The 62,366-nt window shown below is 44.0% G+C and overlaps 3 protein-coding genes across 8 annotated transcripts in view; all 3 read right to left on the reverse strand.

The window, feature by feature from the left end:
- LOC116451440 (F-box/LRR-repeat protein 3-like) overlaps positions 1 to 8,498 on the reverse strand; it is a 13,438-nt gene extending 4,940 nt beyond the window's left edge. Inside the window, exons 1-5 of one of the 6 annotated variants that reach the window (XM_032124925.1) lie at positions 8,360 to 8,498; positions 5,018 to 5,113; positions 3,486 to 3,626; positions 2,129 to 2,229; positions 549 to 998 (exon numbers count right to left, since the gene is read on the reverse strand). In XM_032124925.1, the coding sequence (XP_031980816.1) occupies positions 549 to 965 (417 nt within the window). In that variant the 5' untranslated portion in view covers positions 966 to 998; positions 2,129 to 2,229; positions 3,486 to 3,626; positions 5,018 to 5,113; positions 8,360 to 8,498. Of the gene's footprint in view, positions 1 to 548; positions 999 to 2,128; positions 2,230 to 3,485; positions 3,627 to 5,017; positions 5,140 to 6,235; positions 8,289 to 8,359 lie in introns of those variants that run through there. The other 5 variants (XM_032124921.1, XM_032124922.1, XM_032124920.1 and 2 more) reach the window with 5 other exon arrangements.
- A 16,080-nt stretch (positions 8,499 to 24,578) lies between these two features.
- IL9 (interleukin 9) lies at positions 24,579 to 31,630 on the reverse strand. Its single transcript, XM_032125406.1, has 6 exons — positions 31,356 to 31,630; positions 26,901 to 28,013; positions 26,763 to 26,807; positions 26,641 to 26,667; positions 25,830 to 25,958; positions 24,579 to 24,836 (listed from the first exon to the last, which is right to left on the reverse strand). Exons 2-6 carry the CDS (start codon positions 27,006 to 27,008, stop codon positions 24,729 to 24,731), a joined length of 417 nt encoding a protein of 138 aa, XP_031981297.1. The 5' UTR covers positions 27,009 to 28,013; positions 31,356 to 31,630; the 3' UTR covers positions 24,579 to 24,728.
- A 3,104-nt stretch (positions 31,631 to 34,734) lies between these two features.
- On the reverse strand, positions 34,735 to 50,201 carry SLC25A48 (solute carrier family 25 member 48). The gene is made up of 8 exons (XM_032125323.1): positions 50,023 to 50,201; positions 48,141 to 48,184; positions 44,263 to 44,334; positions 43,366 to 43,618; positions 41,881 to 42,129; positions 40,514 to 40,647; positions 37,214 to 37,343; positions 34,735 to 36,616 (listed from the first exon to the last, which is right to left on the reverse strand). Exons 1-7 carry the CDS (start codon positions 50,066 to 50,068, stop codon positions 37,221 to 37,223), a joined length of 921 nt encoding a protein of 306 aa, XP_031981214.1. The 5' UTR covers positions 50,069 to 50,201; the 3' UTR covers positions 34,735 to 36,616; positions 37,214 to 37,220.
- Between the last annotated feature and the right edge of the window lie 12,165 nt (positions 50,202 to 62,366).

A 62,366-nucleotide genomic window follows, 5' to 3' on the forward strand; every position in this document is an offset into this window, starting at 1 on the left:
TCAGGGAAGTTACTATTAGAAAATTTGCCTGAGTGCGACTGCTGGGTATTTCTAGTATGAACACATACCTCAAATCTAAGTCTGGTCTTCAAATAACTTCATCTTATTGCAATACTGTAACATTACTGGTGCTATGAGAGACAGCGATACATATGCATTTTTTTAAAAATGCCAATTTTTAGAGCCCAAAATAGACTTGACAAAGTCTTTGCTCCAGCAAACTAATCCATTTTATCTGCATGGCCAACGCCTTTGTATCTTAAATAATGAACTGATTGGCAAGTCATAAGCCTGAAGAGTAACTTTCTCTTATTTTGTCTCACCTTTCTCCTGGTTTTGCATGGCATTCACTTTTTCTTTACTCTGCAGAAGTTAGAGTGTAGAAAACTGGATGAAACTGCCTGCACATGTGGAAATAAATTGTTGCAGTAGTTGCATTTTTAAACATCAGACTTGCCAGGTACAAGCTTCAAGGTAGCTGACACAGAGCAGCTGCATCCCTCGTGCCCAGTGACGTGACACCGAGCCAGCACTCATCCATGGCTTACCTTGAAGCTGACGTACTGCAGATGGTCAGCGTGCCTCTTGATAATCTGCTGAATGAGATCCGGATGTGTAGACTTTAAGTAAGAAGTGGCTGGCTGGCTAAGTTCAAATTCAAATCTCCTCCAGAGATCTGGGATGTGAAAAACTTCATTCCACCTTCGACAAACAGAAGATGCCCTGGCTCGATCCACTAAAGTCAGGAACTGAAAAACACGCAGAATCACATGGTGTGGAAGGCTGCCCCAGTCCATCGAGGTGCACGGGTCAGATTCCCCAAACCCTGAGCCATGTAAACTAGTTTTCTGTTTTTTGCTTGTCTGTGATGTTCCAGGAGCTTCAGTTCCAGCCACAACCTTCTGCCCAGCTCTCTTCATCATGAGAGTTTCAGAATGTAACAATCCGACGTATTCAAACTGCATAGGGTCCTCAAAGGTCTCACGTACAATAGGTCTCTAGAAAAATACAGAATATTAGGGAAGGAAGGGAGACAGGGCAGTGGAAACACAGTGAGAGATAGCAAGTTAACAAAATTTAAATATAGCAATGTTACTTTGAAAAGAAGCATATCCATATGTCAATACCCAGTGCACAGATTGTTGGCAAGGACCTTCTCTCTCAGTACCTCGGGTACAACTTGGATTGAATCTGGATAACTTGGACTTGTTAATTTACCAAGTGTAGTTCCATGCATTAGTATTTCTCAGTACATAAACCATTTTGTAGGGAACAAGAAGTATTTAACAGCAATTTAATTCAGAATGAGAAAGTGGATTCAGTTTAAATTTAAACTCCGTTGACAAACTATGGAACCCACTCATGATCTCTAAAAAAAGTTTATCAACTACAGAACTTAATTCATAAACTCCCTTTTTAAACACATCTGGAAGAGATGTGCTCAGAAGAGCCAGACTGAAAAGTTTTGCCCACTCTCCCCTGCTTTTTTTTTTTTCCAAATCATGCCAAGCAGAGGAAGAACGTTTGTACAACAATAAAAAAACTTCAGAGGCCAGTTATCAAAGCAGGGCAAAGTAAGTGAAGTTCACATGCTGTTTTTCAGCTGGAAAAGGACAGTGACCTTGGAAATCAGCAAACTGCAGAGATCTACTTCAGCAATGGACATTTGCCACATGAGCCAGAGCTCAGAGAAGAGCAGCAGAAAAAAAGCTCTGCTTTCACAGGCTGAAACAGTGCAATCTAACCAAGTCTGTTCTAGACTGAATTCTGTTGTTCAGTCAATTTTCAACAACTGCTTTTGCCAATTTATTTTAGTACAGTTGAGGCCCCTTCTCAAATGCCCCACTAATCAGATGTTCATCCAGACCTTCTCTCTTCCCAACCTGTGTGAAGTTTGTATTTTCAAAGCAACCATGTATTTTTCAAGAATGAACAGAGCAAATTATCTATTTTTACTGAACAAACTTCCATGGCAACCCACACAGCTTGCTTTTTCTGGACTGAAAATTTTCCATAGTATCTTCATTATGGGGGCAGGGGGAAAGAAAGAAAAAAAAACAAAAAAACCACAAATCCCTGTATTGCAAAAACAGCTGCCAAAATACACACTACCCCATCAAAAGTTTACCTGGGATTTTCCCCAACTTGTAAGACCTCATCTGTTTGGCTCATTAGGTGTCTGACAAACTTCATTTTTATGAAAGTAAGGCATGTGCATTCTTTGAGAAGCTGGAAAGCACAATGCAGCCAATTTATTAAGAGCTCTTCATACGACCAGTTTCACTACTGCTTGACTTCCTGACAAATTACCTCGATTACCAAGGAACTTATTTTAGCAGTTGTTATAAATATTCACCCAGTCTTATTTAAATTTCCATTAATGATTGGAATCAGCAATGTATGCAGAAGGATAAGCCAGAAACACTTTAAATTATATTAAATCATAGTTCTTCTTCGCTGAATAGACACATGATTTCCATTTAACAGTGTTACAAATGTAATGAAAATGCAGTCTCAGCATGGAGAAACATTTTGCTACTAGACCATCAAGTTATCATCCACACAATCATGTTTTATGACTTTAGACTGCTTTAAGTCACACAACAAATGGGCATTCCAAACTAGTAAGTGTGGATGTAGTAATTAACCATTACAAAACTCTCTCCTACAGTTGCTCATAGCCTTCCTAAATTTAGCAAAGGCTAAATACCTTTTGAGTTAAACATCCCTGTTGTCTGTTCTTCCTCCTCCCTACTTGAGAGGAATTACAAACTTGGCTGTTTCCTAAAACTAAAGCTCAGAACAATAAAAAATAAAATTAAATAAATGCTGTTGTTTGAGAAGCTTCTCCTTGCTGTTGCTATTCCCATGCAGATCTGCAACATTTTGGTTAAAGATAGGTTTCTGATAAAACCAGAAATTTTTCCTATCTTACTTGAAACTTACTTGAACTTCATGGGTGCTGATTTGGCTCTCACAAAGAAGTTCTGGCATGTGAGAACAACCAGAAAAGGTATTCCCCCTAAACCACTAGGTCAGGCTACAGACCAGATGCAGCACATCCACCCCAAATACAGGAAGAGATGCAAGGTATTGTTGGCATACAGTTATCTATGCTCTGCCTGCTGGAACATGGCCAGAACTTGTTCTTGTTGCTACAGCCTTTAAAAACTGCTATCTCCAGAATTTCTATGTTTAGTATTCTATACTCCAGTCCTTTAAATCTAGCAAAATGAATTCCTATTATTCACTGTGGGATGCAAAGCCAGAAAAAGGTTCCATTGGTTATGCATCATAACATTTTTACCAAACATGAAGGCCCAACATTTACTGCAAAAATAAGAATCCTTACTTCGTTCTGAATACTTTATAAACAGTATGTATTTTAAAGCACAACTGAAGTTAGCTGAATTACAGTCCCATGTGATATAATCCAGGTAGTATTCAAATGAGAGGCTTACACACACACATACATACACTCCTACCTCCAAAGAATGTGGAGGTTCCTGTCAAGTTACCAGCACCTTTCTGGTATCTGAACATCCATCCCACTGTTGAATCATCCTGTGTGTGTGCATGGATTCCTTAACCAGAAGGCAGGGACGGGTCCCAGAAGATGAACCGACCTGTGAAGCCACCAACCAAACAAAAACTGTTCTGCAGTGTCTGGGAAACCTATACGAAGGACTAACATACATTCTAGAACAAAGACTGAGATGAATACTACCCACTGCTCTGCAGGGCAGATGTGGAAGCAGAGCAACAGAACGTAACAAGCAAATTAATTTTACCAAACATTATCTGAAAAATATCATTTCATTAAGGGGAAGGTATAATTGTGGGCAAAAAATTAGCTTTCACATTATCTACAATTTTAGTTAGATGAGCACTCTTATGCAACACAGATACACTTCTGAGTTCTTGAGTATTACCCAAAGAAAACTACAAACCTAGGTAAGAAATGGGGTTTTTTTTCAGCTTACCCTATACCAAAACATGAGTGAAAAGTTACACTTAAACACAGGACCTCTAATATTTGACATTTAAAGACTCTTGGCTTTAAACTTTACTCACTTTTACTCCACAAAAGTATGCTTACTGCACCTTGACAGTAAACAAACAATTTTGGCTAATTAAACTGTATCTGGAAAAAAGATACCAATAATGTACAAATATACCCCCACATACTAATGAAAAAACTACCCTGTAGCTTAGTTTGACAGAGTATCTTGGTGCACTATGAGAAAATAGACCTCCAAATCCAGTTACCCATTTTACATTATCTGAAGATGCTTTAATGGAAAGCTACAAGCACAGCAACACCCACCTCACTAAATCATGACAGATTTTAAAAGTAGGTTTAAAAGCAGATGTTTACCAGGTGTTGTGTTCAACCAGTAATAACATCTTTAGAAACCTTCCAATGCTGAACTTCTCTGTTTTTCTTTAGAAATGGGACAAGGCTTTAGATTCTGCCATGTCATATCATCATCTTTTGAAAAACTACCGAGTTAATATCAGCTTTACAGATGCCAAGTTTAACAAAGGTATAGTACACATTATTTATGAATACATGAGAAGTAGCCCCCATCTTCTATACAAAATCAAACTCAAGTACTGCAATCTGTGCAAGTAATGCTGCTGCTCAGCTCACACACCAGAAAATTTAGAGCTGAGTAGTCATGCTTGTCTATAAAGAGAAAGCTGATATTCATTAGTAACTGTTTGTGGGTGGCACCTGAAGAAATCTGTCATTTATGGTGGCCTTCTATTGCACAGTCTACAAGTATCACATGCTCTCTCTCCTGTGAAGTGCGCAGAGTCTGTACAGCACATAGAATTCATTTTCTCAAGCACTGTCAGTGTCCAACAAATGAAAGGTTTATAATGCCACATATAAACAGCATACTTAAATAACATTATAACTGAGAGTACAAACCACTGAGATGCAATTTAAAGATTCCAGAGAGAAGTGTATTAAGTTTATAAACCACATATTTTGAAGCAACTTTCTTACCTAAAGAATGCTTCCAAGTTACAATAGGCAATAAATGAATGAACTGAGGCAGCTGCAGCCATGGGGCACTCACATGCATCTGTCTGCTTTCCCCTCCTGTCCAGATAAAATGCCATAAAGACCTGTGTTAGTTTAGAAAAAAAATCTTCATATTACATCCAATGCAAAAATGATAGGGAAATACGTTGACAACAATTTATAAATTTTCTTGTTTTAGTGGAGGCGCTCAAGGGGATCATCTCAACACAAGGTAGCTTATTCCACAATGCAAATACCGTTACTGAGAGAAAAGTGAGGTCAGATCAAGTATAAAAGTAATGGGAAACAAATGTTGCAACTGCATCTACATTTATTGGTCAACAGTACAACGTAAACAGTGAGTTATTCAGTATTTGCATTATCATTACCACTACTAGGCAGTCTTGGTAAACATCACTGTAGCTACTAATGTAATCTAAGAGTCATGAAAAACAGAGAAAAAAACCCACCCAAATGTTTTCTCTTGCCTTTTTCCCTTTTGTGGCAAGGCTGTCGAATGGCCTGGGGAACCGTGTGACAGATGATGAACACAGAGGCTCAGCTTCCTACCACAAACGTGCACAGCCCTCGCCAGCACCTGCCCAGGCCTGCCTGAAGTCACACGGCAGGAGCTGCTCCCCACAACAACAGAGCACCCAGCCCCAGCCACCTCCCTGTTTACAAGCTCCCACACTCCGGCTGACAGCCTGTGCCACCTGGGAAGGTGGATCACAAGGCACTGCATCCAGGGGTTCAGATTAAAAGTCGCCTGCCTCCCCCTACACTATTTTCTTTTAATACTACATTACAAGTAAGTTTGTGTTTCAGAGTGTACCCTTACATGTAATCATTCAAAGCTTTACCACCAGGAATATCACAAAGTTTTCTTTTATACAAACACACCAAAAATCTGAAATCTTTGTTGTGATAAGCTTTACAATGCTTTTACATAACCCTCACCATGGGGTTAGGGGAAGAGTACCCTTCCACCTGTTCTCAACTCAGAATTTCAGTATTCTTCCCAACACTTCTCATGTGGCCACAGGCAAAAGTAATTACTAACAGTAAACTAATACCGGAAAAATTAAGAAAAGGACAGGATCCTTTTATAGTAAAAATCGTATCAAATACAGGTAGTCAATAAAGACTACCTACAGTGCTCAGCAGGCTTCTGAATTTCACAGAGATGGGACTGGTTACCTGTAACAGCTAAATAACCAAGAGTACCCCTGAGGAAGAGAGCTTCTCTTGAACAGACCTGTCCCAAACCCCTCTGTAGAGAAGGAAGTTCATACTTTTACACTGCAGACAAGAACTAGCAGAATTTTAGATAATGCATTAAAAAAAAAAAGTTACTGCAAGTGACTGTTAACAATAAAAATATAATCAGGTTTACATCTAATAAACATCTGAGTGTCCAAAACCACAAGAACAATCCAAAGCAACATAAATCATGTTAGCTTATATAAGCAGAAATGTATATAATAAAATATTATAGTTATCAGAGATGCAATCAAATACAAGCTTGTTATGCAAACAACAGTAAATTGTTATCTAAGGTAGTTACCCAAATGATTATCAAAGATAAACAGCAGCCACACAGTCATTGAAATGAAACACTTTGATAACTACTGAGGTTCATCAAATCTATTCATATCCTCATTTGTATAAAGCAAAGTATCAAAAATTGGTGCACCCCCCCATACAGCTCTACCGGTGATCGAGTATTTTGACAGCTGCACGTTATCCTGCTCAAACTGCCTCAAATCCACTAAAACCATCAGGATTCAGAAAAAAACAAGTTAAATAACTGTTTCTGCAACTTACCCAGACAACAGAGCTGTGAGTTTCTGCTAAAATTAAGACATTAAAACCTCTCCCATGGCATGGGGGCTTGGTGGGGAATTTGAAAAGTGGTCAGCAGTGACTCCGTTAAGCAAGCAGCTGTTCACTACTTCCAAGGCTACAATGTCAGTTCAAAAAAAGGTTTTATTTCTATAACCAAACATATCACAGATTCAAGCCACAAAGAAGTAACTGCTTCCTCTGATTTCTAGATTTCCCTTCCAGTTCTCAACACCAGGACCCAACAAGAATTAATAAAACACCATAAAATCAGGCTTCTAGGAGAAACAGCAGTAACCAAACACAAATGCAGCAGAGACTGAGTTCCTGAGAAATAAAAAACCTTCCAAATAACCAAGCTTGGAAATATTCTCAGATAAAGCAGGCATCTTGATAATTAAGCTTTAAATTTCTAACACTTGGAAATTAATGTTTACGGACCTGCCTTACACGGCTGAAATACCAGTCCCATTAACCACACTGTCTAAAGAAATCGCAGTTCAGTGACAGCACCGAGGCCACTCCCTCACCACGTTAAGGAACTCGGAATTCAGAGTCCGTCTGGGGAACAGGAGCAGCACAAGGCAGGCAGCCCTGGAAAACTGCTGCCACCACAAATTCAACCACTGAGTATGGTGCAAAACACAGGTAAAAATCTACATTTTAAGCTTAAATCTCAGAAGATCTAGTCCTTCAGGATGATGAGCTCAGAGATTAAACTTTTTCTTCATCTAGGGCACATCAGACTTTTAATGGGTAGAATTTTTGCTTCTGAAGAGGATTATTTATTTTTTATAATCAGTCCTCATTTTTCTCAAAACTGAGCCTCTGGCTCAAGGGATTTACCACATTTTTCGTACGTTTCTAACAAATCCTCAAACTTCTAAAAATAACCACATTCAGCTGAACATCTTAATGCTTGCATTAATTTTTACTAAAGAAATACAAACGCATGGCCACCTTTAGTAGTATTTCGGTGGTGAAATTAAAATATTTGACTTCTACTGATGCATTACTTTTAAAAGGAAGCCACTTCCCTGTGCACAACGCCCAAGACCCCTCGTTTTACTCAGTGACAAATCTGAAGCTGCACAGCTCTTTAGAAAAGCTCTTTTGAGCGTTTATCTACACACCTATGGGAGAAATAAATAATAATTATTACTTCTACAGGTTTTCTTGAAACCTTCCTACCCGACTTTAACAAGCCATTTAAGCTCTTTACATGGGAAAACCAGCTCCCAGGCACCGCGCTCCTGCAGCTCGGTGAGAGCTCCCGGGATGGCACAAACCCGCCGTACCGCACACCGAGCCCCTCACGAGGTTTGGCCCTCAGGGAGATTTAAAGTCTCCAGGCGCGGAGGGCGCGCATCTATCTATCTATCTGTCTGTCTGTCTGTCTCCTCAACCCGGGCCGCCCCCGCGGCCTGTCCCCCCCGGCCGCCGCGCAAGGGCCGGTCCCCGCGGCCGCCCCGCGCTCACCGCCGCCGGTGCGCGGCTCCCTCGAGGGTGAGGCCGGGCCGAGGTGCCGAGCAGGGGCAGAGCAGGGGCCGAGCAGGGCCAGCACCGCGCTCAGCCCGCAGCGCCCGGGACACGCCGAGGGCGGAGCCGCGGCCCCGCCGCCCCAGCGCAGGCGCCGGGCGAGGCCGCGGGCGGCGGGCACGTGATGGCGGCGCCATTTCGCGGCCCGCCGGGCCTGAGCCCGCGGGTAAAATGGGGGGGTTGAGGTGTGGGCTCTGGGGTCAGCAGTGACCCCCGGCAGCAGGGACGGGTCTGGTCCCTGGCCCTCGCCGGTCCTCCACAGCAGCAAGGGCGGTTGCTCGCCCCTCACCAGGCCTCTATCTCAGAATCACACAGTCACTTAGGTTGGAAAAGATCTCTGCGATCATTGAGTCCAGCCGGTGACCGAATACCAACTTGTCAAATAGACCGTGGCACTGACAGGAAAGATGCGTGCTCATGTCTTTCCAAACAATTCCATGGGTGAGGGTATGGGTGTTAACGTCTTTGAAATGGGTCTTAATGTCTCTACCGACTTCAAGCCGCAAGTTTGTTACAGAACCCAGACAGTTTGACTCCCGAAATAGAGAAACGGGTCCACACAAGCCTGAGTTCCTGAACTTTGGGGTAAAATGTCAGGTTCAAGGGGCGGTATGTGGTAGGCGGTTCGGGAAGGCTGTACCTTCTTAGTACCTCAGGCAATGGGGAAAGGAAGAGGGCAACATGCAGCCGGGAGTTTAGGATAAAAGGAGGCTGCACCCTCCAAAACCCCTAGAGAGAAACCCCTGTGGGTGTGTGCCCCAGTGGACTCCCTCCCTTTATTCGAATAAAGTTGCAGGGACTCCTCTGTCTCCTTTATGGACACTGGCTTTTCATAGCATGATTTTCTGTACAGTACTGAGTGTCACATCCAGCTTTTCCTTTTAACACTCCAGGGATGGTGACTCCACCACCTCCCTGGGCAGCCCGTTCCAGTGTCTGATCACATTTTCTGGAAAGAAGTTCTTACTAATGGCCAACCTAAACGTCCCCTGGTCCAGCTTAAGACCATGTCCTCTTGTCCTATTGCTGGTTGCCTGGTCCCTGACTCCCACCTGGCTGCACCCTCCTCTCAGGGAGTTGTGGAGACCCAGAAGGTCTCCCTTGAGTGCCCTTATTCCCAGGCTGAGCCCCCCCAGCTCCCTCAGCTGCTCCTCACCAGACTTGTGCTCCAGACCCTGCCCCAGCTCCGTTGCTCTTCTCTGGACCCGCTCCAGCAATGTCCATGGAGTGAGGGCACCAGAACTGGACACAGCACTGGAGGTGTGGCCTCACCAGCGCCGAGTACAGGGGACAATCCCTTCTCTGGTCCCAATAGCTACACTGTTGCTGATACATGCCAGGTGCCATTGTCCTTCTTGGCCACCTGGACACACGCTGGCTCACATTTATTTCCTGCTGCATGTATTTTCCATCACTTCCTGACATGAGGGGCTTGTAAGCCCTTATTGTCCTTGGGCTAGGGCAACCCTGACCTTGGAAACTGCCCCACGAGCCTCTTCCAGAGGCTGTTCCCTCCAGGCAGAGCCATCCCCTACCCTTCCCATGGGAGCTAGGCATAGAAACATAGACTCAAAGGAGGATGGGGTACAAGCAGCTGTTACTGATTTCTAGCAATCTGTTGGCCAAAAAGGGCCCCATTCTGAACAGCAAGGCTTTCCCTGCTTGCTATGTGTATCCTCTCTGGGGCCCCTCCAAAGCACCCCACCAAGGAGAGAAGGCTGAGTGCTGCATCACATCCAAACTGCAGATGCCCAAAGTATACCTTTTATTTTACTATCTAAAGCACAATTTTTAAAAACCTTGCAGATTTAATCTATGCAGACACACTGCATAACAGCTCATCACGAATCAGTGCTGCTTTATTATTCTAGTTATATCTAGCTGTATCAGAACAATGGAGTTTTTATTACCATCTGCAAAATACTTGCAGCCATGGATTTCCTGGCTCTTCCATACAGCAATTATTTACTAATAATAAGCCTTGATATCATCTTTTTATGAAGAGGTAATGCTAAACATGTGCAGCATTTCCATGGTAGATTATATCTGCCCTACATGAAACCAAAGCTGACAAAAGTTAACTGATTATCTGTGTGACATCAAAATACAGTTTATTCACACACATCTAAAAACCTAGAAAATTAGCACATTGGAAGGCTAATGAAACAAACTGAAAGGAATATTTATCATATAGTCACCATGACATCTTCAAATTCTTCACTTTAATTCATCTTCAGTTTCCTCAGAGAGACAAAATGCCCTGCACACTTAATATAGCTTAGAAAACCTACCAAAATGACTTACCTATCTGGTTCTTGACTGCTTTATTCAGCGCTTACAGGAAGTAGGAGATTATGTTCCAGGTAAAATTCTCAAGTATTTTATCCCTAGTAGATGGTTTAAAACTTATTTTTTCAGTACATACTGCTATGAAAACCATCTTTAGCTTAGTCGTTACTCTCTGTAGACAGTAGTAGAAAATAGATTGTAAACAGAGATTAACGCAGATTTGCAGCTACTATCTAAATCCACCAGTCATGGTGCATTGCCAAGAACCTTTGGGCTGCTGTGCAGGAACAGGTTCAAATGTACTTTAGAAAGACTCATATAGTCTAATCTCTGAGGCTTTCTGTATAGAAGAGTTTCCTGTTTTGATCTAGTGTAGCAGAAACACTTTTTATACCTAAAATTGACAAGTATAAAATAGTATAGAAGAATTTTATGCATTTTATAGCTGTAGACATTATTGCTCAAATGCTTATGGGTATATATGAATAAAAAAAAAATCAGCTATAGACTTGACAGTACCAGAAGGAAATGGGCACAAACATGGACACACCCAGGAGATTCTGTCTTCTACTCATACCCCAGGTGCCTGGCACAGAGCTTCTGCTGATGTCTCCAAATCCTTCATCTCATACACAAGATGCAAAGATGAAGGAAGACTGCACCACTGGATCATAGAACCACAGAATGGTTTGGGTTGGAAAGGACCTTAAAGGTCCTGTTCCAATGCCCTGCCATGGGCAGGGACACCTTCCCCTAGACCAGGCTGCTCAGATCCCCATCCAGCCTGGCCCCGATACAGACTGGGATACTGGATACACGCCCTGCTTATCTAAGCTGTTACTGCCCACATCATCCAGCCACACAAAGTCGACCTTAGCCTTCCTCCTGTGGTTGTCTCTCCTGGAACCAGATTTACAGAAAGACGCAGTCTATTCACTTCTCATGTTTATGGTGATTACAGGAATGTTTTGCATAATAATTCACAGAGGTTTCATAGCATTTACTCTTTCTGTACTTTGATCAAGAATGATATTCAAATTTTTTATCACTGGGCTTTGAAATAGAAATCAAGGAAAACAATTTGAATAAAGCTGTGAGTTAATTAGTATAAGAAAGTATTCAGGAGGTCCAAATTTCCCTGAGACCAAAGAGTGAACATGTGTCAATTCCGAATCAGTGTGCCATGAACTTGAAAGCTTTACAAGGGCTGTGTGAAAAGTCTAGAAATTATTGGCCATTGCTTAAGTAGTTTTTAACAGTGGGACTGCAAAAGTGGGAGAGTTCAGAAAAAAAATTAAGGAAATAAGTTAAGGATGTTTATTGTAATATCAAATAGGAAGCCATACAGGATATTGTGCTGTACAAAGCCAGTTCATATAGAGAGTTCTGAAAAAGAACTTACCGCCAGCTTTTTTGACACCCTTAGTTTGGCATAGCTGAATTTCATAGCAGGACTTGCACGTTTTAGTGCAAGCTCTGCTTCATTTTCATCATGATTCTGACAAATCCACATAACCAAAGGACACAACTCTTGGTTGAGTGTTTGCTGTCTTGAACTCTTGGAAGATCACAGAGGCCCTGGTGCGGGGCTTTGGCTAGGGTTTCACACAGGCCCCATCATTTCCATGCTGAAGGGTATTCAGGGTCAATCGTAGCTTCCCTCTGAAAGCAGCTGCATTTGCGTCAGTGTGCTAAGCCAAATAAGTGGTATCTTGTAGCCATTCCTTTTAAAAGTTTGATGATAATTCTTAATTTAAAACCCAAATACTCTGAGTTTGTGATCAAACTCTGTGACTTTAACAATTCAAACCTAACTGTGCAGGCTGGAGCAGTGAATGAGGCTCCTGCCCAGAAAGTGGGTTAGTATGTCGTGTTTGCTGGAGGCTCATGAGCTGCTCTGCTAGATACCAGCTGCTGCACAGGCAGGAACCAAGAAACGGCCTTTCTGGGGAATAGAAATCACCCAAGTTATTTTGTAAAAGTTTGTAGTATACACACTGAACCTGAAATATGATTAGGAAAACAATGGCTTATTTATATGCCTCTTTGCAAATGCCTTCCTTCATAATAATGAGGTAAAAACATGGGTTTATGTGAGCAAATCTTTGTGAGATGAGCTTTTAGAAATGCAACAGCAGTCTAATATTGTCTCTCCAGAAATAAGCATGAATCACTGAAGGGAGTAACTCTTAAGTGTGTTGCAGTCCAATCCCTTTGTTTAATTCTGTGATTCGGTAAGATGGCATATTACAGTTGCTATATATATATATATATGCTAGACATATGTTTTAGACAAAATTCTTAATAGTTACAGTTAACAGTGCCCATCAAACTGCAAAACAAGATAAGAAAATTTTTGATACAAGTGCTGTTTGTCCTTTCTGTGGAAAGAGCCACCACAAATGTGTATTAATAGTTTATAACTTGTCTGAAAATAAACTATGTGAAGATCCTGTATTCTTGTGGTGTATTGTAGGCATGCTATTCAAACCCCATCAGGCCAATGTGTTTTAATGTTTAATTTAAATATATATATATATATATAATTTCTACCTAGCAAAACCCCTAGTTTTCGAATCATTAACTTTTTGAATAGGGTTCCAGAATGACGAAGGCTGGCTGGGAGCCAGGGGTCTGGCAGCTGGCTGGGCAGAGGTCACCACCCAGCTCAGCAGGGCAGGTCCACAGGTGACAGCCAGGTTCAGCCACATCATGGAGCAGGTCCCTGGGGGTGAGGCAGGTCCACGGTCAAGCCGGGTCAGGATTCCTGGCCAGGCTCAGGGGTGGCAGTGGCTGCGGCCCAGCACAAGCTCCTGCTTTGCTCAGGGAGGGATTGACAGGCCAGGGCTGAGCTTAAGTGGGCACTCGGGGCCCTGGGGCAAGGCTCAGGGTGAGGCTGGGGCTGCTCAGGGCTGTTAGTGCCTATTAGGTTATTAATGTATTAGTGCTGTGACACTTTCGATGGGTGACTCTGCCCACTAATCCGTAAAGCACAGGTTATTTGATCCTCTGACTTAATATTAGCTAAGCAGAGTTAAAAATAACCTGCCGGCTAATTCAGCTTCTGTTTATTAGTGTTGGTATAGAGATCACAGTGTGTCTGACCTGAGTAATGAAATCCTCTGAAATGGCTATATCCACTGAGGTTCTGATAAATGTGTCTGAGTTGAGCACACGACAAATTGTCTTTTAAGATGCCCTCTGTAATACTTTTGGTTCTGATTACCCTCTAACAAATAGATGCTCTTTACACTGAGAAAACACAGGCCTTAGAGAACTAAGGCTGCCTGTAACAGGCAGCTGAAGATTTGATTTGATCAGAAAAATAGCTGATAAAAGAAATACCTGATAAGTCAGCACCTGATGTAGTGGCAAACATTTTGAGCTTTAATACCATAAAAGCTCTGTAGTTTTATAGCTGAGTTATAGCTTGGCAAAGCTGCCTATGGAGCCTCCAGAACCCTCTTTGGAAGATCTCAGAGCAGGGTAAGAAAATTTTTGGTAACGATGGTCCAGACATACAAAACCCTGCTTCAGATCAGAGGAAGGCATTCAACAACTGTGTACATTACCATTCAATCCTATATTGCAATCATTCATGCTCTCTTTATGTGCATATCATCTTTTTCTGCCATTGCCAAGTACTGGGATTTTTTTACAGATTTGAGAAAATCTGTTCACCCAGTTGGCAGGAGGAGGAAGTGGGTTTGTTGCAGTTCCTCTGCCAGGAAGGGAAATTCTAAAAAAATTAGAAATTCTATAAAACTTATAGAAGGGGTATCAACCATTTTCTTCCCCCTTATTTGGATTTTATCTGTGGGGCCTAGGATTCATGCATAGATAAAGTAATATTTTAGCTTTAGCAACCTCATCTTCCTTTTTAATTCATTTTTCTGACAGTCTTCTTCACAGACATATTCCTATTCATTCTTTTCTGTACTATGCATAGATGGTGTAATTTGAATTTCTTTTTAATGTTAGATTAATGGCTGGTGAACAAAACAATGCAAAACTGACAGATTCTCTGCAGTTTGCATTGTTTTGTTTCTCTGTAAATGTCTGTTTTGTTAGACACATTTTGTGTGTACTTTCAGGTATTGCTATAACATCACTTGGTCACAAGAGGGAACTCACATATCAGTCTCTGGGATTTGTTTTTATATTAGAACTTTGAGGACTCTGCAGATTAGTAAAGAGATACTGGGATATGCATGTGTGCCAGGGGTGTAAGTGTGCATATCTACATCTATATTTATTTATATACCTCTGCCTTTTAGTTACCAAAGAAGGGAAACCACTCATAGAAATAAGGAACAATAACCCTGGCAGGCATGGCAGTAGAAAAGAGCCTTAGAATGGCCCAAAAATAGCTGGTTTATGCTCATGGGTATATATTTACACTCATAGATATATGCTCATGGGTTGTGGCTTATCTCTGTTCCCACTCTGCAGTTCTGTAAATCTCAAAACCAGTACTAATGGTATCAGGATGTTGATGGAGCAGAACATGCTCCCTCCATCAGAGCCTGACCAGCAGGAATTATTCTCACCAAAAGTTTTGAGCAGCCCTTTATTTGAACTGTGTGCCCTTCACCTCTTCAGAGAATCCTAGCCAAAACTTGACAGTATTTCGGATCTGTTCCAGAATTTATGGTATTTAATGTACATGAATATAATTCGATTGTTAAATGCATTTGCAAGAGGAGAAGACTAAAATACTAATTAATTTCCGATTTCTGCTAGATGTCAGTGGAAATATCATGGATTGTATCCAATCTGCCCAAGGTTCATATTTCTAAAATAAATAAAGTTGTAAACCCAGAGCTTTCTAACCTGACCACTAATGTTGTCCTCAGAACTTGGTGTCCACATCTTCCTACGCTGATGTTCCCACTGGTCAAGCAATTGCCCAGTAATCCTGCTATTGTATTTGCAGGTTCCTCCAAAGAAGCACATGATAAATGTCCCCAGTAAACTGAGCACAGTATGGCAACTTTTCTTTGAAACCATGCTGCTGTTTCTGTCCAGCTCCTGGAGAGGACAGCCCATGCACAGCTTGCAGTTGAGGGTCTGAGCTTGTTGATATCTGAGTTGTAGATGCCCAGGGTAGTAGGTTTCCTATGAAATAGGAGTCGCCTTCCTCTGTGAACGTGGACTACCTTGTCTCACCCCTGGGGGGTGTCTGGTGCCTCGCACATGTTTGCTAAGCACTGCTGTCAAATTGTAGTGGCCCTTTGGCTTCTCCCATGGCAGTGAAGTGCTGAGTCCCACTGGAGCAGGGGATACATCATCAGGTGACACTTGCAGCACTCAGTCCTGCTTGGTTTGTCTTTCAGGTGTATCATGCCGTCTTTGCACATTTTCCATTTTGTCCTCTGGCTGTGTGAGTTCCTTATCTCCCTTCAAGTTTTATTTCTTTTCTATTACAAGTGCTGCCCTTCAACTACAACCTCCTGGAGAGCATCCTCACTGTGGCTGCTGACACTGCTGCAGATGCAGGGGATGTTGGGCTGCACATCACTGATGGGTTGCAATGGATTTGGGGCCCTTTGAGAAAACAGGTGTCCTGCGCCAAAGGGTGATTCCTGGAAGAACTGTTACATATTTTGTTTGGGATCTGGAAGGAGATGTTTGGATTCAAGAAGCCCAGAGTTGATTCTGTTAAACCAATTCATGTTTATGGGATGAAAGCCACTAAGGATAGAAGTCAGCTTTCCTAGCCTGAACTTGCTTACTGAACTATGAATCACAGTTGATATCTGTCAGTTTTGATAGACGATACAGCTGCTGGTCCTGAAACTTCTAAGAGAAGACGATGCATAACTAATCATTATCTATAATCTCTACATCTGATTTATTAAACAGTCTAATTATTCATTTAACTGCACCACACCTGCATACCATTATCCTGTTTGCTTGACTTTGTGACATAACAAAGTTTGCGCAATCTAATTTTGAAAATCTTGAAAGGCTGGGGTTAGTCCAGGAAGACTATCAATAATGTTATACCTCAAGCCAGGTGGAACAGCCAAGAACATGTCTCATGCTGTTAGAACTTACCACATCCTTTATCCTGGAGAGGAGGAAGCTCAGGGGTGACCTTATCACTCTCTACAACTACTGGAAGGAGGGTATAGCCAGGTGGGGGTCAGCCTCTCTTCCCAGGCAACCAGCAGATGAAAGGACATAAGTCTTACGTTGCCTCAGGGGAGGACATCAGGAAGAATTTCTTCCCAGAAAGTGTGATTAGACATTGGAGGGGGCTGCCCAGGGAGACAGTGGAGTCACCGTCCCTGGAGGTGTTTAAGACTGAACATGGCACTCAGTGCCATGGTCTGGTGACACGGTGGTGTTCAGTCATAGGTTGGATTCAGAGGTCTTTTCCAACCTAAGTGATTCTGTGATTCCATGTGTGGTACCACAACCTGGATGTGGGCACAAACACACTGCTAGAAAAGGGACAAAAGACCCTCTCAGGGCTGTATCTTTTAACTGCTATATTCTTGTGTGCTGTTCATTCTGGAGTTGGTTTGTGTCTTGATATACTTTTAGATGCCCTTTACTGGTGTGTCTTTTTGTAATATATACAGCCAAATTACAGGCCTGGATGGTCCTCCTTGGAAAAGAGTATGTATTATTCTTGAGTCTGGGCTCTAGCTAATCTAATCCTTGTGGATTAATCTGCAATAACTGGTTTTCCAGCTTGATCAGGAATTCTGGTATGGATGACTGCAAATTTGTAGTGACCAAAGTGTGAAGTATAACCAAAGCACAGCAATAACTGAGCTTCATTTCAAAATGGAGCCAGAGGAGTGCCAGCTGTAGAACTACGTGACAGGTTGACTTGATTGCAAGAAACTTGGAGGAAAAATTGAATGGGAACAAAAAGCATGTACTCTTCAGTATTAATTCTCCTAAGGTTTTCTCAGAACACCTCATTGAAAAACAGGAGTTTTTCCTTAGTTTTCAGTTGCTGAAAATGAACATAATTTCTGAAAGTTTTCCAGTAAGAATATGTTTTCCAATGAGAATGGATAGGTGTTGCTTGAAAATAGTTTTATTTTGAGACACAGACATTTAGAATGAAAAGGTTCATTATAGATCCATCCATTATGTTTACTGTGTCAGACAAGACTTGTCAGGAGTGATAATTCTGCCAGGTTTCCTTTCATTACTGATAAATCTGAATGGATAAAACTTGCTGCCAAAGTACTTACCTGGGTGTTGATTGAAAAGATACCTTTAGTGAATGTACTTGGAGTTGGCCTTGGTGAACAGAAAAACTGACAACTTGTCCAAGTATAATTTAATGATAAGCCTAATCTAATTTCAAAAGACACTAACTTGACTGAGGGCGCTCAGTGAGAGTGCAGTCTCATTCTTCTTTGCCCTCTCCCTCCTGTGTGAAGAGTCCCATGGAAAATGAATGATTATTTTTAGGTAGGACAGTTTTTCCCCATCCCACACAGCCGCATTTCCTGCATACAAAACTGTTTAGGTACAGCCACCTTGATCCAAAGTCCCAGGCATTCTCTAGTCATCCCATCGGCTCCTGGGGTCAGTAGTAGCAAAGGATTCAGTATCTTCTAATCACTGCTTCCCTGGAGAATTTTTGGAGCATCTGTTTTGGTATTGCAGTCTGCCTACTTGCTAATAACTTCAGGTACTTTGTTTATAGCAGGAATTCTGTCTGTATTTTGACTGAGTACATTCTAAATTACTTCATAAGGTATTTGTATTCAAGAGCATGACAATTCCTAGGATATGTCATTTGATAAATATCTCTAGTATCAAACCAGTACCAGACTGGGCTTCTGTATGCCTCCACTGGCTACTCCCTGATGCATCTCTCATCTGTACACCCAGACAGAGGTTTTCCTCATTAAGTTTGTAATAGTCCTTCTTTCTTATGTTAAATAAGTACAAAATGAGATTAATATAGCATTCTTTATTCATTTCTGTAGCTGGTATTGCCTTGTTGTCGGCTGTCATGGGGTTGGCAGCAGAGCATTCCTGCACCTCTTGCTTCTGTTTCACCCATGCTGCTCCACTTCCCTTATGGTTTCCCTTCATGGAAGGGGAATTCTCAGAGTCTGGGAATCTCTGGATCCCCATAATCAGTTTGTTCCAGGGCCCAAGCTTTTTCTACCTACTGGATATCTGTAGGAGGTAATTAGCAAAGAACAGAGTTTTCAGCTGTCATTGGAATGTTCTGACCTTCCAGTCTGTCCCAGTGTTTGACACAGCTAAGCTGGGGCAGAGTGGCAAGAACACTTCCGACAGAAGCATTGAATGGCAGCTCCCACTTAACCCAAGAAGTCTGTTTGGTTCATCCCTGGAGGTGTTCAGGGCCAGGTTGGACAGGGACCTGAGCAACTTGGACTCATGGAAGGTGTCCCTACCCATGACAGGGGATTGGAACGAGATGAGCTCTAGGTCCCTACCAACCCGAATAGTTCTATGGTTCTCTGATTCTTGCCACTCCTTTCTTTTTCTCTTCTCTGTGCTCTGTATTAATGAGGGCATTATGTTGAAATATGCCGAATATGTGCTATACACAGACCTTTTCTTGATTCCACGAAGATCAGTAAGGGGATTACTGGAATAGTGAAAGCTGAATTAAATTTTCATGCACATCTTGCCCTCAGTGTATAGAGGAGCATGCGAGGAGCCCGGAGACTGTACTTTGAAACTCTTAAATTTCTCTTCCCTGTTCCTCAAAACTGTTGTACAACTTTTGCTGCCTCAGTTAGCCATCAGTGAAGGATTCATTGGGCCCTAAATTCCTGTTCTCTTAAACCCTTGTGAGATGTGTGGTCTTTAGGGGGCTTGCTTCTGAGTAGGTGATAACAATTAAATGCACGTTTGCACTTTTCCTTCTCTTTGAATGCCACAGCCTCTATTTCTAAGTGCGCTATACTGCTGAAAATCCCTTGTGGTCATAGGGATCTTCGGTCTTCGTGCTTTCCTTTCTATTCCATTCTACTTAATTGCATGATGTCAGGCATATGGAAGTATGGCAAAATGAGAGTGAGAAACTTTGTGCCACTGTGGAACAATCTTATGTCTCAATGGCTGATTTATATCCTGCCTGAAGTCAATGCCAGACAGAATATGTCTCTTCTCTCCCACAAGCGGCTTGCAAAGTCAGAACTAGGCTGATCATTATCTTCATCTCTTAAGTAATGATTTCCCTATTCTTTTGATCTTTTACAATTCCAGTTTATGGGGAGTCAGGGGGAACTCCCCTCACTCCTGGGCTTTTTGTTGACTTATTGGGAAATATTTGTTTAGTCTGAAAGTTATCAAAGTAAAAATTAGCAATATGAACACAATGAAAAAATCAAGGGCATCTGTTTTCTTGTGAAGTCTCTTGATGATGCTGTTTCTGACATGAGTAAAAAGAAATATCACTGGTTTTATACACGGAAAATTATCTTTGAAGCAGTTTCACACTTATTGATATTTTTTCTAGATTATAACCTGATACAAGCTTAGGATTGTATCATATGTTACTTCACTACTGGATTTAAGATAGCAAAAGCAATTCAGACACATTGCTCATTTGTAATAAGCATCTTTGATTTTTTGTATGTGATTCACAAAAACATATAAAATTTATGCAACCATGGCATCGTGTTACTGAAGCTTTTTGCCTTCAGGTTCCAGCTCTTTCACTCCCTTGTTGCCTGAGCTTTAACCCACTCTGTATCCCAATAGGAAAAAGACAGCATTTATTTTGTAGCTTGTAACAGTGGTGTGAAAATTCAGGATCATTTACAGAAGTTCATGAAAGATGACAAAAGATTTACTCTTTGAACATGTGCAACTCGTGCTATGGGATATGTCCATTAAGATACTGTAATTTATAGATCACCATGGTTGCTTCCATGAGAGATGCATGTAGAGGTCCTGAAGAATCTTTAGTTCTGACTTTTGGAGATTTTTCAATTGATTGAGTCAAAAGTGGGAGACCAATAGAGAAGATGGGAAGGGAGCTGCAACCACTTATGGGCAGGTAGAGGCTTATCTGGGACTGGGAACTGTAGTTCCTTTGGCTTTAGTCATCCTGGCAGCACCACCTGATGTCATTAGTAGGATATAATTTATGTGCTAAATTATTGAGTCTTGGCAAAGTTAAACCCTGGTGTGTGTTGAGCTTTACAAGCAAGCACTACCAGTCTTCAGACAACTGTAAAATGCAGAGATTTTTGAAGAAATGAGTTCTCCATCTTAACAAATGCCATTTCCTTACTTTTCTGTAAAACTAGAAGAGTGAGGCTTGTCCACACGCCTCAGGAGGGTGTTGTGAGGATAACCCAGATAAGATCAGCTTTCTTTTACAAATACACAGAGCTGCTTTTATATACCAAGTGTCATTTATGGCTGGGAAACATTTGAACAGCCTGTGCCTCTCCTTCCCATAGCATGGCATATACTAGACTTGTTCTTACAGGGATGCAAGAAGTTAAGGGAAAAACAACAATATGCCAGATGCACTACGGCAGTTCTAGTGCCTCCAAAAATATCTTCAAAACCAGTTTTCATTTATTTCATTTATTTGTCATTGGCACCATTGGCACTGCTTAGGGCTTGCGCTTGTCCTGCAGGAGGTCATGAAGTTAGGTAAAATCAGGGATAACAGACTGGAGCACAAGAGCTTTAGCTCTGCTGCTGTACTTCTGCCCTGGTAAGTGTCCTAGCAGAGACTCCAGCACTTAAAGCTGGCCTAGCCAGCTTTCTGAAGACAACACTACAGGTTTTACAATATCTGTGCTTTTATGTGGATGCCTGAACTAAGAAAATTCTACATGGAACTGCAGATTTTGTGAATGGATTTCTGGTTGACTGTTGGCAGCAGCAAAACCCTTCAAAGAAAGGGTTGTGTGCTGGATGCTGTAGCAGGATTGGGAGAATTCCTCTTTGCTGAAGAGCAAAGTAGCTTATCAGGTGCCTTTGGGTCACCCATAGCATACAATTTTGCATTACTTCATGATAATGAGAAAAATACTACAGTTGTGGTGGTACGTGATATGGAACTGGTCTGTGTATGTCCAACACTGAACTCTCCTGAACAGGCATTCCTGAAGAAAGAGGTGCTTTGTATACAGATAATGGTGTTACTTTCCAGTTTGGAGAAAGTAGCCACTCCTACCCTGCCTCCTCAGTTACCAAGGGTTTCTGTCTCTGAAATCATAAAGCAAATAGTCTCCAAGTATCTGATGTGTAGAAGCAAGTCAGGTGTTTAACTGTGCATACTTGCAAACAAGCACACACCCTTGCCATGGACTCCTGGACAGGTTTGAATGGCTGGAAGAAGGGCTCTTTCCCAAAGCCACTGTTGATAATCAATTCATAATTGTCAATCTATTCCACAATATAATTGACCTGTGCAGACAAGTTATCTTGCATATGGAATGTCTGACCTTCTTCACCTCCCCTGTCCTCCCTGCCCTAGGCCACATCCTCTCTATCAGAGCGCGATATGACACATCCCGCTAGAGAGCTGCACGAGAAAGATAACTGAGATAACAGAGTAAGGTACTTGTTCCGGTAATTAAGTAACTCAATGATTAGTTGCCTTTTGTTTCATCTGACAGTTTCCAATCCTATTGAGAGCCAAACACCAGAGAGAGAAGAGGCCCATGAGCATCTGCTGGGTCCTACATCCACTCAGGGGCCAGCCCGGGGATGTTCTGGCCTGCCAAGAGACATCCAGCCCTTCCCACAGCCTTCCCTGGGGCTTGCAAAGCCTTGCGGGTGTAAGAGTCCCACAGAGAAGATTGGAAAATGCCTGTGAGGAGGCAGAGGGTGAAAATATTTGAGGATGAAGGAGTGCCCCATTCCTGGACTAGAGCTCACAGGAGCTTGGGGAGGTCACCAGTGCAAGCAAACACTTTGCATCAGCTCACAGGGGTTCAGTGACAGTCGGCAGTGGAGCTCCTATTTCAGGTTGCGCAATCCTGCACTCAATGGTTTAAGCACATAGTGATCATTTCTCTCACGCAGATGCAAACTGATGCATCAGATAATAGAGATTTTGCAGCTGTATCTTCTGCAGTTTATAAGTTGGGAGTTTTTTTCAAATTCTGTGCAAGAGTTTCATATTATTGTCTCTTGACTGGAAGTTGACTGACTATATTCCATGCTTGCCAGCTTATGTTGCACAATGCTGAAATTATTATGTATCTTTTGCTTGTGTCACAATTTCACCATTGTTATATTTCATAAATTTAATTAAGTAATTTTGGGAATAAAAAGTATTAGACAAAGAATTTTATTTTTCCTTGCTGTCTGCAGTCCTATGACCTGGGAAGTCTTTTTTGCTCATCTATAAAAATGAATCAGCTTCTTTCCTCTTGCTACATAATATGTCTAGACACAGTGCTGGTGAGCTGCACACACTAAGCAAAACACTATGGGAAGAATGGAATAGCTTGGATTTGCACTTGGAAAATATTAACAAGACTGAATATCAATTTTGTAGAGATGATACTTAGAATTTTAGATCTGGCATCATAGATTCAATAAGATAGATGGATGTTAATTCTTCTGCTTAGGGCCAGGAGCACTCATACGAATTCTGCTGATTCATCAGAGATATGGAGGATTTTTCTTTGCACTAGAATGCAAAAAAAAAAAGTGTTTTTTTAGGACAGAGCTGTCTGAGCTGAATGGTATAGAAAATGTAGGAAGATAGGAAAATGTGAGAAAGTTGAAATAGTTTTTTTATTTCTTGGTTTCATCTTTGTAGGTGTTACCAGAGAATAGTCTTTTCTGTTTTAATATTTATTATTTCCTTATCATTTTAAACAGGTGGCAGAAACACATGAGAAAATGCTTCTGATATATTACATAAGTTTAATTCCTTTTATATAGTTGTATCCGATGCATTTTCTATAACCCAGTTCTGTGTCTTCCCCAAGCCCATACAAATGGAAAATTTAAGAACAACAGTTTAATTGAGCATTTCCATCATGCTTTTGATCCCAGAAACATGTCCATCCCGCCAATGAAATAAAGAAAGGAAATTATATGCTTTGTGTCTTTTTCTTGAACTCTGAAAAATCCACCCTACTCCATTGGAGGTGGTGAAGATATGAGTCCTTGGAGATATTTAAGATATTCCATCTCAAAGGCCATGTTACAATGCTTTTGTTCCTCTCTGAGCCACAACAGAGATGAAATCTGACCTCTCACCTGTTTGGGATTTTCCCTACTGTGAAGAGAGCTAAGTAAGGTGCTGGTAAGGCTGGAATAGGTGGCTGAGATAAGCATCTCCCCATACACATGGGTTGGTTTCTTTTTCCGGCAAAGCTCCATTTTTGACTCTTCTGTTGAGCTGAGTGGAGAAGTGATAGAGAAGCATTTCTGAGCTCATGGCAGTATAGAAAAAAAGTCAGCATTAAATACATCCTGAGAAATAAACAGTTGTCCACAACACATTTCAAATGCACAACCCCATTAAGACCTTGTAATTAACGCTGGGTTTGGTCTTGTTTTTGTAAGTTAAGATGCTCATGAGTTGTCTACTACTGAATATTTAGAAGAAAAAAAGTGGCTGTAGGCAGGAAAACCTGCAGCCTTGCAAGAAAGAAGCTAAGTGACTTGTTCATGGTGTGTAGATATTGTCAAAAAATAAGTGATGCAGAAAGAAAACACAGATTTTTTGTTTCCGTCTCAAGTCCAGAAATATTTCATGTGCTATACAGTGGGAAAAGTGTGAATTTTGCTGGAGCATCTCATATTAGTGAAATTGTTGGACTGGAGCTTTGCAAAAGCATTTTGACACCTACTGGTATGGTAACAGGATGTTCAAACCTTTCACCAAGTACAGAACATAAAATGAAGACTCAAATACTTTTCCTGCTCAGGTAAATTATAATTTTATTTGGTTTATTAATGGTTATTTCTACCTTTTATATTGCAGGTGAACAATAAATACAATAAATAACTCTTCTGTTCCCTGTTCTTTTCAAAGACTTTGGAGTTTTGAAAATCTTTAAAAAAAACCAAAACATTAAGCATCGGATTTATTAATTTTTTGATAGGTTTTCAGGATTGTTTCCAGAAATTCTGTCACATTTCCCTTAGTCTTGTACTGGCATTGATCGTCATGTGCCATTCTCTGTGAAAGAAAGAACAAAGATTGGGTTAGCAAAGATTTTGTAATAAAATAAAGAATTTAGATGAATCAGTGAAAATATACATTATTTGGAGCTACACGAGGATTTCAAAAACATTTCCTAGAGAATTGTTCCTTGAGGAGTGATTGTAAGAGTGGCTTTTCATGGTGGCTAAGAAGGTGGCAGGTGGATTGTCATATAATTCTGTATATTCAGTTCATATATTCAGTTATAGCTGAAGTCATTTAAACTAGGCTTTTTCAACCCAGAAAACAGTGCAGATACCATAAGGAGCTGGGTAAGCCTGGGGCAAGGGGTCTGCTCAGTGTCCCAAGGCCACCCTAACTATTCCTCCTTGCAGGTTTGAAGACAGCTTAAAGGAGCTGGAGACACTGCATTGTCAGCATCTTCTGTGTCTCATTGAATCACACCAGAGCTTTGCTCAGCAAGTAGATAAAGGATGTTTCACTGCCTCAGAAAAGGCACCTGAGGGAGGACCCATGAGCCTTCCTGAGCATCATCACAAGTTGGAAAATGCTACAGGTCACAGCAGTATTTCACGGCCAAGAACCAGTGAAGAAACTGCTGCTTAAAGCTGCAGAGGAGAAGGACCTGGCTCCAGCCATGCAACTCCTGCACATCCATTTCCCAGTGTTAGATCATTATTGTTTCATGTCAAAACACATTTTGAGAAAGGAGAATAGAAAAGCATTTTAAATAAAGCTCCTGTCCCAGAGATCTATGTTCAAAGGATATGGAGAAGAGAAAGGGCACAGTGGGGCAGAGCCCATCTCCCTTCTTCCTCTGCCAACTTAAAAAGCTTTTCACTGCCTCACACATGTTGCAGTTTTATCTGGCTCCTGTACAATATGAGTATTTACAACACATCTGAAATAAATGAAGCACTTAATCTACAAATGTTTAAATTATAAAAAAGAAATCACTTCTTTTGTAACAGATAGAAAAAGATCCGTAGAAAAGTAAGAAAGTCTTACTTTACAGAGTTTTCTATCCAGTAGAGCCTGGAAGGTCCGGTAAAGCCTTGTAATTACTGAATTGGAAGATTCATTGTTTTCCAGCAGGTGCTTGGTTCCATTCACAAAGCATGCCAGTTCATGGCCACTCTGTTCAACAAAGCAGACATTAGAAAAACCTAGAATGCATTTTGTGTTTATCCACAGAAAGAAGAAATTTGTATTCCTCAATGTGGCAGCATGTCACAGTCAAATGCAACCTATTTTGCCATTTATTGAAAACTGGTAAAAGAATTTTGGGGAGACTGTAAAACACTGAATTCTCATGTATGCCATGAGAAACACCTATCCCATCTCTCAGAAAACCTCAAACTGTAAAAGTTACCTCATTGAAGCATAGTTTCAGCTAATACTGGGGCTTCACCACATCTGAGGAGTCTTAAAACAATGAAATAGTGCTGGATACAGCTAGAGCTACGTCTGAGGCCTGACATCTCTAGCCCAGGTTCACTTAGTATTTAGGCACCCAGCCATAAAACAAAGTCTTGCAGAGATTTTCAAAGCAAGAGCCTGTATCTCTTGAGATGAAAGTCAAGCCCACAGAGGACTTTGGCCTGAATCTGGGCTTGGTTCTGATTGCTCTGTAGTGGGAGGGCTTCTGCTTCCCTCCCCACCACTATTCATCAAGCTCAGATTTGCTGCTATTGGTGTATTACAATCTTCCTTATAACTGAAAGCAAAAATTACATAAGGAGCAAAGTGAACAAACTTAAACTCAGTTAATACCAACATTCTTTAACATCTACAATAGCTTAAAAAGAAATATACTTACTTCAGGGATGGGGAGACATGAACATGACTGAAAACAAAAAGAGTGAGTGTTAAAATCCAGCATTCAATGTACAAGTACAGATTTGTTTAGTCTCATTATATTCTCAAAAGCCATGTACTCACACTGACAGCAGCCTGCCTACATGGGCAACTCACAGGACTTTTGCCCTGGAAGAAGAGCAATTGAAAAATCAGTATTTACTATCATCTCCTGCACAAGCATGCATTTTTTCAGAATTAAGGTGCTGAACAGCCACTTACAAGCAGGTGCTCTGTGTAGCGGATAATTTCCCGGACACCGCAATACTCTGCTTGCACAGAGAGCAGCAGGCAAGAGAGGAGTATGTATGACAGCATGCTGGCATTCATGTCAGCTCAGTCTGATGGGTGACAGAAGAACAGGAGGACACTCCTTTTAATTGAGTCTTCGCAAAATTCCCATTCTAATATGGAAAAACCCAATTATAAACTGATACCAGGTGCCCACTATTTTTTCCCATAGCTTGGACAGCATTTTAAAGAAATCAAATGTGGAATTGAGTCACATATTTCAGTGACTTTAGTACTCTGGAAATTCACAAATGCTCCTCAGAAGAGATTAATTTTAACATTATGATATCACACCCCAGCAGGAAACAATGGTTAAAAATCTACGAAAGATTTTTTTTTCAGATGTGGGGTTTGCCTCCTGTACTTATGCAAATTGCAGTTACATGAAAGCAAAGAGATGATAATGCTTCAGCATTGCCAAAGTTCCTGAGAAAGCAAACTGATGTGCTGCAGGGTGGCTTCCCCCCAGAGTCAGAGCAGGACCTTGCTCAGAGAAAGCTGGTGACACTGCTGGCATCTGTGGAGCAGACAGACAGATGGATGCAGTTGTGGAGCAGTGCCTGGACAAGCTGTCACACTGAATTACAGCTGCTGCATCCAGAGCGCAATCCCATAGTCCTTGACCGTGATCCCACCTCTGTGGAGTGCACGTGCACCAGTGTGCAGCTGAGCATGGGGTCCTCAGAGTGCAAACAGGGTTGCATCCTACCCATTGCCTTTTGAGCAGAAAGGACTGGATGCAAAAGTAGTCCTAGGTAACCCAAATGGTATTAACTTTGCAATTCTCTCAGGTGGCCTCTCCAAATAAGGCTGGATGTTGGTGAGAGCCCTCGCTGGCTACAGAAGTTTCCTTTTTGCAAGTTGCACACCTTGCCAGAGCATGTGGTAGCCCTTCAGATTTCTTTTAAATCCCCAGGATTGACTTCTATGCTTCCCTTCTGTCTGCCATAAGTCCCATTATGCCTTAAAGGTCTCCTCCAAAACCTTGAAACTTCTTCTGGTCAGTCTGGCTGAAGGATAAGTGTGATTCCTCTGGAAACTGTCCTGGAAAGAGAAAACACTGAGCTGCAATTAGCTGGTTTTCCTCTGGAATTTTCCAACCAGCAGTGGGTTCACGTGGCTGAGTGTGGCTCTGCTGCCAACAAGGGGAGCAGAGGAGGACCTGCCTGCTGCTCCTGCCCCTGCCTCCCTGCCTACACACCAGCATCACCTCTGGCCTGGGCCGGATGCTTCCTGCCTTTTTGCTGAAATTTGTCCTTAGGTGATTCAGTGTGGAAAGTGTACAGAGCCCTTTAGGCAGGTACAGCTTGTACACAGGCCCCACAGAACACCTAGAGAAAGCCAGAGACCCTCCCTTGGCAAGCTAAAGCTGACGGCAGGCTGTGTTATGATCAACGGATGCATAAATATACCGTGGGGGTGGCTGGCATCCATGAGCCAGGCAGAGGCATCTTTCAAGGCACCAGACAGTTAGAGAAGGAATAAAATCATTGATTTCTGACTGAGAGCCTGTGAGTCCCTAAAAAACAATAAAGAGACTTCTGTTACAGGTACATCACCTTCGAGGAAACTGCTCTTTGCCCAAGCAAAGCAGTGGGCATGCTGCTCTCTGTTCAGCCAGTAAAGCCCCAATTAGTTTAAAGCATGAATCCCCTGAGGGAACTAAATTACGTGTAACATTTGTGAGAGACTTGGTTTCTCAGATGGTTGACAAAATGATTTTACATTCTTTAAAGGAAAGAGTTCAAAAGTGTCTTTGATTTAGCCAAGGTTGTGCAATGAAAGTGGTAACAAGCCATGGAAGAGAGGGGCAAGGGGCTCTTTGTGACAACAAGGAAGTTCTACTGTGTCTGTTTTTAAGAAAAATATGTTCATTAGAAATCCCATTTTTCCCAGTAACTGCTACGCTGTCTTTGCAAGGATTTTACAAAATCTGATGTACCTAGCAGGGTCTCTCAGGCCTCGTCACCTGAGTAATGACATCTCAGTGCAGCTGCCATGCTCTGTAAATAAAAGCAATGTTGGCACAAACTTCAAGATACACAATGAATAAATAAATATAAAAATAATAAAATATATAAATAAATAAAATGCAAGATACATAGTTAGGACCTTTCCATACACTAAATGTAATTATGGACACTGGGCAGTGAGCACATCAGATAACTTCTTCCCAGGCCTACAGCCCAAGAGGCAAGGTCTGTATTTTTGTTGCTAATTGCAAATCAGAATGGCAGAGCTTTCAGGGCTGCTTCTGAGCTGCTGCCAAGCCCACGGTTCCTCCTTGCCCAAGGTCATTCTCTGCCAGCAGTGCCAGCGCTATCTCTACATCTTTTCATTTCTATTTGGTATCTTAGTGAGATCTCTCTCACACTGTTGTTGCTCCAGGCTAAACGAGTCATCAGAGAAGCTGCATTCAGTTTACAGTGATAGTGAAATCACCAGAAGTCAAACTGGCAGTGAAAGATCTTTCCATGTATTGGTTAGAGCCAGGGTGGATGAGGCGCAGGAGCGAGTGGCACCAGCTACAGCTTCTCTTTAGAGAGTTTAGATTCTTTTCTGGCATTTAGAGGCTGATCCAAGGCTGTAGAAATTAATATTTGGTGCTATCCCAGCAGAAAGACTAACTTTTTAGTAGAATCTTCAAACATTTGGCTTTGATATTTTAAAAATCTTCATTATGATGACAAGCTGCAGCAACGTATTTTCACAAATAGGTTGTCATTTGTCAGTTAATTTTCTGTCCTCATGTCTAGGTAGCTGATCATCCACTCTTCTCCCTTAATCTCTCTTTCAGCAACACAGACCAAAATGGGGAGAGGAAATAGAGGTTTCTCATCCATTGCTCAAAAAATTGAAATAAAGATCACCAGTGTTAAAGGTACTGGGAACAGTAGCACATAGAAACATCCCCTGTGTTGCCACTGGGACACTTGAATGGGGAGACTCGCTGTGGTCAGCCTGGGGCAGAGCCACACAGCAGCAGATGGCATATCCCCATGCCCTACCACTTCCCTACCTGCTGAGGGATGCAGTGGGCAGGGTGCAGTGGAGGAGCAGAATAAGGAGGAGGTAGAGAGCTCCATCACCACGGGTACTGCCAGCACCAAGGCAGCCCATCAACTTTCAATTGATGGGATATTAAGATTCCAACCCAGAAAAGATCATTTAGAAAAGGTGAATATACGAAACTCTCCAATGTATTTCTGTGGTCTCTTACAGGCATTTTGTTCTGGCTCCTTTGAAGACTCTAATGTCCTGCACATTTGTGGTTTATGTGTAAATACTTTGGGATATATATTTTCTTTTAATGCTTTTACTTTGATGCTAGGTGGAATGACCAAAAATGCCACAAAACATCCTATTTCCAGACCGATATTTTAACCTGGTTTGCATAAACCTCCAGATCTTCTGAGTTCTCATGAGAGAATTTGCATTCCAGTGTAGAGTTTCTAAGAATCTCTATACATTTTGGGTTTTCTAATGTAAAAAAAAACAATTCCCTGCAGAGGAAAAACACCCAGATAACAAACCAGCTTCTTTTACGTTTGCTGTGTGCACTGATCAAGATAGAAGAGATGCAAAGACCGCAAATGAAGAGATGCTATCCATAGTTTCATTTTCCAGAGATAAGGTGTATTTGGAGTATTTTTTTCCCTTTCTCTTAGATAAAGATGACATAAGTTACTGTGGAAATAAAGGAAAATAGGGGCATTCTAATCCCTTTGTGAAAGGGTAAACCATAACATAGTAATAGCAAGATTGCTTATTACAGAAAGGCATTGAATCCTGATGAACTCAGGGAACATTTCAGATTCAGTCCAATCCAAGAGGGTAGTGGCACCCCCTGAGAGCCACACGCTGTGGTCTGCCCTAGCAGATGGACCACAGGATGTCCTCAGGGCTCACATTAGCTTCTGTAGGTAATGGAGCTCTCATTACTTGCAGGAGGGTTTTAGTTCATTTGAAACCATTTAAGCTTATTAACAAACACTAGTGGCACTCAGGAGCTGTGAGAGGGGGGAGCACATGAGAGAGACCTTTAGAGCTGCAAGTCCTCCTTGTTTCATGCAATAGTACAGTCACCAGCGCTGTCCTGGGGTGAGCCAAGCTTTCCATGTTGCAATGATATTTAGCAAGAGCTGAGGCATCGAAAAGAAAAAAGCCCTGACAGCAGCACACCAACCGTGCTGTGTGTCATGCATATTGAAAATGCTTCCCACAACCAACCGTCTCTAAAAGCAGGCAGAAGGCAGCAGGAATTGAGCACAAAGGTCACCAGTTCTCTTGTACTTTAAGATTTTTCCTGGTGTCTTCTTCCGGTGTCTTCTTTTGTGGCCTGCCCGCTTTCATACCAGGAAAGAGAAACATCAAAAGTCCACTCACCCTTCCTCGCTTGTCCCACTGTGTGATGACCCTTTGTGTTGGATTTCCCACTCAGCACAGCATGCAGAGGGAGGCTGAACATGCAGGACAGACAGACAGCATGAGGCATTCACTCCATGGCTGTGTTAGAGCTCTTCCCCAGCCAGCCCCATATCACAGCTCACTTTTCATGCTGGAAGCATTGAAAATCCACCTTCAGGCTGCTTGATGGAAACACAGTGATAGAAATTTAACAACGAAGTAGGCACAGATATTGGTTCCCACCTAGTTGCATAAGTAAGAACAAGCTGGCCCTTATCCATGGGAATTGGCAGGATTTTCTATACCATGTTATTTCTATGCCGTGTGTGAAGTAGGCTACATTAGTGCTAAAACATTTTGAAACGTGGGAGAATAGACCAGTCCATGAAGATGAGCAAAGTCCTGGTGCTTTCACAGAGGTGAGGCCTTGCAGGTGCCAGTTTGATGCAGCAGGTGTTGGTGGCAGGGTAGTCTCAGCGTGTTCTTTCTTTCCCACTTGCAAGGTTCTGGTTTCTCCAGATTTTTCTCCTTGTGACCCAAGGTTATCCATTGCTTTCTCCATCACTCAAACAGGACCTTTGTATTCTCTTCAGAGACTGGGTGTTGTACAGCCCAATGGCCTTAGAATTTCATCCTACAAAGCAGGGATTTCTCGATGTATCCAGCACTTTATATCTCACAGTGAAACTGCATATGGGCCCTCTGAGATCCCCTTAAAGAAATAGGCTTCTTCTGCTGCACAAGTGACTCCTAACTGGTTGGTTGTTCCACTTGTGTCTGATTCTGGAGCTGTCACAGGATCTACAGTTTAGGAAAACTGCATTGAAAATCAGTGTGACTGCTTAAATTTCCCCTCACTTCATGGCTTCATTCCTTTTGGAGCCTGTCTCTGGAAGGATACTCTACAGGCTGCTTATCTAAGCTGGCAGTGATCAGTCTGTGCATTACTGAAGGAGTATATATAGGAAGAAGTTGGCTTTAGAGAGAGGAAGCTGTTCTTGTGCAGTTTACATTCAGTTTAGCACTTCAACTTCTTCCCACTTGTCTCCTTGGATCGCGTCATTTTTCTGGCTCTACATTTTACTTTTTTCTTCACAAGTACAAGACAGGCATTGGCCTTCTTGGCTGACATGAATGCCATGCCTATGGGAGGAATCTCTACTATAACAGCCTCTATGACCAAACAAAGAACTTCAGATAAACCAGAGAGATATATCTTAATGCCTACAAAGACGTCACCTACTCTTCTGTCTCAGAAAATCAGAAACTGAGATGTGAACTGTGATCTTGCCTTCCCCTGTGGTGGGGAGACACCAGGCAGGGACTCCCGAGGCGTGAGAAAATCTCAGCCTGGTTTAGAGCCATCATAAAATCATTTAGGTTGAAAAAGACTTGTATAAGCAGGGTTTCAGTAGGTGCTAAAACTGCTGGGCAGCACCAGCCTCTTCCCACCCCATGCACCACAGACATCACAAAGCTTCTCCCAGCCCCAAAGACCTTCATCCAAATCAGGGCTGTTTGCTAGAAAAGCAGATTTTCACTGGGAAATTGGTTCCTGTTTGATTGGTTTTTTTCAATTAAGGAAATAAGCTGCTGTTACCTTTTCTTCCTTCCATAGCACTAAATAGCTTATAAAGTATGAAAAACAGACAGCATCTCATTAGGTAATACAGGTTGTTGTAAGAGCTGGAATGCTGCCAGAGGCATGGAAGCTGGGCAATTACAATCTTATTTGAGGGGTGACAGGTCTGAATACACTTTTATTATCCAGGCAACAAATACATAGAAGTGGGTATCCCTGGTTCTTCTGGTCTCCCTTCTCATTTCTTGACAATTTCAGGATTTACTGTGTTTATTTTAAAAATGAGGGGCTCTGTAAACACCTTGAACAACCTACCAAGCTGGTAGAAGTCATCCACTCCAGCATGTGTGTGGAACATGCCACTGATGGCAGGTCCATATGGACAGAGCACTGACAAAGGAGCTGGTCCATATTCTGAATTCTGTTGATACAGGTGTTTTCTTTTTTGTAATTCAGAGACAAAATCACCAATATATGTAATCAGTACCCCACTGAATCAGCTGTATGTCTGTCTGTCTGCCTGCGAGGCAAGGCTGTTGTAAACTCCATCACCAGGTCCCTGAAAATTTCTTCAGAGATCCTAATTTCTATCCATGGATAAAGATACTGATATTATTTCCAAGAATTAATGCATTCAATATATCATACAGAAGATTATTCACAAGACACAGAGTTGTCAAGTCTCTGTGTGTATAAATTGTAATTTCCATCCCTCATCTTTGGGACATGGGGCTGACCCCTGTGGTGTCACTCAACCGCAGCACCACTGGACCTCTTTCACTGGTGACACAGCCACACACTCACTACTGCAAAAGCAGGACTAAGCTGTCAGTCTTCATGTGCAGGAATCATAGAACCATAGAAGACTTTGGGTTAGAAAGGACCTTAAAACTCATCTCCTTCCAGCCCACTTACCACGGGCAGGTACACCTTCCACTAAACCAGGGCCCTGCCCAACATGGCCTTGAGCACTTCCCAGGGGTGTGATCGTTCACAGCAAGTGGTATCACAGAGGACTGTGCCTCAAAAGCTGCTTGTCCCAACCCTAAGGTGTCCTTGGTCACCAGCAGTGGTCCAGAGGCAGCCTACTCTCCTTCACAGTGGCCTGTGCTGCCGTCGCCGTTGAAATCCTCGTGCTCTAGCCTGGGGTTGCTTTGCCTCTTTTGTGGTTTGTCTGTGAATGCTAATGGGGTGACAAACTGATTAACCAGTGTGTCCAGGGCTTCCCTCCAGTGCTGCCAGACCAAGGCAGACTTTGGCCAGGCAGGGTCACCCCAAAATCATGTAGAAGCTGTCCAGTGGGGGGGCTGCCCATGGGGAAGGGAATGTGTTCTGGTTTGGCAGCAGACTTGGACTCGGGGTTGAATGGACAAGACACAGAGGGATTGCCCGGCAGCTCTAGCACATGCCCTGCCAGGGATGAGGATGCCATCAAGTGGCCAAAGCTTTATATTCACTTCCCACTTGCTCTTCATTATTTTGTATTTATATTATATATATTTATATTATATAGAGTAGCTTTCTGCCCTCTGCTCCCTTTCCACACCAGGGTGCCCATGGCTCTCCCTGACAGCTCCTTCTGACAGGTGTGTGCTACCCAAGAGTTTTGTCCAGGCAAATCCTGGGCTCCCATCTCAAAACTGGTTTAATTGGATGAATAATATAATGAAATATCACCATGCAACTCCAATGTGGGTCTCAGGGCTTTACACCCAGAGAGCACTGAATGGATCAAACTTGGGCACCATGACGGCAGGATCATGCAGGTACACAAGCTTGTTGTGAACTCATCAGTTTAATTAATTCATGGTCCATTTTACATTATGCAGGCAGATAAACACAACGCTTATTTGCATTATAAAAATAGTCTGCCTAAGTATTATCCCTGGAGAGACACAGTATTATCCATCTAAAAAACATGTTTTACATACATGCCTTAAAATAGGCAACATGGAAAGGATGAATCCTTAAATGCAGCCAGCAACAAATACTTGTGTGAAGGCTCATCAATTTTTTTCCATATTGTTTGTCAAAAACAGTTCCATGTGTCCTCAAGAAGGTCAAAGGCACTGTGAGCCTTCTCACCTGCAAGTCCTGAGATGAAGCAACACCAGCTGTTTATTCACCATTTTAAGGCCAGTTCTGGAAGCATCCACACTTCTGTTTTTAATCTGGGCCTCAGTGATGAGGAGCCCAAGGAAGGTGACCTCGTTTCCAAGTACTGCTACAGGACCAAAGTTTTAGGCACTTTCTGCTGAGATCTTCAAGTGTTGTGACCAATTCCTCCATTCATCCAGGGAAGAGGACATGGGAGTTTCTGTTTTCTTCTCCTTTTATGAAGGAAAGCTGGAGAGCTGCTCCACATTGTCTTCAAAAACCTTTTTTGAAGGCATCTCCTGAAACTGCAATCACTGGGCCTTTCCCCCAGAGCTCTTCTCCAGAGGAAGAACTGTTCCTCTAGAACATTTCCCAGATGAAGTGTTGTCCTAGATTATTCCTGCATGCTGTATGTCCCTCTGCATGTGAGCCAGTTACCTCTTGGCCTCTCCTGCCAGCACCACCAGAGTCCTCTTGTTGCAGCAAAGCTGTTTCTTCTTGGGCTTTGGCATCAAAAGCTCCATGCTTAGAAAATAAATCATAAGGATATTTAACAGCATAAACAGAAATAATCATGATGTAAAAGATCTTGGAATAACTGAGAGGCTGAGGTAGACCAAAGATAGACTGGGCCTGCCCCAGTGGTCTCAGTGGGATTCCAGCAAAGAGCTGGAGGTCTGAAATATACTGTCCTAAAGAGAGTTCCTCTGGTGTTGGTCTGCTCAAGGCTACAAAGTGATGTCTGCACGTTTTGGCAGCTGGCAGGTCATGTCAGGGAGCTCAGAAGGTCTAACGAGATACCTCAAGCTGGTCCCTGGCGGGCTGCACCAGGCAAGCTGTGTAAATTAATAGGCAGCCTTCTTTATGAAATGCAGACTTGTTTTGTTGTTTTCTGTATTAAAAAAAGCAGCTTAGTCTCTGAATTTAACATACTCCTGTTTCTCAATTTAATTTATACCTTGAATAACAGACTGAATTTGTTGAAACCTTTCACATTTTTCATGATAATGTGTTAAACTGTGCCAAACTGTGTTGTAGAACATGAGCGTTTGTATGTGAGGAGTCACCCACTTTGAACCTGAAAGCAAACTAGGATTTGGTGGGAATCCAGACCTTCCTACAGAAAAAGCACCTGTGTACCCACCGCACTTCCTCCTTTCCTTGTTCACAAAAAAAAATTAATGTTGGAATGCCGTGTTGTACGAAAGACACTGCCTTGGTGACGTGAGGTGGGCTGGGTTTGGGTACATCCCTTGGGAAAGGGAAGTAAGTTGTCTTCCTGGCTCAGTAGGAAAAATGTCATTGATGAAGAAGCCCACCACCACCACCAGAATTATTAAGTTGTTCTCAGTCAACAGTGAAAGACTTGATAATAAAATAGTCTTTGGATTTGATAGAGCTTTTGTGTGTGATTTTCAGTGTCCTCCATGGACTACGTGTCCACAGCAGTTGCTGTAGGTGCAGGATGGGAGTCTTCAGTCAGAGCAGGTGAGCCCTCACCAACACCGCACTGCTGATTTGGCTCAGGAAAGTAGGAGACTTTCTGGTCTTCTCGGCAACACTTTTGAAATAAGAAAGAAGGAGATTTATGAAGTACTGCAGAAAACAGCAAAGACTTCCAAGAAAAATCTTGAGTATCTAGCTGCTAAAAAAGGTTCTTTAATCAGGTATTTTTAATCTTGCTCCTTTATGCAACTCTAAGTTAATGAGGGAAAGAGTGAAACAGTGAGTTGGTAGTCAAGGCACTTCGAAACAGCTTAATTTCATATCTTTTTGGATAGAACAAGGGAAGAAAGAATACTGTGCAGGGACTACAGTAAAAATAATATTTCAAAATTTATAAATTTTATTAATTATTAATTATTAATTATTAATTTAGAGAATATTCTGCTTTCAAATTTTTTTTCTGATTGATATTAATTAAAATAATCACAACAATCAGAACGGGTTACAGTGAAGCTTCAGGAGATGTAGACTGAAACTAAAATCCATTGGCACATCTGCTGTCTGCTCGGAATCCCATGGACCCAAATTGTGTTTGGCTATTCAGGTGTAGGTACCCATGTAAGTAATATGATTTTCAGAGGATCTATGCAATTGCAACCCTATTGGATTCAAAGATTAATTCTGTAATTTTAATAAAGCTAGAGGGTCTGACCTGGGAGTTAGGGATTGGTCTCAGTTTGGCATCTTTTCATTGCTTTGAGAGAAAGTTCGTAGCCAAGAAACATGGCTGCACTCGATGGGAATCCTCGCACTGTATTTACCATGAGGCCCCTAAAAAAGACCTGTTGGGGATGGAGAAAGGTTAGAGCATAAGAATATACTGACTGCTTTAAGAAGAGGAAGAAAACATTGACTGAAGTCATTGTGGGATTCTGAAGAACCAAATCTTTTTGGTTTGCTTGGAAGATACGCTCCCACTGCTGGTCTTAGCTGAGGTCAGCACTGGGGAACGGGAATGCAATGGCAGAAGCCACTGGTTTGGTATCATTGTGCCCTGTGCTCCCTATGGACCCCCATCTGTACCTACCAGCCAGAGCTACAAGAGGTAAAGGGTAAAAGCTGGTCTCATGGAACTGGTGTAAAACAGAAAGCAAGAAATCTAAAATGTCTTCCAGTGTTGTCCTACCTAGCTACAGTCATAGGGTGACAGAACCACACAGTGCTCTGGGTTGGAAGGGACCTTCAAGCTCACCTTGTTCTAACCTCCTGCCATGGACAGGGGTACTCCCCCAGACCACATTGCTGCAAGCCTCGTCCAACCTGGCCTTCCTTCCCTTTGCATCCATAAACTTGTAAACCCTATGCAAACCCCAGGGTACAAGAAGGCTCTGTTTCCATGCAGGAAATGCTCTGACCCCCAGGGCTGGGTCTGTGGGCACAGAAGATGTTTGGAAAGTGGAGAGGGAGCGGTGTGGCTGCGAGCCGGCCCAGCCATGCGGGCACTGTGTCACAGGGATTATTTTTCAGGTTTCACCTTTGAGCATAGAAGGAATTTTTCAATCAACTGAAAACCAGACTTCCTCTGTACCTTGCTGAGAACTCTCTCACTACTGCCTTTGGCAAAAATATTTGATAGAAGCTGATATTTTCACATGAGTCTTCCTAGGGTCAAACTTTGGTACCCATACATAACCCAGTACTTTCTTTAATTAAAATAATAAATACCAGCTTCCAGATTTCCTTTTTCTGCTCAATATATTTCCTTTTAAAAGATGCTGGCATGTACAGGAGTGAAAGATTATGTGGCTTTTAAGTGCTTGAACAGTAAAGTGCTTTTGAAAAAACCTTGTCACTCCTGACTCCTGGCCTTAACTGGTGTCCCTTTGAACCCCCCCTCACTACAAACAGCACACCCTGGTGTGTGCGAGGATGGGCACAAACTGCTCGCTTCGGGGTGAGTCTGCTCATAACATGATGGTTGCAGGGAGTATCTCTGCTGGCCCATTTCTCACAAAATCATTCCATTAACCACCAAAGCTCATCACCACAAGTCACCAATCTAAACACCACAAGTTCACAATAGACATGAAAAGGAGCATCAGCAATTAAACCCCTTTCCAGGCTTTATAACGGCAAAGTTCCCACAGCTATTATAAAACAAACATGAAAAATCTTGTCCCCAAGAGCAGAAGACCTTAGACTTAAATGTATAACCAGTTTTTCCCTTGAAATTACTGAACTCTACTAAAAATCATCCTATCTTATGTCCAATAAATCCTAAGCATAGTGCTGACTTGTTTGAGATAGAATCAAAATATGTTCACATACTTTAGATAAAACTTGCAATGTGAAATTGCTGTGTTGGGACATTTTGCATATTATTTGATTTATTGGGATGTTTTATTTTGTTAGTAAAGAGAAGTTTCTGGGAGGAAATTCAGTGTTTTTGCATTATCCATAAAGTAACACAAGAGAGCCAAGTCAAATAATAATGAAGATTTAGGATGAAAAGTCCAGAGGCATAAATTTTTCTTATCAGAATGAACACACCTGGCTCTGGAAAAAGACAAGGGTTATAGTTGCATTTCTTTGTGTACATCAAGCAGTTTTTTCCAGCACTGAGAATGCTGTTCCTTTGTCCCAGAATGAAAACATACGGCCCTGGGTTTGCCATTTGTCAGTCGTGAATCTCCCAACATTTAAAAAGATTTTTCTTACAAGAGCAGGATCCAGTCTTGCTATCAACTATTACTCAATCCTACTGATGGCTTTGGGGCAGGTGCCAGGTGTGACAGCAGGAAAACTACAAGAAGTACAGAACTCCAGCAGCAAACCCTTACAGCTGTTAATTCAGGCAGGACAAGGAGGGCATAGGATGAGGATGAGGATGGAGAGAGAAGGGAAAACCCATGGAAGTTCTCATTTCAGCCACCCTACTCTGAAAGTGCACACCAAGGGGAATGCACGAGGCAGGTACTGTAGAGCCTGGGCACCCTGTTCCCCCTCTGACTGTCCAAGCACAGTCCCCAGCAGCTCTCCAAGTGCTTGTGCTTCACAGGAATGTGACTTTTTTCACTCAGTGGCAAAAACTGAACCACACCACAGGCTCCTGTGACAGCTAGCCTAACGTAGTGGCATGTTAGCAAATATTGAAATCACACTGACTTGTGATTTTGTGGGTTATTTTCCTGCTTGTAACTTGTTGCATTTCTCACAGAATGTGAAAATTAAAACTTTGGAGCTAAGAGCCAACGTGCTGTTCTGATGATAAATCCAGATTGATTTCAATATCAGAAGACATTACTTCCACAACCCTGCCTTGGCAATGCAATAAAACTTCAAACCCTTGTTCCCTGCCATTCACATTTTACTGAGGCAATGTTTGCAGGTAGAACAAATACCTTTTATTACACTAACAGACAGAGTCAGAAAAGGAGGATAAGCTTTTTGGCACGCAGCCCTTCTTCATGTTTGAAACGGAAGCAATCCTGATTTAGGAACGCTGACAATCAACTCTACCTGGGTGCAAAATGAGGGCGTGCAGTGCAAAGCAACTCCACCAAAGCATTGCCCAAGGTGACCAGACATACCCAGAGTGCCAAGACAGTCCCACCAGAATTGGTTCATTGACATCAAAGTCAGTGGGAAACATTTGACCTCTGCATTTTGTAGAAGCAAGCACGGAGGTAAGACTTTCTACTTCTGATTTATGATAAGTCAAATTATATCCATTATTAAATACACTAACATGAAATGTTGTTTGAAGTTAATTACACCAACAGTGTGTGATCCCCAGTCATTAATTTCTTTATTGTGTAACATGCATTATTACTCTCACTTTTTTTGATTTAGAAGGAATCTGCGTGCTAATTACCTACTGCTATTATAATAATTTAGTACTAACTGCCTTTAGCTGTCTCTCAACCCTGCAGACAGGTTCTTAACAGCCACTGTATTTTCTAATTGACAATTAAATACCTAATAACCAGATTTTACTTCAAATGTCACTTACTTTTACGCCCTCATTCTGGTAGCTCTGCAACATGCAGTCAAGGGTCCCCTTGTACTGGTTTAAATAAACTCCATCTGCCTGAAGTCGACTTTTCACAACATCCATTGGAGTACATACTGCCCAGGAAACAGCTCCTGGAAAAATGCAGAAGTATTTGAATAATTCCTTCTCTATACTTCTTTGGCCGCAGGTCAGTGAACTCAGAAATTGACCTCTCATCTATCACATCATATTCATGCGATATTCATGTCAGGGCATTCACCCTGCTCAGGAACCAAAACAGTGTTTCTGGGAGAAAGTTCCTGGTTTCTGGAAGAAGCATTCAGATTTTGGAGGTTATGCTGCTGATCAGATGTAGGCAACCCAAGAAGGGCTTCTCCAATTGCAAATCTATCTGCTGCTGCTTCTGGTGGAACGTGGACATGCCATGGGAAGAGTCTGAGCTGCCACTTGGGACTATTTCAGAAAAAATGGAGTCTTCTGATAATTCCATTGTAAAGCAAAGTTTGAGCTGAGGATACGAATAAGAGGTAGGTGCATCTCAGGCTGCCAGGATTAGGCTCCACGCAGTGAGATATGCTATCATTCCTCTAAAGAAACACCTATTTCCATTGATCAGCCTGCAGCTGAGTGGGATGCATTGCCTCTGGAAAGATCAGCACACGACTGCAATCTGTGGCCCAGCTGGACAGACAAGAATTTGTCTGAACCTACATGAGTGTTGGGGCACACTAGAAAAGCTGTCCAGAGGAACCAGGGGCCTCTTTATTTGAGGAGGAATGGAGAAGGCATTTTATTATCATTACCTGAGCTAAGGACTGATTTGCCTTTATGGATCTGCAATTTAGAAATGGCCAAGAAGTCGGGAGTGGGTGTAGGGGTGACCTTTCACATGGTGGGGGATGCACGTGCCGGCCTTACTGGCAAGCATACACATGGAAAAAAGAAGGAGATCAGTAACAGTCAACTTGGCTTCTGCTAGGTGTGGGTAGGTGCACTCCCTCCTGGTGGCCAGCCAACAGGTTGAAGTCCTCTTCTGGAGAAATCTTGGCTGCCATGTATCCCTGGCAATGTGATTGGCAGGCTGCCCTGAGGCATCCAGGGAGACGAAGGCAGTGTCTGTTCTCCTCTTCACTGACACTGAGCCCAATGAAGGTCTGATAACACGACTTCCATAAAGTTTGTCAAGTCATAAAGTGCAGTTGTGGTGCCAGAAAACCTGGCCCTGGGGGAGGAAGGTCGTTCAGTCCCGTGTCCTCTCCTGATGTTCAGGATGATGCGGAGGCCCTTGAGTCACCCTCGTAATCTGCCCTGAGAACCTTCCCATCCTTGTTTTGCCAGTGCTGTGAGGAAGTAAAGGTGCTTACCTGCTACACCCCCTGCCACCCAGATAGAGGAGGGATTAGGAGAAATGCTTCCATCAGGAGTTATCCAGTCACAGAACATTGCGTAAGGAATGAAATAGGCGTAGTACCCAGGAACATCCCTTAGGAGCATTGCTACATTGCCTCGGTATACCCCTGCTATCCCCTCTTTCTGCAGGATTGTCCTAAAGCAGTGAATTGGGCCTCGGTACACAGGAGATCCAGGAACTGTGGATTTTAGCTTAACACTTTCTAAAAAAAAAAAAAAAAAAAAAAAAAAAAAAAAAAAAAAGAAAAAAAAGATACAACTGTTAAAATAGATGTATTGCCACAGAACAACTGTCCAAAGCCCACTGCCATTGATTAGAAGTCACTGCCATCCATTTTCTTCTGCTGGCGTCAACAGATAGCATGGGAAAAAAGTTTTAAGAGAGAGTACTTAGGACCATTTTCAGAAGACATTTAGACTCTTCAGGACAGATTTTTCTTAGATGTGTGGCATACCTCCCAATAGGTATGTGCCCAGTGAGATTTCCAAATAAGTTTAAGGCTATGTTCCCAATTTTCATGAATTTTAGCTTCAACTTATGCCAAGTCACATCTTTGAAAGCCTTAACATCTTCAGAGTCTGGCCCTTCCCATGCAGACCAAGTTCTTTTTGTAAAAGGCATTAGATTGCTAAGCCGCATGGAGGCTTTAAAAATGGACATAATGTTGTTTTATCAAAGCAACAGAAAAATGGCAGCATTTCACAGTTCAACACCATGACTGTAATCATGAGAAAGGTGAAATGCGGAAATCCAAGCTATTCAGCTCTGAAGCTGCTCCATGTCTTCATTTGGTTGTGCATGTGCTCTGCTGGGGTTTGCTGCATGCTGGCAGCCTTCAATGGAATTCAGCTGCTGTCTAGAGCTGAAGCAGCTCCTTCTGCCTGCAGCTTGTGGACAGGGAACAGCCACCCACTGCCATCCTGCTGGTGTCCCCTCCTGACCCATGCTGCCCACACCTGGGCTACCTGGCACCCTGTGTGAAATAAGTCAGTGGTTTTTAAATGTAAATGGGAAACTTCTGCTTTTGAACAGAGAAGAGTGGAATAATGGAGAAAGGTTTATAGGCAAATATATATGGGACTGAGAGCGTGCAGAGGGAGATGGGGAGCTAGTATTGCTGCTGGCAGCCATGGTGCTGCTGCTGGGATCTCCAGGGGACCTCACATACCAGGAACTCACAGTTCATGCAGCTTCTGGTCTTGAGCAGACCTGCCTCATGTTCCTTATAGATCCCAAACGGCTGGAAATGCCACTGATAAAAACCCTTCCCTTGAGCTGAGCAGGATGGGGTCCATCCTCAGGCAAAAGGGGGAAGTTTTAGCCCAACTGCAGCAGCACGAGGCAGCAGAGAGCCCGGCCTTGAAAAAAAGTTGTTGTAAAGCTCTGTGTATGCACCAAGGACTGGCAGAGACAGGCAGAAGCAACTCTTGCTTCCTACCTTTGGTGTATGGCTGTGTTTGCATCTGTAGCCTTATCTTGACCAGCTCCACAGGAGTGCCAATGCCCACAGAGAGCACCCCTGCCACGAGGCTGGCCACAGTCATGTCGGTGAGCGATGGCGCGGCAGCCGCGTCCCCGTGGTGCAGCCGGCTGAGGAACCGCAGCGTGTTGCTGTAGACACCGAACACCATGGAGCTGTAGATGCCGATGCTGGCCAGTGGGAAGGACATGCCCTTGAAGAAGCCAGCCACCTATCCAGGGAAGGGAGCAGGGCTTAGGAGACTGAGCAGTGTAAACCCCTACTTGTCTATCAGGTTAGAAATCACAGAATGGTTTGGGTTGAAAAGGACTTTGAAAGTCATCTCTTTCCAATCCCCTGCCATAGTCAGGGATGAAATGCAAATACAAGTAGCAGATGTCTCCTGGGACCAACTGTTTGCACATGCTGAGGGAAGGAAATTTGTTCATGCTGCTAAAGGCTTATGAAGATTGTGCAGAATACAGGATATGGCTGAAAGCACAGGAACCCACGTAGAAGTTCCTTGTATAGACAGTGTTTGTTCTGGCTTCACCAAAGTCAGCAAAATCCCTCTGGGAGACCTTTGCCAGTGAGATCAGGCAAAAGAATCCCAGTGGATGCAACGCTCTAACCCATGTGGAGACACTGATCATTCCATGCCAGGGATCACTCTTTTCCCTATAGGATCACCAAGAGGGTTACCTTAGAGTTAAGCAAGAGAAGGCTGTAAGGGTTTGCAGGCTCAATTGCATCAACGTTATTGGTCTTTATATAACTGCTGGTGTCAACAACATTTTGTACAATTGCTTTATGCATTTATCTATTTATTGACTTGCACTTTCTACCAGCACATTTAAAGTACAATGAAGTACTTACAGACTCATTTCTGTACACAGTGAGAACACACTTGAGTGTATTTCCATATCCTTGTCCAGCTTGCAAACGAGTCTGCAAAAGACATTTGTAAAACATGATTAAAATCCTATGCTTCCAGCCCAATGAAAGCTCATGCTACATAAACAGTGTGTACTTTGCTTTGAGAGCAAGTCCTTCCTTAGTCGTAAAGAGAACTGGGCAATAAAATAAGATATATGTGCATCCACCCTCTTGAACTTTCCCAGAAGCAAGGCTAAGCGAGAGCTCACAGCCTGAAGCTCTCCGCAACATCTGGAATTGATGACTATCGAACTGCTCTGAAGTCTGGACCAGCCACCCTGACCCGGCACAGCAGGCTGCTGATGTGCAGTGCTGTCATTGGCCGGGGCCTGATTTTTGTGGAAATTGAAGAGTAATGTGGTCGTCTCCATTTGGAGACTCTCAGGGAAGGCTGGGATGTGTTGCAAAGAGAGGAGAGGTGAGCTGCTTTGGGAGACTTCTGGGCCCTTCTGCTGCAAGGTGGATTTTAAGACATAGAGATACTAATTGAAGTTAAAATAATTCAGTGCCATCTCAGGAATTCTCCGTGCTTCCCTCAAAAATACATTTTCACATAATTTAAAAGAAAGACATTTTATTTCTGGAAAGCAATTTGGTTATACACCTTCCAACAGATATAAGAAATGGCATGTGAGTCACAACAAAGCCTATAGGATTCAGCATATTTTCCCCTTCTCATATGTTTATATTTAGATCATCTTTCATTCAAGCTGCTCACAAGGTTGCTCTAGAAATGTCCTAACAAGGGATGCATTTTTTGGGCTTAGAGGTGTACAAGGAAATGGAAACACTGCTCACTCCACAGCGCCTGGGGCTTCATCCTAGCTGAGGCCAGAGCTTATTTTTTATAGGAAGAAACTCACACATGCTCCATCAGGAATATATTTAGGGAATGGGGACAGCATTATTTATCAGCACTGCTGCTAGCAATCAAGTCTGAAGGGACAGTGCCAACCTGCACTGGAGGGACAGTGTCCATTCCGCTCTGCTGGTGCTGCCCTGATTTACACCAGGGTGAAGCAGGAAATTATTTGGGAATTTAAAGCCCAAAGGAATGTGTGTCCACCAGAGTTCATGACTGGTGGGAGCTTTTGGATGGCAAACAGCATCTGGCACAATCCTTTGGCCCAGAGCATTGCAATAGGCTGCCAGTGCCACAATGGGACCCTGGCAGGAGCAGGAGGGACCAAGGTTTGTGTTCGCCCCTGAGCCCAGGCTCGCCCCTCACCCTGGGGTGGCTCCATGCAGCTGTTTGCACACATGGAGCATCCCTGCTCTGCTCCAGGCCTGGCCAGAGGCCACAGAGAAGCAGCAGCAAAAGCAGAATATTTACTGAGCCCTCAGAACAAGCTGGTACATGAAGATGCTGCCGTGGCTCTTGCAGCACACGCTGTGCAACGCGGGCAGGTCCAGGCCACGGGTGCAGACCGGGCACACTGACTCACACTGGGCATAACGGGGCTGGGGGGGACCAGGGGAAGGTGGCTGCACTCTGAGCAGCCTAGGACAAGGTGACCCCTGTGCTCAGCCCTGAGTTCCCTCCTGGCTTCATCTTAGCCTGAACATTTCCACTTTGCCTTTATGGGCTTGTTATTTTTCTTTTACCCAGTAACCAGGTATTTAGAGGTTCAAGTTAATATATTTTTTGAGTAACTGAGGGCAACTGAATGTTCTCACAATATGGTTTTCTCACACATGTCCCTTAGCTAAACTGTTAACATCTGGCACTGAAATCGCTGTTGGCATCTCTGACAAAGTCAGCTACTACGAGTATGGATATTCCACTGTAAAGTTCTCCTTTTTGTTACGTTTTGATTAGATAGGGCTCTTGGGTGACACCCAGAAGCTGAAGAAAGTTCTGGGGAAATGAATGCAATGAGGATGAAAACTCAGTAAAGACACAGCTTTTAAAGTTTTGCAAGGACGTAGGAAAAAACAGCTTCTGGGGTTTGATGGAAGCTGCAACGATGGGAAGAGATGGCTGAAGGGGGAAGAGGTGGCTTGATGGGAACTGTGGTGTAGATGCCACTTACCCCACAGAGCCTTATACTCAGTCCTGCCTCCTCCCCCAGATGAGGAAAGACCCCTCATGCCCTGGCAGCTGCAGATGCTGCTGAGCAGCCCCTTTGCTGGCCTAGTGCTGTGCAAAACCTCTCTTTTCCACTTTCCTGCTCCTGAATTGGGAAAGATAACAAGTCTGCCTACTTGGTATTCCCGAGGCAAAGCCTTGCCCAAAGCCGAGAGCAGCAGAGGGGGCAGCCTGACAGTTGTCTTTATAACCACTGAAGGATGGGCTTGCTCTGTCTTGGCATCCAGAAACTCGATGTTACCCAGCAGGATTCTCACTGCTAACCCCCCGCAAACCAGGCAATGATGCCATGACTATCAGACTGAGATGGGGATTGCCTTGGCAATGCTGGGCAGAGCCTGCCTTTGCTGCCTGTGCCCTGCCCATGGCTGGGTGGTGTGGGCAGCCTTCTGTCTCCTCCCATGGGGCGTCTGCACCCACCTTTGCGCAGGGATGCCCTTGGGACTGGTAGCACTTCAGCAGCTCAGAAAGGATAGTGCTGGCTGGGCATCTCCTGATCCCAGGAGAGTCTGCTGTGTGCAAGGGGATGGCTGTGATGGCTGGGGCAGGGATGTGGTGTGGGCCGTGCTAGGCCCTGCCTGCTCGGCATCACCCTCCAAAGTCTTCAAGGTGCAAACATGACCAGTGACTTCTGGGTTTGCCACAACTGGCAGTCCTGCCTGGTGCCAGAGCCAGGCTTGAACCAGAGCAGGGAACACAGAGTCACAGAACTGTGGAATGGCTTGATTTGAAAGGGATCTTTTAAGGTCATCTTGTTCAACCTCCCTGCAATGAGCAGGGCCATCTCCAACTAGACCAGGTTGCTCAGAGCCCCATCCATCCTGCCTTTGAATGTTTCCAGGGATGGGGCATCCCCCACGTCTCTGGGGAGCCTGTGTCAGTGTTTTACCACCTTTTTTGTATAAGACTTCCTTATATCTAATCTAAACCTATTCTCTTTCAGTTTAAAACCACGACCCCTTGTCCTATCGCAACGGGCCCTGCTAAAAATTCTGTCTTTATTTTAGGCCCCCTTCAAGTACAGGAAGGCTACAATAAGATTTCTTTGGAGCTTTCTATTCTTCAGGCTGAACAACCCCAACAAGGGCAGAGAAGCTAAAGTGATGAAAGCTGCCCAGAAATGCCTGAACAAAAAACCAGAAAGGAACAGGATCCTCGTCTCTATCTCTGCATCAGTAGGGATGGTCAGCTCGGTTGAGTCAGGATGCATTGGTGTGTGCATGGGCTTGTCTGCATCATGCTGACAAATACCTTCTTACTTCTCTAAATCCTCCCATTGGAGGAATAATTATCTTGTGGGAACCATAAATACTGTATGTCACAGCCCTGGGATAACAATTTCAGCACTCTGCCCTTCCAGCATTGCCAGCACCAGGAAAACACATAAAAATGTGCCTGCAGCAAAACAAGTACAGTTCCCTCATTGCCCTTTGAATACTAGTCTGTGGCAAAGTTCAATAAAACATTGGCAGAACTGCTCAGTGAACCACACACTAAGTAAGGCCAGGTTAATTTTCAGCATTAATTCGCCAGAGAGGAACTTGCACGTATCAGTCAGTTCTTTTAGTTTCTCATTCAAAATGAGCATTGGAGAGGAAGAAAGCCTGTGAAAACATTCCAAATTCCCCTTTGGGATAAGTGAAAGTCCTTTGAGGCATCACCTAGAGAGAAGGTCTGAACTGGTGAGGGTTTGGGTGGTGACATGTGAACACAGTTCAAACTGTTTTACCTTGACCGTGTCCAGGGGATGGCCCGCAACCACACTGGCAATTCCTGGGGATGAAAGCAAAGTATTATGCAAAACACTGAAGCTTTTGTGACAGGACAGGATGCAAAGGGTTTAGAGGAGAGAAGAGATTTCCATAGGAACGGTTGTAAGGGGCCTAGCCAGAGCAATGACCAGCATGGTGCCCTGTCCCTGACAACAGCTAAAAGCTGAGCTTAAGTACTTTTCTTGTACACTCTCCTGGATTCCTTCAGCTTTACATCTCAAAGGTGCTGGAGAAGGAGAAGTCATAATGTATGTCCTGTCCAGGACCAACCCCTTTTGCGCTCCTGTAAGCTCACACAAATTTTTAGCCTCAGAATGGTGAGATTCCTGTTAGACACAAGGCAGTGCTTTCTCCTGGTTCAGTGATGTCCTAGCTGACTGCTAATGGCACCTATGAACTCCTCATCCTTTGCTGTTTTAAGAGCAGTTTCTAGAGATACCTGTCAGAGAGGATTCAGATACAGAGGATCCTGCTCTCTATAGATCTTTACAGCCATCCCACCTTATTCCCCATGGTGCTCTGGGGAGAAACTGGCCCATATTCTCTTTCCGTCCACCCACCTACTCACACCACTCACTGCCAGGAGCTCTCATGGCAGGACAGAGCACAATTTGGTTTCCCTCTTCTCCAGGAGAATGGAACACCTGTGTGCCAGGATATGGTTTTGTGTGTTTGTTGCAAACAATACTGGCAGGTTTTAGGGTTTGTGGAGAGTGGGTAATCTGTGATGCGTCCTCACCAGCAAGTCTGTGCAAACCAGCACCCACAGGTGCTTTGGGGACGACGTGGTTTCTGACTCTTAGTGGGTTAGTACTGAAAAGAGCATCATGTCCTTGGTCAACCCATCATGACTTTTCTAAGAGTGTGTTAAAAAAAGTCCCCTCTCCTCCTGGACCTGAGACCACCCATGGTCTAGTGCTATGCACGAAAACTCCCAGCTGCCACTGCTGCTGAGCACTGGTGGCTGTTCACCTCCCGAGACATCCTGTCCTGTTGCCGGGGGTGTGCAGCCACAGCACAGGGCAGCAGGGCAGAGAGAGCAACCACAGGCTACAGAGATCCAAAAATCAGCTGCTCACGCAAACTTTTGGCAGAGGTTTTGGGTTTTTTAGTCAGCTAACTTAGTAACCGCTTCTGGCAGGACACCTGTGAGCCACCTCACACCCTGCTCCTGTGTGGGGTCTGAAGAGTCACCTGGACAGAGGTTTTCTCTGTGGTGGCTGGTGCCACAGTAGATCCTCTGTCCTACTGCAGCCCTGGGGGCAGCACAGCTGGTCACCCTCTCAGCTGGCAAACCCAGTGGACATTTCTCAGTTCGGTAAACCTTGCCCCATTACTGGCACCTCTATGGGCTTGGCTTCCTTTTCTTTCTGATACCTGTTTCCCGGTGTTTGCCATCGGAATTCCCAGCAGACAGGACCAATCCTTGCCCTGGCCATTGGCCCAGTGGCCGCGGTGGGACGGCGGAGTCAGAGCCCGGCAGTGCCTCTCCCGGGGATGGGGACACGGGGAACCCCGGGTTGAGAGCTGCCAGCCCTCTCTGAGCCCGGCAGCGCTTCCAGCCACGGGGCCAAGGACGGGAGAGCCGGTGGGAGCTGGGGGCACGCGGAGCCTCTGGAAGTCGGCCCCGCACAGCAGCATCACACATTCTAAACTTGAATTTTAAGTATCCCGCCGGTGGAAGTGGGATTAAACCGCACGTGTGAGCCAAAGCAAAACAAACCGTGGGAGACGCCGGGCGGAGGCACAGACCGTGGGTGACCCGGAGGATTTTATCCCCGGGCACCTCCGCCGTGCCCCCTTCGCTGCCTCCCCGCCCGCGCTCACGGCATCACTCACCGCCTACCAAGCCCGCCACGAAGTCCTGCAGCTGGACGCTTCCCATGCTGCGCCGCCGAGCCCGTCCCGCGGGGCTGGGGGTCCCCGCCGGGCAGGGGGTCCCCGCGAGCAGCGCTGCGGGGTCCCGGCGCTCCGCGCTCCGCGCCCGCGGCTTCCAAGCGCTGTGACATCACGCACCGCAGCTTAAAGGCGGCGCAGGGGCCGCGGAGACACCGCCCGGCCGGGGCGGGGAGGGTCGCGGTCCAGGCGGGCGTGACGGCGACAGCGCCGGGGTTCGTCCGTCGGGGATGGGGAGCAGAGAGGGCTGCGCATCACCCCGGGGCTGGTGGCACCGAGGAGCGGGAGGAGCAGCATCGTTCCCTGGGCGGGCAACGGGGGACGAGGCTCAGCGTGAAGAGAGGAAGAGGTAGGGGAAGATCATGTACACTCGCAAACTGAAGATGTAAGTACAGAAATAAAGAGTATTACACCCTTAATTGAAAAACTTCTCCGTTCCCTTCATTGAAATCACTGCCTCATCGTTTCAGGACATAACCCCAATTTCTGTGTAATCCTTCCAGGAAATAACCCCAATTTCTGTATTTTGGCAAGCAGTGAACAATTGCCCACCTACATCATTCCTTCTACATAGTATTCACAATTTTCTTATACATCTATTACATGCTTCTCCATCTGCCCAGTCTTTCCCAGAATCAAGATCCCAGATCTTGTTTATTCCCCTTTCATGCATGACACTCCTTTCCACACTCCTCGGTCATTTTTGTTTACAGTCTTTGGACTCTGCAGCCAGAACCACCAGCGATAGGAAAGAACCACTCAGCAGAATAAAGATATTTTCTGTTTTGATCTCAAACCCTTTTCTGGGAATTCCTAGCATGCCTTTCTCATTGGGGCTGAAGGCTGGGCTGCCTTTCTTGAATCGTGAATACCTGATCTTGAGCCCAACCTGGCTGTTGTGCCTCCTCTGTGGCACTTCCAAACAGTAAATCTAATGTCTTACACCTGAACAGCACCTGGCCACTCAATGCATCCTCACCAGGATCTTCAACCAGCTCTCCTTATGCTCACCAACCCCATCAGAAATGTCCTCTTGGACTTCAGGGGCATGACTGCTCTGAAAAAGATGTTGTGGCCCTTGGCCCATACATCTGGCTGAGGTTTGTACTGCAGCCCAAAGTGAATTTTATTCTGTCTAGGCTAGATTTCTGCAGATGGCAGTTCCTTGGGTCAGTTTTGGAGGCTTTCTGACAAGATTGGCATCAGGTTTGCTACATTGCCTTCCTGAAATGCAAGATTGGATTTTCTTGAAATGTATTTTGTCTACACGTTCTGGTAAAAAAAATAGAAAATTAGAAAATAGCTCCTGAGCAAGAAATCCTGAATGACAAAATACTGGCTGAAAATATAAATATTTAAATGTTTTTCTTACAAAATTGGTATTTTCATTTCCACTGATAAATTAATATATTCCACAAAAAGACCTTAAAACAATGTTCCCTTATATGCATGCACATATACACAGGAAACCTTATCACCGAGTTGGCTGAAGGGGGCTTTTGTCTAGAAATTGCTTATAGAAATTTAATATTGTGTGCATGGTTATCAGCTCAGATAATCTAGACCTGAAACTTTAGATTTTTCAATGCATATAACAATGCTCATTCTTGTTGAGGAAGGTTTTCCTCAAGCACCATCAGTCTCTAATGGACTTTGAGGGGGACTGTGGTCCTGGATAAATGCTGGAGAGAACATGTGTGCACAAGCACTGTGGAAATTTCAGTTACTTGTTTTCTCAAACTTGCTTTCTTCTTTTTAGAAGAAATATTATTCCACTACACACTAACACAGAAAAAGGGTTTTGTCCTCATTTTTCATGCACATTTTCTTGCAAAGCCAGAAGAAAAGCTGGCTGAATGAGGTAATTATTCAGATAGCAGCATTAATCATTAATCACATGAATTCTCTTTAACTGGGAGTAACACATTTCCATGCCAAGTTCAGAATATCTGCTAACTCAGGGAGAATACTGGACGTGGTCTTTGTGCAACACTGAACCTGGAGTTGAATCCACAAGTTATGGAGAGTTTACTATAAACAACTCCTGGCCTAGAGGAGGGAGGCAGGGAGGCTGGGACAGACTGAATGGAGATGCCCTTGCAGCTGTACCTGTGCACACACCCAGGGGTGCAGGACACTCGTGGCTATTCCTGATGGCAGTGCCCACAAACCCACAGATGATCCCAGCATGGGCAGGGACCTGTGTGCAGGCTTGGACAGTCAATGTTTGCTCAGCCCCTCAGTGCCCCGCTCCTCTGTGGGTTGTGGGGGGGTGTTTGCCCCTAAAGTGTAGTGGCTGCCACTGAAAAAGAGTTTTTCCTTAGTGCCAGCTATGGCTTGGGAGCACGTGAGTCACTTCCAGCCAGGCTGAGGCACGCACCTCTCTGGTTATGCACAGGTGAGCCTGTGCTGCTGCTGCGGCTCCTTCTGATGCTTTGAGCAGCCTGGCCTTGTGGAAGGTGTCCCTGTCCATGCCAGGCAGGTTTGAACCAGTTGAGTTTTAATGTCCCATCCAACCCAAACTGTTCTAGGATTCTATGTTTCTGTGATTTTTACCAAACTGGACTGAGCTGGGACCACTAAAGCAAAGCTACTTTTGGGCAGTGGCACTGGCAGGGGCATCTTTGCGCTCAGAAATGCTTTCCAGCATGCTGCCATGTCCTGCCTATGGGCTGAGAGGCTCAGGGCTCTTATCTCCACCTGGCACTGTCAAATACAGTGCTATTTGTTGAGACCTGTTCACACACCTCCATCTCCCAGCTGGCAGAACATCTCCTTTTACTGGTAACAGGCAGCAGTGACATATGGAAAACTGGGAAGGGGTCCATCCTTTCTGCTGCTCTGAGTCCCAGCATGGGCTTGTAGCTACTTACAAATGCTGGTCAGAGGTAGATACGTGTGGTTTTGATTAGGGATGAGGAATTCTCTTCCTCCTGCCAAGAGGGGGAACAGAGAGATTGTGTCATCCTGAACACTCTGGATGTTCTCCTCCTCAACCACAAACCCTTTTTTTTGTACAGTACCACACTCTTTTGACCAGTTTACATCCTTTCCCCAGCAGGTTTATAATGCTATCGATAAAAGGGAAGAAATTTCCCACTGTATTACCCAGAGCTGTGTATTTTCTCTGGAAGAGCATTGCAGTGAAGGAACTGGGACAGACTCAGGAACTTGTGGTAGATGCACACTTAACTGCTCTTGGAATTAAAGAATCAAGTCAGCAGGGACAGAGTATGTTAGATGGAAAGGAGTTATTAATTTCTTATCCATCTGTAAACAATTTTTGGGCTAGGATGCATTTCACTGTAAATTCACTTTCAAGTTCCCTTTCAATATTCCCTTTAAATTCCTTTAAAATATTGACCTGTTAGTAACAAATAATGGCTTAAGCTGCTGGACAAGAGACAAATGAAATGACATTAAACCTCACTGCTGCAGCCAGAGTCACTGATACCAGATTCTAATGCTTGGTGTCTCTTTGAGGGGCTGAGTCGCATGAGCAGAGCCCAGTAAATTAAAAAGTAGTGTACAAACAGCCTGAAGTAATGTGTAAGTGGTGATAGGAGGACAACCTTATGGCTATAGCAACCAGACAGATCCAGGCTGTGGGAAGACATGGCAGGGGGCACATAGCAGAAATAGTTTTCCCTTCCAGGAGCTTCCAAACAAGCCTGTTTCTGTAGACAGCAAAACATGAGTGCTTGCTCTGCAGGAATGTGCATGGCAGATGAATTAGAGGCTACAAACACACCAGAAACAGGCATGGAGGGCCCCACTGTGAACAGCTGCAAAGCTCTTCTCTGCCCTTCTTTGCCCAAGACTTGGGTAGAGTTTACTGGAGGAGAAGCATTCCAGGAAGAATTAGGCAGTGAAGGGAATCCTCAGGTCTTTTCATCACCTGTATCTATATCATCTATATATATATATCATATTCTATCGATCTATCTATCTATCTATTTTTATATAGGGAACTCTTCTGACAAATGCCTGAAGTAGCTGATATCCCCTGAAAAGATCTGTCTCCAGATCTACAGGCAAGACCCAGCTGATGCAGTTCCATGGTGCCGCACAGACCCCCTGGGGCTAACTACCCTCAGCCTTCAGCACCAGGCATCTAACATATCTAACATATCTAACATATCTAACATATCTAACATATCCCCCCAGATCCCAGCCTGGCTGAGCACCAGCCAGCAGTCAGGGCAGACATTCCATGGGCAGCTCTCAAACACCATCCAACATCTTTTCTTGAGAGCAATGAGCAGCCCTGTCCACTGTACTGAGCTCTTCCTCTGCCACAATTTCTGGAGAGCAGGAGAAGCAGCAGTATCTGGAGCCTGGTGAGCTGTATCCACACTCCCACTCAGGCAAGGCTGACTGTCCCACAAGCTCAGGAGATTTTGGCTGAGATGAGCCAACTCAGCAGGACATGCTTGAAGCTGAGAGCAGAGCAGTGCTGTAAAAGCCAGCTACAGTATGGCAGCAAAGGTGTTCTTCTCTGTCCTGGCAGGAGGAGACAGCCAGCTGTGACCCATACTCCCTGCTCCCATTGCCCAGGCTCATTTTCCACACAACAGCTATTGATAAGACCTGGAAAGAGCAGAAAGTTTCCCTGGCAGAGGCAGCTGGGCAGGCAACATGTGGTTGTACTGCTAATGAGCCTGAGTGGAGCATTTTGCCCAAAGCCATGAATAGGTTTCTGAGCTTTGGCTGTTCCATCAACAGCTTTTGGTGCTCAACTCAGCCCCACCATACCTCATGGTCATTTCATAGAACCACAGAATGGTTTGGGTTGGAAGGACTTTAAAGATCCTCTCATTTCACCTTCCTGCCATGGGCAGGACACCTTTCCCTAGACCTGGCCTTGAACACTCCCAAGGATGGGGCATCCACAGCTTCTCTGGGCAACCTGTTGCAACCTCACAGTAAAGAATGAGAAGGTCTCGGGAAAAGGGCTAGTGGCCAGGAGGAATCTTCTCAATGCTTGGGACAGGATTTACTCCTTTGATCTTTATGTTTCCCTTCCCAGTTCTTTGCCTGAGCTGGTCATGGCAGCCCCCTTGGGCATCTAAGATGAGCTGTGGCTCATGATCCAGTGGGAACCTAAGGTCAGGTGCATACATTCCCACTGCAGACATCCACATTTAGGTAAAATAATCCCCACTCTTGTTTTTCAGGTCTTGTGTCAAGTCAGACACCAGGCAGAGACGCTTCAGGTGAGATGAGATCAGTTTGAGCTCCAGCTTCAAGTGATCAAACCCCTTCTGCTGACATGCATTTGCTAAATACCACATCTGGAATACCAGCAGGTGAATGCATAGTATCTCACACAAACCCCACTGGCAGTTGTAAATTATAATATACCCCTCTTTTCAGCTTGTGGAAGATGGATGTCTAACTCTTTAGAAAAATAAATGGCGAATTGGACCTTAGCTTTTGTAAATCACCTTGAAAATCTCTGTAATTGTGAGTAATTAAAATATTCAGTTCTAAAATTAAATTTAAATATTGTGAGGTGTGTGTGTGTGTGTGTGTTTATGACTGTCTTCAGTGAAAAAGTTTCCTCTGTGTTTACCCCTCCAAACATTCTTCAGCCTTTTTTACTATTATCCCATGGCAGGAAAGGGATTTTGTGTAGGTTGCCAGGTCCAGCAGGGTTGGGGTAGAAACTCATCATGGGGGGAAGAGGAGCAGGCTAATTTTACAGGGTGAACACCCTATTTGCATGGAAACGTCTGCAATCAATAACAGCAGGAAGAGGAAAGGCAAACAACACAGGAGATTTCAGAGTTGCAAATACCAATCATGGTGCTTGAAAGCTGCAGGAAAATTTACATGAGAGAAGCAAACACCACTGCTTTGTGGGCAATGCTTTGACTGAACAGGCACAGTGAGACAGTTTCTCATTTGTGTTAATGGAGAAGCATCCTTTGTTTGTGTTCAGTCTCACTGATTCCCTGCTCACAATGTCCTGCTGAAGCTCCATTAATTCACTGTGGAGTCTATAGGAAGAATTTGTGTTCATCCTTGGTCTTGTAGCACCACTGTAGTGAAAGGAGAAATCAAGACAGCATCAAGCTGAGAAGGGCTTGGGTAGGAAAAATCAGCAGAGTGAAGACGGGAAAATGCGGAGCAGAGCCTTGGGTCTGCTGAAGAAATCCTGTTCACCCTTTGCAAATCTCTCCATGGCAATTATCTGACATTATAAACAGGACTCCGGGAAGGTCTCTCTGGAGGCTCCTGGAAGTCCAGTAAGGAAGGGAAGAGTGCTGCACCTTCAGCTGGGGCTGGATGTGTCCTTGTGCATTATGGCTCCAGGAGCTGCTGAAGATGAGGAATGCCTCAAGAGCATATGCCTGCTCGTGGCTTCTTTCCCTCAGGTATGTGTGTGACCTGCCCTGGAACTCACTGAGTTGTGTGGGTAAGAGTTGCCCATCTCCTGGGCAAACAGGGAAAGCAAATACTCTGGAGCAAAGAGCCAGGCCTTCTGCTGGGCTTTAGCTGAGGGAGGCTGTGACAAAGGATTGCAAAGGAAAAAATCCAGTCAGTGAAATGCTGGCAAAAGCAGCTGCTCATCACACATGGTCCCATTCCCATCCAGGCAGCTGGGTCTCACAGTCTGGGTGCTGTCAAGGGTCACCTCCCTGCACGACGACATCTCCCACTGGTTTGCTGTTGCTGTGGGACACGGGGGTGTCTCAGCACCCACGTCCCCACACTGGGCTCCACATAGCTCAGGCTGCTGGGCTTTACAGCAGGAGCCAGGTCCTTGTGTGCAAATTCTAGAGCTTTTCACTAGAAGTCTGTGGATCAGAGCCCATATCCGGTCTGAGTGGTGCTCTTGTGGTGTCTGTCCAAAGCTCAAGGAAATGTTCATTCTTCAAAATGTATTATTTTTGCCAGTGGCTCATTCCTGTGCCTCCTTGCTGTCATTCCAGAGACACCATCAGTGTGTGTATCACTACCAAAAGGAAGTTATGCACAAAACTTCAGGTCCAGCCTGGGTATTTGCCACAGATGCAATGCTGAGTAATTACCTCGTTGCATATGTTAACGCTTTTCCTCCAAAACCTATGAAAGCAACAGAAACAATTTGTTGCCATGTATTTCCCACAGCACCGAGAGCCAGATTTTGGTACCTGGAGAACGCCAAGACCCCCAAGGACCTGGACCTGATGATTGATAATGTTTGGGCCAATGGTGCCACCAAAAGGAAACGGGATAAACTACCCATCCTAGAAATGCCTCCTGACGGTGTTTTTGGAGCAGTTTCCCCAACTGCTCTCCCTCCAGATCTCTGCTTTACCCCTTCTTCCATACATGTGTCTCCATAAGAAATACACACAGCCCTTCTGAGGCACCAGGGAAGAAAAACTATTGATTTAGTCGAGAGAGCTGCTTTTTAGCAGCTAAATATATTTCCAGATCTATAAAATCATGTAAAATTGCTTGAATGCAAATTGCAGCACGTGGAGAAATTTAATTCTTTGTTTTGGAAAACATATTCCCCATATCCTGCAAAATAACACTTTATTTGCTTGTGGTTAACTGGAATACTTTTATCATTTTCTTTCCAAACAGGCACTATGACAAGAAATTAAACATACTAGAGCTTGCCCTGATCTTTAAAGCGTCCATTGCCATAGCTGACTTTGCTAAAGTAAGCCTATCTGATGAGCTTTACATTAAGCTGGTATCAAAACTGCAAGTTTATCTTAGTTTAACAAGGATTCTTGGTCTCGATTTACAGGGGAAGATGGATTCAAATGCTCCTCGAGGCTGTCTTTTCCCAGCTTTGGCAGCCGGGGTGGCTGCAGAGGGTGCTGTTAACCTGCGCACACCAGCGCCGAGATGGACTCTGCACAGCTGGAGAGACCCCTGTCATTCAGAGGGATGTTAAAGAATTTTCCTGCTAGGATGTCAATTCAGGCTCTGCACAGACCTGAATGCTACAGCTGCATCTGAAGGCTTTAATTGAATATGACAGAGAAAAACTGAGTCCTGTTGGCACATCCCACCCAGGTGCCTTGATTTGGTACCTTGGAAAAAACACTGTCAGTCTGGATATGTAGCATAGCAGGGTCTTGCAGCTCTTGCTGGGTCTCAGCACACCCTGAGTGTCCCCAAACTGGTATGTTTGAGGGGGAAAAAGCCAGAGAAGGAGGTTCAGTGAGACCAGGCTAGTTGCTTGGAGCAGAGCAGGAAGGATCAATGAGCTTTGCACAAGCTGTGTTTTCCTTGCTGTGGGGGCAGGACGTATATCCCTCGTTTTTTTTAATGTGATGATGAGGAAACCGTGACTTGGCCTCCCTGCACTGATGAAGTATAAAAATAGTCTTTTATCACTGTATTAAGGATCTTTGCCTCTTCCCAGCATTTGACAGCACAAGCTGTTATTTGTTTTACCAACCTGAAAATGCCATTTGTTCCTGAGGAATAGTCCAGGCACAGTTAGGCTGTGTCAGTCCTACCTTTGGGGCTGAGAGCTGGAGCTCTCCTGCAGCATCACATTTCAGGAGTCAGTATTTCACTCCTTTGGTATGATTCAAAATGTCATCTTCTGTTTTCAAAGGCAGCTTCTTGCCCTAAATAATGATAAAACCACGCTGTGGTCCTACTACTAAATGCTGCTTTCTGCCCTTTCCCTTGATTTTCTCTAATTCAGAGCAGCATGACACAGGTTTCACTGTGGTGCTTGCAGGGGACACCAGGACAGGGCAGGGATGAGGACACAGATACAGGTGGCAGGTGTTGGTGGGGACCACGAGCCCTCTCCAGCCATGGGACATCCTGAGGAGCTTTTACAGAACTCAGCAGCTGAGACCATTTTTTCACGATGGCTTTTAAATCCATTTTATTTCAGCATTAAATGCATTTGCCTTCCTCATCATCAACTACACAATGGTTTAAAAAGCTGTTTTCTTCCCTTAAAATTCCTGCCATGGTTTTGCTCATTGTTGCTCTTGGGTTTCCTCTAATCCTGCCTCTCTACTCTAGCGAAGGCGGCTGCAGCTCTCCCACTCTTCCAGAGCACCTTGAGGACTGTGCTTTTCAGCATTTGGCTCATCACCTATGCAATTATTTTCCATTCAGTGGGTACACACAGGTGCCAGCTAACAGATGCAGCCAACAGACTGGTCTGAATGGGCCAAAGGTAACGGTGACCTTTCAAGTTGTGACTGTGACATTTTTATAAGACAGAATATTTTTACCTGCTCAGGTTTTCGGGGTTTGTTTTTATTTCTGATTGGGTTTTTTTAATAATAATTTCAGCATCATTTTTTCCAGCTTTCTGCCTATCCTTGTCAGGAGGAGTAACATCAGAGGAGTCAGTCCAAAGCTGATTGAATTTTCGTTACTACTGCTGCTGCTTGAGCATATGCTGAGGAATAGGCTCTGGAGAGTGAGGGTCCTCCCAAGGGCAGGCTGGGACTGTGCAGGGAGGAGGCAGAAAACTCCCTTTTCCAGCCTCAGCACTCCCCTCAACAGGGCATGTGGTATTGTCAGCCCTGCCTCTCAAACCACAACATTTTGCTTGTAAAAAGGCAGGGGAAAAAAAAGACAGGAGGGAGGAAAATGTTCTCAGTGAGTGACTTAGAAGAAGCGTCAGAAGACTCGTTCTCAAATCATCCCAAGATCATTTCATTCCATCCATTGCTGCTGCTGCTCAGTGGAAAAATCTTATAAATAAAACTAGTCCAGGCCTGCTGCATATGAAGGCAAGCAGAAACTTTCAGCTTCTTTTATTACCCCACAGCTGCTTCCTGCAAGTTTCTTTAAGTTTTTTTTAGTTGGTGTGACCCAAATCTCAGAGCTGTAGCACTGTGCCTGGATGTGCTGTGACTTCATCCCTGCCCCTTCTGAGGTATCCCAGCTTCATCAGCAGATCCCAGGGAGCCCGGAGGGCAATAGCTGCAGCAGGTGGTGTTGTGGCTGCTTGCCGCTATCCCCAAAGTCTCACGGTTACTGCAATTAATGCAATTAGCAGCGCTGGGGCCAGGATTGAGCTACCCAAGCTGCCGCTCTCAGTGCAGCTCACCCCAGCATGGACCCGCAGCCTCTGTTGTCTCCTTTCCTTTTCCTTCTGTGAGTTTTTATGTTTTATTAACTTTCAGAGTTCTAATTGTCCTTGTCTCTGTCCCATCTTCCCCTCATGAGACAGCAGTAATGACTGGTGAAAAAACAAAAAAGGTTGTTTGTGCTTTTTCTCCCCAACATTGCTGGTGATTCACGAGTGCCGCAATTTTCCTTCATTCCCTCTGAAGTTTTCGGTAATTCCTTCCCCCGCCCATTTTGTGTGATAACTCAGTCTGAGAAACATCTGCACCCCATTAGGAACAGCTTTGGGTACATAAAGCTGAATGCAAAGGGTAAAAAATATTTGATGGCCGAGTTACGCTCTCATCCAGGAAGCAATCTGGCAATCGGCACGGGGTCCCTGGGGCACCCGAGCTGAAAAACAGGCTCAGCCCTTATTTTTAGCACGTCACTGAAGCTACTTATCCTGCTAAAATACTGAAACTGCTATGAATCATACCTAGAGCATGAAGAAGCTGATGTCTTCTGTGTCACCTAGCAATGTCAGCTTCCTTTTAAATAAAGGTTACTTGGTGAGGGCTATCATGGAGTCACCACCCAGAGTCACCACCATGCCCAGTTTCTGACTGCTACAGAAATCTGCTTCACTCCATCTTTTCTCAAAAGCTGGAGCAAACTGAGACTAGAAATCTGAATTGTTGTCAAAGGGCTTCAGGTAGATCTGATTTTGGTTACTCAGGCACTATTTGGCAAATCGCCCATCAGACAGCAGGGGGGTTTGTGGTTAGTCTTGGCTGTACATCTGAAGTCAGCACAGTGCTTTGCAGGGGCTGCCAGCTCAGTGTGGGACCAGCAGGATACATCTCCATTGCTCTCGAGTCACGAGATCCAACCACCTCCCATGGGTGGTTTTACTCCCTATCTGCCTGCCCTGCGTGTTCAAGCACAGCCTTTGAAATCTTTCCTCAGGAAATTCTGAACAACCTTCAGTTTTGGTGAGTTTCAGGATTTTTGTGCTCCCTGATGATGCATGGTCTCTTTTTTCCTCCAGATGACCAGCACATTCCCTGAGAGCTCACCTCCCCTTTCTGCCAGTGTACTTTCTCTTAAAGCATTTGATTTTCTTTCTCTTTCTGAGAACAAGCAAAGATAAAAGTGTTTATCAGCCACTTGAAGATTTATTTTTCCATTTTTGTAATCTTCTAGGACAAGAGAAAACAGCCTCAGGTTGCACAGGGGAGGTTTAAGTTGGCTGTTAAGGAAAATTTCTTCACCAGAAGGGTTGTCAAGTATTGGAGCAGGCTTCCTAGGGAAGTGATGGAGTCATCATCCCTGCAGGGATTTAAAAGACACGTGGATGTGGCACTTAGAGACATGGGTTAGTGGTGGATTTGGCAGTGCTGGGTTAATGGTTGGACTTGATGATCTCAGAGGGCTTTTCCATAAATTACTCTATGATTCTATTTTGAGGCTGTTTTGACTGTGAAGCTCCTTCCGTGCCCATTGATGTCCCTAGACCCCTCTGATGGGTGAGCTCAGGTGTTCCTCCCTGGGCTGGACATGGTGAGCCAGATTTCCCAAAGGCTAGGTCATTCCCATCAGTTCCTGAAGAAAACTCACAGCTGTGCAAGCAGCTTTTTTTTTTTTTTAATACAACCTGTTCGTGCTTTCCCTGTGTCCACATGGTTTAACAACTCATTTTGGAAACCTTAAGGTTGAAGCCCCTGCAGGCTGAGGAGAGTTTCAGACACAAAGGCTGTCTCACATCCTCATCTGCTCATTTTCTTAGTCTTTACATGAACATAATTGCAAGATTCTCCTTCCTACTTTCAAGTGAGAGCACTGTCAAAGAAGCAATATCCAGCCAGCCACAGTCCAGGCATGTCTGGGAAGGGTAATAAAATGTTAAAAAATCCAAAAATGTTTTTGATGCTGCCTGTTGCTACAGCTGACAACGCATTGCTGAGAGCCGGGAGGAGATTCCTCCAAATTTCATAGCCAGGATGTATATGGATAAATAGAAATAAATCAAGACAGTCAGAGACCAGAGCCAAATGGTTTGCAATGGTGCAGAGAGAGGATCTTGATTTGGGAAACACAGTGATTAATTTGTTTTCATAGCATAATTGCCAATTAATCATTTGGCTAATTATGCTGTGTCATTAATTAGTTATAAACACAGACTTCAGTCCAATTATGAGGACTCAACTAGGTCATTTAATTGAATGTTTATGCTTCCAAAAGTGCTT

This window comes from Corvus moneduloides, chromosome 15, assembly GCF_009650955.1.
Source record: "Corvus moneduloides isolate bCorMon1 chromosome 15, bCorMon1.pri, whole genome shotgun sequence".
NCBI lineage: Eukaryota > Metazoa > Chordata > Aves > Passeriformes > Corvidae > Corvus > Corvus moneduloides.

Bases quoted from the DNA above. Each gene is read 5' to 3' on its own strand.
- IL9 (XM_032125406.1), bottom strand. From the start codon at position 27,008: ATGAATGCCAGCATGCTGTCATACATACTCCTCTCTTGCCTGCTGCTC. The intron at 26,808-26,900 runs GTAAGTGGCTGT...CTCTTCTTCCAG, and splicing joins GCTACACAGAGCACCTGCTT to GGCAAAAGTCCTGTGAGTTG. The intron at 24,837-25,829 runs GTAAGACTTTCT...TTTCTTTCACAG, and splicing joins TGGATAGAAAACTCTGTAAA to AGAATGGCACATGACGATCA.
- SLC25A48 (XM_032125323.1), bottom strand. From the start codon at position 50,068: ATGGGAAGCGTCCAGCTGCAGGACTTCGTGGCGGGCTTGGTAGGCG. The intron at 44,335-48,140 runs GTAAAACAGTTT...TGTCTTTTGCAG, and splicing joins ATCCCCTGGACACGGTCAAG to ACTCGTTTGCAAGCTGGACA. The intron at 42,130-43,365 runs GTAGGAAGCAAG...TTTTTTTTTTAG, and splicing joins AACACAGCCATACACCAAAG to AAAGTGTTAAGCTAAAATCC.